This window comes from Semicossyphus pulcher, unplaced genomic scaffold (assembly GCF_022749685.1).
Source record: "Semicossyphus pulcher isolate SPU_LCO1_2020_fin unplaced genomic scaffold, fSemPul1.0.p SCAF_2, whole genome shotgun sequence".
In the NCBI taxonomy this organism is placed as follows: domain Eukaryota; kingdom Metazoa; phylum Chordata; class Actinopteri; order Labriformes; family Labridae; genus Semicossyphus; species Semicossyphus pulcher.
The window spans coordinates 19047343-19103912 of NW_027211693.1; the positions used below are offsets into that span (position 1 = coordinate 19047343).

At 42.2% G+C, this 56570-nt stretch overlaps 1 protein-coding gene across 1 annotated transcript; it reads right to left on the bottom strand.

The window, feature by feature from the left end:
- Positions 1-29446: 29446 nt before the first annotated feature.
- Positions 29447-44562, bottom strand: LOC138597867 (neuronal acetylcholine receptor subunit beta-2-like). The gene is made up of 6 exons (XM_069669383.1): positions 44511-44562; positions 35416-35561; positions 35245-35289; positions 34851-34960; positions 30051-31041; positions 29447-29602 (listed from the first exon to the last, which is right to left on the bottom strand). The coding sequence occupies exons 1-6, from the start codon at positions 44560-44562 to the stop codon at positions 29447-29449; spliced, it is 1500 nt and encodes a 499-aa protein (XP_069525484.1).
- Positions 44563-56570: the final 12008 nt, after the last annotated feature.

Sequence of the window (56570 nt, forward strand, 5' to 3'; positions counted from 1 at the left end):
ACGAACAAAACTTAGCACAATTGACTGAGTGTGACTAAAGACGTCGCATGAAGGCTCGGCATCACTCACATGTCTCAGCCACAGATTGGTTTCCATGATCTGATTGACCTCATCCTGCAACGACACAAAAATAGGGAAAATTTGTCAGAATTATTGACCCGCATGCTTTTACAAAACATATATGAACAAATTGTTTTTCACTCTCTACTCTTACCACTTTGACCAGTTGAGATATGGAGACCTCAAACTCCACTGTGACTGGGTCAGATACATTCTCCACTGGTCGGATGAACTGGTTGTACCTCCTGAACAGCCTCCGAAACAATCTGTCCTCCCCCTTAGATGGAAAACACCCTAACAAAACACAGAAACAGCAACACTGTAAATTACCTTATGAGCCTTTCATCGTGCCCCATGGGGGTCTAGATTGGTCTCAACGTATTGCAATACCATGGCTCACCACTGGTGATAATTAAATGCAGAGTTAGTTCTGCAACGCAGTATCCAGAGCTTTTGTTTGTTTGTTTGTTTACGTGCCAACCAATGGTCACAGGTTGGGAGTTGTCAGTTTGATAGAAATGTTCCAATACGTTTGTTTCCTTACCGATATCGATTCAGTACATAAACTCTGATTGCTGATAATTTACTAGCTTTTACTAACATTACACTTTCTGCTAGCACTAGGCAAGGCAAGACAAGTTTATTTATATAGCACATTTTCAGCAACAAGACAATTCAAAGTGCTTTACACAGAACAACAAAAGCAAAGAAACACATCATAAAACAAGACATTACACTACTCTGTCGTTCGTTATTGTCACATGACAATTAACCTCAAAACATTGCTGTGCATTGACTGGCATAATTGTCAATACCCTATATTGCATTTGAGGCAGTATCGCAGGCCGATAATGGTATAAGTATCAGAACAACTCTAGTAGTTGAGCCTATGAAGACAATATGTGAAAGGAAACTGGACCTGATTTCAACGATACTTAAAGGTCGGCCCCTAAAAATTGTTCAACACACCCGCCTGCCTGCAGAGAGGAATCTTCCAAAGATACAGAGATGATTGTCATGTTCATAATATAGAGAGGTAATTTCAACACCAAGTCTTAAAAAATGTAGCATTTTTCCAAATAGAAAGGGAGGAAAGAGAAATGACACAACAGAAATAGCCAATAAGAGGATATAGAGTGAAAGGATGGAGCAAAGAAAGTCACATTGTAAACATTGATTCTACCTTGTTTACAGAAGCACTTCAACATTATCTTTTTCATTTTATTGCTTTCACTTTCACTTTGTTGCTATGGCAGACAGACTTACGCACAACCATGTCTTTATTACAGGAAACTGACTGTATGTTTTAGTTTGATTTGGATGAAATGACCCATAACAGTTTGATCAATGTCTCTTTCCTCTCCATGGCGTGTATGCTGTGAGAGATTGTGTTAGCGTGTTTCAAGAGGCTTTTCGATTCCGTCTTTAAAGAAGAAAGGAACAGCCTTCAAGCTTTTACAAAATCTCTGAACACAAAATGCTTTGAGCAAAAAAAATGGTGTACCGTTGGCCAGAGTGTGTTTGTGCATGTGTGTGTGTGCAGACTTTGGAAGGCTGGACTGAAGGTCATATTGTGGAAAACTGCCAGCAGTAACACTGGTGCCTTGGATGGCACACAGACCCACGCCTGTCCAAGCAGAAAATGTGGCCTCACTTGGGACAGCACACACTCACACCACCAGCAGAACCTCAGACACACTGTGCCAGTGGCTTCATGGGGACACAAATCCTCTATACATATACATGAGCACAGAATAACAGGAAGAAGCAATCTCTCTTCTCTTAATCTGGTTTTGATTAAAAAATTACTTATAACATAACTTTATATATATACAGTATATAGATATATATATATTTATATATATATTTCAGGGGGTTGAACTCTCCCATCCTTGCCATCAATCCAGAAGTGATTCACACGTTATTCAACACAATCCCAAACCATCAAAATTGCACTTACAGAACTAAATAAACCATTTCAGAGATGGAGGAAAATGTGCTTCAGGGAAAGGGCAAATGGGGCACAACCCATATACACACAAATAGTCACATCACATCTACTGTAAAGGTTTGTTTCCAAGACAACAACTAAATAAAACATGGTTCTTTGATGGGACACTTTATTTCTATGTAAGTCAGTTTAAAACTGGTTCACCGTCTTTACTCTCCGCCAACCTCAAGATATGGCATGTCATCTCTTAATAGTGACACTTCATACTGTCAAGGTTACAGGCGCAAAGATTTAAAGAGACGAGTGAGACATCTAGAGATCTGTATTGACAGAATAAATGGATGAATGTATGAATAAGAAATATAAACTACAATCATTCATTGCAGCCTACATCACTGGCTGACTGCTTAAATGACTGGATTGTCGGATCAGTAAAGTAGGTGGTTGTTGTAGGACCTCCTCCCATACCCAGTGTGTTAACTTCACATTTATATGTAATGTGTAATCTACTTGAATTATGGTTACATGCCATTAGACACTATACCCAGCACATTAAACACCTTGAACAAAAATTGACTTTGCTGCTACTTTAATAACGCATCCCTTTTTTTTTGAAGAACCTACATCCTGAAACAAATATTTCATATTCACTGTCCGTACTGTAAACTCATAAAGCGGCTTCTCTATTTATTTCCATTGGGAGTACAGATAAATATCTTGCAGACATCTAAGATTACAGTCTGTCTGGTTTCTCATATTCACAAAATTAGACTTGCCGGGGTCAGGGAAATAATACTGTAAGTGAGTTTTATCCCTTGTCAGGTGATTTGAGGGGTTATCTGTATCTGAAGCATCTGAAGCGATGTCAGAGTCTGAAAATGACAATGCGTAAACACAGTGAACATGCTGATTAAGCTCTAAACGGGTTTTAACAACTGTTTTAATTCCACCTGAGAGGGGAGTTACACAGCTGAGGAGTAGAATAAGCTTACTGAGCTAAAAACACCGAAAACACTTATATAACGACAACATCTGGTGCACACGAAACAATGGCCAAACACAAACACGCAAATAACTTCAGACAAAAGTTAGACCCACATAAAGGTCCAAATTAAAACATGAACTGAAATGCTACAGAAAACATTTGATCAGTTTACAGTAGAATAACATCTACTTTGACTACACCCTAAATCTAAGCTGAAAGTCTCTCTAAATGTGAAGTTCAGGAGGAGCACCCACGGCAGGTGCAGGCCAGGGGAGGCATAAGCGATTCATGTCCACTGAGGTGAATAAAAAATCAGGTCACACAGGTTTTTCCCCATAAACATTTTCCCCTGCTTTAATTTGACTTAATGAAGTCGTTAGTCTCATTTGAACAGGCAGAATTATCCTAATAAGTTAAGTAACTAAAAATATATTAAAACCTGTCTGATCCAGTTCCAATCCTCCATGGGTTAGAAGTTGTATTATACTATAGTGGCTTCAGAACTCTCCGGAAGTTTCCTGAGGTCACTGGCACAGACGAGTTGAGTCTTAAAGCTTAATGAAAAGGCCTCTCTCCTGAGACGATTCTGTAATTTCAGCTCTTGGTACCTGACTTGAAAACTGCCCGCCGCTCCCTGATTCGCTGCACTGCCAGAACCTTGCTTAAGCCTCTAATTGGCTGAGGGGAAACCAGGGCAATTATAATCAGTCAATTAATTGGACCTTTTGTTCACTGTGACTTTAAAAACTTAAGCCAATATTTTTTTTCCACTCTTGGCACGGTCACTCCTTCAGTTCCCTTCTTTGTCCTGCCACTGAAGGTTTAAGTCTTAATTTAAAGCCAGTTAATTATAACCTTTGACCTTTTTACCTCGATGGACTCTGCATGCTAACTAAACCGTTTGCTGCACTTCACTTTATTGTAGCCCATTTATGTGAACGTAGGGAAGGACCAGGCAGTGAGTAATAAAACTTCATGTTAGGATGATTATTGAAGATGTATCTTGCTTGAGCATGTTAGCGATCCACAACAACAATGCTCACATGAAGGAATAATGTTTACCATCAACATTTTAGGTAAGTTTGTTAGCATGCTCACATTTGCTAATTAGCACTAAACACAATGGAGACAGATCATGGTGCGAAGATCATTTCCTCAACCTGAACATGTGAGTAAGGAATTAATTATTGATTTGAGGCAGATTAATTAAGAGAAAGCTAACATTATTCAGGGGGAGGACGTTTAAATATGGACACATTTTTTAATTATTTCAAAGATTAATTTTTGGGCCATTTTTTGCCCTTATTGATACGACAGTTGAAGTGAGACAGGAAATATTGAGAGAAGAGGGGGATGACTTGCAGCAAGGGCCGAGGTGGGGAATCAGCTGCTGTGTCGACGGACTGTAGACTGGGGCACCTGCTCTCCCCACTGAGCTAAACCTGTGCCCAGAATATGGACACATATTAGCATTTAGAAAGTGTTCAACTCTCAACTAAAGTTTAATGTACATACAAAGTCTGATGTCGTGCTTAAAAACAAAGAATTCACTTGACGCTGTGATACTAACTCACTAAAAGCCTCCCAATTTATCCTCTGGTTTGATGTGTGGTCTACGAAGGACACAAGTAGCCTCAATGGTTTTGTGAAAGTTTTCCCCAAGACATTTAGAGCACAGTAAAGAGACGTGTGCCCCCTCAGAGATATGCTGGTAGCACAGAGAGCAAAAGGACTTATCAGCCAATCTGACCATGTTCTCTCAGTCGATTCACTGTAAGGTCATTGTTATAATGTGCCCCTTAAGAGAAAAAGCTGCTACCTACGTCCTAAATTTCTTTCACTGTCAGGCTTCTAAACACCGGCATAACTCTTTTTATATTATTGACACATGTATGTTGATCTGCAACTTCAAGACTCAAACGCAAGATAGTTACATTTATAATATATATATTATATGGACTGCATTGAGATCTAGTTACCACTTCTCAACGCAAATCTTTTAGTTGGTTAAAACTTTACGTACGTACTATACGTATAATGACCAAACAGGACAATAATTTAGCCAAATGATCCACAAAAACTAAATATTATGTACAAAACAGGAGAGGAGAACATACTCATGACATTACTCACATCATGTAGACTAGGTTTGAGGACTGCATTGCAATCATGCAGGCGCAGGCAGTTTCACTTTGTGGCAGCAGGAGTGTTTGATCTGGAACACACACATTTCAGGAGCAGCACGAAATCCAGTGGGAGCGTGCGGGAGTGGGATAAAGAAAACAGTCCCACGTAGAACTCTAGTTGTGCGTATGCTCTAGGTAAGCTGCAAATGATTGGCCCTTCTTGTTACCAACCAAGTTGTGTGAACTGAACTGAAGTAGAGACGAGGCTGACGGGAAGGTCTGGATTTGAAGTCATTAACTAGATTTGGACAAGGTAAAATTTTTACCTGATGATGGTGCTAGAAAAGAAAAGGGTTAACCAATTCAACAAAAAGGGAAGATAAAGGTCTGCACCAAACATTTTGGCAGTCCCCAAAGTAGTTCTTGAGACATCTTACTGAGATGTAGTGAACGTTGCTATAAAAAAAATGCTCAACAAGTCATTGCAAACGTAATGTGTCTTATTGTGTATCCGTTCACTTCCCCGAGCTTGAGAAGAACGTTCTGATGGCGAAAACAACGTATGCTTTTCCCGTCTTTGAAACGCGGTAACAAAGTGACAAGGCTTTGTTCTGACACACAAGTCAAGCAGTCATGCATTTCACCTTTAAATAGCCACATTGATTTAGAATTAGCAAGCCAAACATTGAGTCCGTCTCCGTCTCTGTGGCTACAGGGGCATAAAAGCTGCAGATAGACCCGTGGCCTGTGGGAAGCTCTTTGATCAGGCGTGTGCTTAACTGGATGAGCCTGGGAGCGAGTGGTGGACACTGAAGAAACTAATTACCCTCCAATAATACACTGCTGACAGTGTGTGTGAGCGCATGGAAGGGGGTACAAAGAGAGCGGGAGAGAGGCGATAGCAGAAAAGTGGCAGCAAGAACAAGCAGAGAAAAGCGCGATAGCGTGTCTTCGCTCTCCAGGGTTTTTGATGCCCTGACTGTGACATGTTGAATGACGCACAAGAGGATCCACGGTGATTAGTGCATGTGCTGGGACCGTTCCATTTAGCATATGGTGCATGCTTAAACCTCTGTGTCTTCATGTATGAGGACTCGCCTATATACTGTACAAACATGTCATTGTATGTGTGCCTGTGTGTATGCACATGTTCCTATTTATGTCCGATGTGTCCACTCACCTTTGATTTGACTCACTCTGAACAGCATATGATTTGTTTTCAGTGAGGCATGAAATTCTTGCTTACATGATTTCATCTGAAAAGATGTGGGAGTTATGAGGTCATATTTTCTGCATGTTATAAAATAGCAAGCATATTTCTGTTTTTTTATTTAAAAAAAATAGGACTTTTCGAAAAGAAAAGGTTGTTCCGCATGTTGTGATGCAGCAAGTGACCAAGGCAAGACTAGGTCAAAACCTAGTATGTGGCTGACTGCATCAGGTCAATGTGCGCTTTTGTGGGTAACACTGGAAGCGTGGCGTGTGCATGGCGGCTGCGGGACGTGTTCATTTTCATTTGAAATGCATGAAAACAGATGAGAGTGTTGACACTGCTGGCGTGACGCGCGCCGAAAATGTAGAGAATAGGAGGCTCGCCTATTTTTACTGCGAGGCGCGCGGTTCTCGGTCAAAATACACGGTGAAACTGAATTGTGATGAGTCCTATTGACCTCTGACAGCAACATTAACATATCTTACTGTAGTACAAGTCACAGGCATAGAGAGTAAAGTAGGTCAACACTTCCGGTATGCTTTTTCAAAGTAAAAGCCCGATCTCGAATTCTGACTCCAATCCTTTGTACACAGTGCTTTTATTTTGAAGTGTTTCCCGGGCTGTTGTTGTTTTTTTACTTTATTTGGCTCTGAAAGTACCGTCACTCACTCACTCAGTCACATACAGACCAATGCGTAGGGCTGACCCTGGCGGGCAGCCAAAAATATTGAGATGTCTGATTCTTGCAAATAGCTCCTCACACATTCACCCTGAAGGGACATTTATCCCCTGCAAGATTAGCATGCTACATCATTGAGAGGGAAGACAGTGATCTACATAAGTCCTTTAAACTTGGCGAGATTAAAAAAAGACAGAAAGTTGTTTCCATCATATTGTAATTTCTTTCATTTGTTGTCTCTTCCACAAACCGCTGACCTAAACAGCTGTTGTGATACCGCGCCCTGCATGCGTAGGTATACAGGGCCGTTGTGCAGAGTGAGACATAGTGCCGAGGGAAAGGGCTGTGTGACGCCAAGGTGAAGTGGTGACAAAAATATAAAATACAGCGTACACTTAAACGGAAATGTTTTTTAATATGTAGGACTCTTTTAAGTGGCTAAAGTATGTGGTTCTCCTGACCCCGTCTGCAGCAGTGCTTAGCTTAGCTTCCATGTAGGAACTCCGACTGTCTTCTCCTAACAGGCACCGTGCTGACTGTTGTCTACTATACGTACTACATATCACTATTGATAAGTACCTCATTCAACCCCTCTTTAAAAAACCCGAACTATCCCTTTAATGTGAAAGTAATTTTAATTCATAAGCTCATCCTCAGCCTTGATGGATGATGTGAAAATGAGACAGGCAGCCCACCACACAAACAGGTAAAATGAGTGAGAGCATTCAAGTTGAGTGCTTGAGAGCTTTTCTACTGAAGACTTAAGTGACAGATTCCACAGTGCGTATTCCTGTCCACAGGGGGTATTCGGATTGTCACATTTACATAGATGCCTACTGCAGCAGGAAGTCAACGCAGAACAGCACACTGTACTGCTGCAGCACGCTGGTCTTATACTAGGAAACACAGTTCTGGAGCTTTCTGTCTAAATTTAAAGGTGGTGGTGGTTTTCAAAGCGCTGCAGAGGCTCTCCTCTCTACTGCGGTGATGCTGGAGAAGGCCTGTTGATCTTGCATGCCAGCAGCACTAGCTGCACTGACACGCACGCTTTATTTTTATCCTGATTGAAGTCTTTCCAATTGAAGATTTCAGGTGAACTGTTTGCATGGAATATGATTTAGCAGACCTGTTGTTTACGTGCACAGAGACTTTTAATAGGAACAGCTGTGCACAAAAGTGATAAATATATTATGCATTTCTTAATCAAAGGCTACATGTTGGCATAAAACAATGTTAATGGGACTATCAGACTCAGAACCTCTGTGCTTCTATGTTCACAGGAAGTCTCGTATATTTTACCCACATTTTAAGTTATGAAGGAAATCATCATACTTAATCTCTTTTGAATTCAACATAATAGGGTTTTTCAGAGCAGCCATTTTGGCCTTGTTTATAATGTCAGCCGGAACCCTTTTTTTTGCATATGCAAAATTGAATACAGATTGATTTTAAAGTGGGTTGTCAGCATAACAAAAAAAAACGTGGAAAAGCTATTTTTGCTAATTGTATCTGAGTCACACTGATAGTGGTTTGAGAGGCCATACCAATCACATTTGTACTGACGCTTCTCTGACGATCTGGACGATCAGTTCGGATTTTAAAATCATACACGGGGTGGTGGGAGTTGCTGGGGTTGTCTGTCGCAAAAGACGAGTTCTGCACCGGGACTTTTGTTTGGGTGCTGAGGTGAATGCAACGATGGGAATTGGTGTTTAGTGTCGTTTGGAAACACAAATTGGATCTCATCACTTGCAAATAAAAGTGTGGACCTTGCCTTAAACATCTAATTGAGAAACAAACCTGATTTGCCTGCTGAACAAAGCATTTGTCTTCTACAACAAAAAAAGGACCTAAGTGTGTCAAGGAACTGGTAGGAATTAGAAAGCCGCTTTCTGACCCTTCGGGGAAGATTGCCCAAAGGTAACCAGTTGTCATATATTATCCAGTTAATCCTCGGTTATACCCGCAACAAAAGCCTCAAGCTCTGAGTGGTTGGAAGCTATAAGATAATGGACACATGATATCAAATTACTTGACAGCTGTAGTTTTTCCTCAAGGCAGGATTAGCTTCTGAACTTTGAGCTACTGATCTTTCATAGTGACAGGAGTCACTCAAGATGGGAATAAAAGAGCCCACCAGCTTCCTCTCTCTGCAGGTCCACCAACAAATGGCAATGATAATTCTTCAACAAACTCAGGAAATGTTGGAGAGACATTTTCCACATTGACCTTGAAAATTCAAGCATCCATCAAGAGGAAGGTCAGCTGACCCAGACATGGGTAAGTGAATGGAAAATAGGTGAATGGCCGGATAGATCAATGGAAGGCTCACTTATGAGCTAGACTGAAGTACTACTGATGGGTTCTGAGCAGGAAGCTCTCACATTGAAACGGGAGACGCTGGTACATTTTATGTTTGTTTTTTTAGCAAATGAAATCACCTCCATGAGCAGGTTGTTGGAAAGTGTCTGCTGGTGAGAACTTTGATGGTTTCATGATGGCAGTTGATTCGGGCTTACCAACCCAGCATGACAGCAACATGGCAAAGCCTTAGTTGGTGATAGGCGCGAATGATGCTGAGCTCATGTCAAGAATATGACGATGGCAGACAACCAAAACACCGAGTGAAAACAGCAAAGAAAAGGACAGCCTTAGGACTTGAGCAACCATTAATAGTTGAAAGAACAGTTGGAGGACTCGTCCCTTTTACTTGTGTTTGCACTGCAAGACCTGGGAACAATCGCAGTACTAGGTATAGAGGGACTTTCTAAGCTGGTTCTGATCCTTGAGTGACATAATGTATGTCAGCATTTCAATGATCGTTCTCTGGGAAGTCCCCCTAGGAGGCAACATTCAAGATGGGAAACATAAAGCAAAATGTAATATCGATGTGCAGCCAGCGGTTATTTCGACCACCAGTAAAGGATTTCCACACAAAGGTTTTCTTTTCCATCCGCAAGTCAATGCTAACAGTTTGACTACCAACATGAGACGCGAGAATGGGGTTGGAGTTTAGAGACGACATCTATGACTAGGGCTGGGTATCAATAAGGATTTCTCAATTTGATTTGATTCAGATTCACAAGGTCCCGATTTCCGATCTGATTTGATATCAATTTTTGTGAGGGGTATTTCAGTTACAATATCAGTGCACCTCTTCCCTGGTGCATTATCAACATTTTGCATTAAGAATTGACCCCAAAGAAGTAACATCATGTACTTTTTATTTAACAGGACAAACACACAGCAGTCAACACAATATTAGCAAGTTTATAAATTAAACAGCTTATTAACTTACTAGCTTATTGCCAACTGCCATAAAACACCACAACAAGAAGAAGAAGAAGATATGGGGAAAGGCATATGGTATAACATGTCGAAAATACACTTGCAGCCAAAGCTGATGCTAACAGAGAGTAACATAAACATCAGTGCAAAACTAACGTACATATTCGTGGACACACACACGATAAAAAGAGTCAGTCACTGATGTCTCTGTAGTAGGTGCAGTAAACAAGTCCGGCATGTCTCCCTCACTGCCGTGTTGCGTGGGGGATGTGCTGAGTCGTGCTGCATTCAGGAGCGCTCAGAAACGTGAGTGATCAGACACGTTTCTACACATATTTTTAAAGATCGATCTTGGGATTTATTAATCGATATTGGGTCATTCAAATGAGAATCGATTCGAATCGGAAAAATCAATTTTTTAAACCCAGCCCTACCTATGACCAGATTTTTATCTGCACTAATCAGCAGGTGTCTGTTTACAAAGACATATAAAAAGTGAAATTGTCATAAGACGATGGCCAATGGGATCCATTATTGCGTTACAGTCTATACGTTCCGCCTCTTTTGCTCATCACATGGACATCCTACTGGAATGCTAGTGGACGATACTACTTTGACTTTAGACAGAACACTTCCGACGCCAAAGATCTTGTATGCAGAATCTGTTTAAAGAGATTAACTGGTGTTGACTTGGACTGTTCTGGTGCCAAACACGCTAAGCTACTGCCAAACATGCAGATAAGGAAGCCATGACATACAGTAATTTAAAGACCTACATTATGTGATAACAACCCGGAGTAAACAGATGCATCAATAAATAATAGCATTGAATGCGAGGCTGAAACCTGTAATAGCCTGCATTGTGTGTTATCAGCTTGACATACACAAAGTACTTTGGCCACATGGGAAAACACATCAGGACAATAAGTAATACGAGAAGAAAGGAGACCGTTCAACTGATAGAAAACTTGGACAGGTTAGGTGGAGTAACTAAGAAGGAAAGGGTTAGTGAAATCCTCAGTTATTGTCCTTAATCCGAGGCATCTCTTGTGTGCTCAACATCATTTCTATCCCTGTACTTCTCACCATGTCTCCATCCATCCTAACGCGTGACTCAGTTCATCGACAGCGCTGAAGACCAGGATGTCTCGGAGGAATCAGGCAGCAGGGCTGTCTGGAGGAGGATATCTGAACGCGTGTGTGTGTATGAAAGAGAGAATAAAACTCTGTGTGTGTGTGTGTGTTTGTTGGGTTGGTTGGAGGGGCGTATGATGGCTTAAGCCAATCCACAGGGGGGGCTGCCTCTGCCTGTGGTTACATCGTATGTGTGTGAGGGAAGGAGCGGAGGGGGTTCAGTTGCAATAATCACACGACAATCGCGTTAAGAGGATCCTCAAGCCACCACACAGTCCTTAAGCCACACGCACTGTAACGCACACGTACACACTGATTGCCTGTCAGACTTTAATGCAACTCTATAGCTTCTGGGAGAGGAACCAGGGGGCCGCTGTAGTTCCAAGCTCAGAGGAGCATTTAAGTCTGGCTGCAACGCAAGCAGACTACTTCATACTAGTAGACTTTGATAACCGTTTCACGCGCTTGATATAAAAAAAGAATGAGAACCCTTGCCTGTTATTGGACACACTGCAACACTCTTTGATTCAAGACACTCAGCTGTGAATACTTTTTCTTCATTTGAGTATTTTTGCATAATTAGCAGCCTGCACTTGCCACTCTCCCGGGCTGAACTTGTTTTAAAAGGCAGATCCGATTTGCACTGTCAACACACAGAGGCAGCCTATTAAAATGCACAGTCAAGTGAGATAAAGCCTGAAACATGATGCGGATCAGATCACTATAATGCAGGCATGGCTGGACATCTCTCTCAGCTATTTCTGCTGGAGATGATGCAGTCAAGATGCTGCAGGGAAATGCATCATGCAATTTCACAAATTTTAATCGCTCGATGTCGGCTGATGTGCACTACAGTCTACCACACAGGATGTCATTACACCAACTAGCAGCCCCATAATGTACAGATCTCTCACACCCTCCATTTAAGCTACTCCAACCTCATTCTTTTTCTACTACAATCCCACAATCCCTCAGACAGTAGGATCAGCATTTCCTCTGTTATGGGGACAAATCTAGCGATCCTGGATGGCAGGCGACAATACCTTCTGCAGCCTGCTAATCGGACCCCCACTGGGAGTGTGAGTGTGTCAATGTGTGTTTTTCAGGCACTTATCTACATACACAGCCCCTGTACAGAATGATAAAAAAAAGCCCACATAGCCAATGAGGGCTTGAGGGATGAAGGAGAGGAGAGGTGGAGGACAGAACAGAGTGAAAAGGAGGCTGAGGGCGAAATCCTTTCATCTTATGGGGGTCGTCCCAGAGAATAGCCTAGTTAACAACCTCCAACTAGCAAGGACACACAGTAGATTTACATTAGAACAGATTCAGAAAGAGTGAAAGGAAGAGTATTGACTCTGTCGTTCCTTTCCGGCACCGTTTTCTTGTTCCTTTTGAAATTTTCCCAGTTCAAGGGCAGAACGACAAAGCAGTCAGCTGTAGCAAATCTCTCCAGCTGGAAAGAATGACAGCGAGTGAGAGAGAGTCCATCCCACGTGTCGTACAGAGACATCCCTTCCTCTCCACTCTTACTCTGCATCAGGTTACAGGATGTGTGAAGCTAGTGTCTTTTAAATGACGACTGAAGCGTGACAGTACGAAGGCACTTAGTGTTGCTCCCACGGGGAATCACATCTGGGACAAACTGGCTACTGCACTCAGAGCTTTAAAGTATTAAAAAAATTCCAATAATTTCACATAACACGTCAGTGATTTAACCTATAGCCAGAATAATTACTCCTTTTACTGTCTGTTCAAAGCACACTGTGTTACACTTAAAAAATGGCTGGTTTGTATGGGTCAAACGGAAGACTCTTAGTTTGAGCAGTAACGTTACCCAGCATGGCACACCGTGCATATACTGCCCTGAAAAGGCCAAAGTATAAATGTATTGTCAAAATTGAGTCCTTACGTTTCACATTTATTTTACAATATAGAAAATTCAAATTGTAATGAACAGTGTCTGTGAAAACACTTCAGATAAACAGCAAAGCTAAGTGAACAACAAAAGCAAGAGAGCTAGCTTGTTTGATAGCCGCGGCTAGCCTTAGACAAAAAACAAAAAACTAACTTACTCTGGTGTTTCCCTATTTAAATCTGAATTAGATAAAATATCCATCACATCAGAATTAAACTATATTCTGATGAAACACATTTATGTAGAAAAGGTAATTTTGGCCGCTGGCAGGACGGAGCTTTTAGGCACGCAGGGCGGGAGACATAGCCAGGGAGGAATAATAGCTCACTTGATAACAGGGAATACAGTGCAAGGAAGTGCACATACTTAGGCCTGACATCCCTCTCACCTCCCTCCCATCCCTGCCGTGTATCTACTTCCATCATTCCCAGCTGTGTCCCCCCTGCCCCCAGCCTGAGGACTCTGACCTCCTGGCGGTCAAAAGCTCCTGCACTAGTTAGAGATGAAAACAACTACACAAACACCAGATGTCAGAATTCTCACATCGAGCAGAGTCAGCTGCTGGTACCGCTAGCTGCCCAGCTAACTTAGATAGCTAAGAGTAGCTACACTAAGCAGCAACGGTCTGTCTTTCAGAAACCATTTTCTCTGAAAAATGTTGCTATTTTTATTTTCATTGATCAGTAAATTCAGTGCCTGGTCTCTCCCTCTCTCTCTCTATTGTGGAAAGTAAAGCTGTTCCACTGAGCGCCCCCTACAGGCCTGGAGCCCTTACATTATAATGACTGGTTATGCAGCATTCTGCATTTGTTCTCTAGATTTGTTTTTGAATTTCGAGTCGTTTATGTTTTGCAGCCCGTTTGTCCTGATAGAAATCTTTTGGACTTCTGCAGCTCATGTGAGCCATCAGAGTTTAATTTTTTTGCATATCCTGAAGATTACCAAAAACTGAGTATCTGGAATTTATCATCAGCTGTTGATCCATAGCAACAACTTTTTTAAAGACAGGTACAATAATCCCTCTGAAATGCATAAAATGTAGGCCTTGCAACCTGTCATTCTGTTACACAATTTGACAGGCACTGTAAAATGTTAAACCATTGAACTTAACTTCCTTGCTTCTAACTTCAACAACAAAAACTCTGCAGAAGAAGATGTTAGAGTCCCTCACTGTGTGACTGACAGGCGTTAAAGTGAACAAACAGCAGTGAGCACTTAGAACAAAGATGCTGCCAAAGAATATATTACCACTTTAAAGCAAGTTATTTTATCTTCCACACAGATAGATAGATACGCATTATACTCCGCGTTCCCATTGGTAAAGACGTTCTCCCAAGAAAGCAGCAACTGAGCGTTAAAATGCAGGATTAAAATAACCATCCAGCTACATGTGAATGCAGTACAAAGTTTGGCTTTCATACATTTATCTGTTTTGGTTTGGCTCCCCTGGGAGCCACTCAAGGACCTCCACTTCCAAATGTGCTGTTTTAAAGCACACAGGAGACAGCCGTACATGAAACAGAGATGGAAGACGATGGAAAATATGTGTAGAGGTTATTTTAGAAAAGAGAGAAACGGATCAAACAGGGAGCAGAACAAAAAAGAGACAACCTGACAGAGTGCTCCTGCTGTGATCTAAAGTCACAAGCTACTGACATCAAATCACACGGGAAATCAGTCTTCCTCATAATTTCATTTTAATATTAGCTGCATCTGGGTATTAAAAGACTTTCTGTCGATCATTTGTTTGCTAAAATCCAGCTGAGCAAGACACTTAACCCTGACCTCTGACCTCTGTGGCTGCAGTGAGCCCACATCCCTCCACATCTGGAGGATGCAGGCATGAAATAAACATTGACAATCATTGAGCTGCTGCTGTAGAAACATATGTCATCCATGCGTTAGCCCCGTTCTATGCATGGATGGTTGCTTCACGGTAGCTCCAGGGGCTGAGATATCAACCATAACGCGATATGTCAAGACCACAGATCATTATCTCCAAAGTAAACTGAACCCTGTGTGAATGCTAAAATGCTTCCATTACTCCGTGCAGCCGAGTCCCATTAGCACCCACACACGCACACACCCAGCAGTGACTGTACAAGTTTCTAGAGAATATAGGATATCATCGTTCACAGGGTTTCCTAAATGGAAAAAGCAGTGTTCAAAGCATTTAACGGAGCAGCATATGACGTAAAACGGGGGCATCTTACCTTAAAACGACTGTGCAACTTTGCATTTGTCAATCCAACTTTTGTTGATATCTCATTCCGCTTGGTTAACAACAAAATAAACGTTTGCATGCTTTGTTATTATCCCAGATGCTTTTTTCCACAACCTTTAGTCGCTGGATTGCAGTTTTCACTGATATTGCGCACAGGAACGGTAGCTTGAGCTACAAATAACTTCAAAGTAAGGTAACAGCAATGCGAGGTAACAAACCTTTCACACGAGCCCTAATAAAGTCAAGGTATTCCTAAAGTCAGGAGTATAATGCCACTTTTTGCGAGCCGAGCAGCGATCCACAGCGCGCTGTGTCTTACCTTGCGCGGCGAGGAGCACCAGCAGCAGGACGTTTATGAGTTCCCCGTAGAGATTCATCGATACATCGGCGCTTGAAGACGCTCTCTGCGGATAAAATATTACGCACTTGATTGAAGTCTTGTCAGAAACCTGTTAAAAAATGTCGCCGAAGCTTCGAGATTACAACAACATTTCCCTTTGCGCTCCCGAGTGTGGAGAGGTTGGAGTCGCGGTGCGCTCTCCCGACATGAACAACTTCTGCACGTCCCGCCTTCCCCCCTCCCTGCGTCCCTCACACCCATCCACCCACTCACCCAAGGGCCAAACCCGGCGACCTGACTCACTGTGACTCACAGGTGATAAGTTTGGAATAATGAATCGGTTTTCAAACATGGCTGTAGGACCGCCAGGGGTCTGCAAGTCCCACTGCAGAAAATGTCTCTTTGAACATTTTCCTCATGTTGGAATCGTATTTCCTTACATAATCACAAGTTTCACCGTATTTGAACATGCCTGATAAAGTTTGAAATATTCATTAAACATTAAAAATATTATTGCAACTAATATTCTACCCTTTCATCCTCTCTATTTGACTGTCACAACACAGTTAATACTGACTAATGAGGATTTGAGTAAATTTGGCACCAACTAAAATATCTCTAACCTGAATAATTATCCCCACATCTTCTCAATAAAGCTCCAGAGGAAGATGCAGCCCACACATACACATGCACACACACACTCTCTTAGATCACATATTTTCACTGCTGAGCTATAAATGACCTATTTAGTCACTTAATTGATTTTGTACGCATAACAATACTCAGGCAGCTTAAAGCATTAGCTGCTCCATAATAGAGTCTTGAAGGCTGCAGACTCTGCCCAATTCAAATAATGGAAAGCTATTAATGCACAGCAGCATTACATGGAATTACACTGTCCGGCATGCAGGTTCAGGCTGACTCTTTTAAAAGGAAATGTGCTGCAGCAGTAGTAGTAGTAGTGGCTTAGTAGTAGTCACTTAAACATCTGTTTTTGCAAAACTTCAACTTTTAGGACATTTTTAACCCTTTCATTGACACAGACGTGCATCCAAAATACCTTTAATTTGATCGTCTAAATCTCTCAGTCATACATGCACCGTATATATATAAGACAGCAAATAACAGGATGCACAGAAATGGCTTTCAGTTGATTTGTCTTCTTCAATATTTAATGAAACTCTGTGCACGTATGGGACACATTCAGCTGCATGATTGTATGTGTGTTTATACATGTTTTAGTAGCGTTACAGCATATTAAAAAATATATATATATACTTTGCCACTTAGTCACTTTTCCCGCACACAAACTATTAAATCAGCTTGGAACATTTATATAACATTTATTCATACATTGATAAATGTGTGGGCATGTATTGAAACAGATGCACACCAGGGAAGATAATAGAAATCCTGGGGGTGAGCGCCAAATGTTTCTTTTAAACCACGTACATTTCAACCATTCGAATCAGGTGTGACATAAGTTATTGGGTTTTTTGCCTCCTGCACATATTACGACCAGTGTGGACTGTATCTGATGTGATACGTTCTGCTTCTGATTGTAAACGATGCCTACAACGTGCCTTGCATGTTAGCGGCTGGCGGGTCAAGGAGGCAGGAGAGTGAAGACCAGTGAAACCGCTCAGTCCTTCTTTTTAAGCCCAATTAGTTTATCGTTGGGGAAGAGAAGTCAAGCAATGTTGTTGTTAAGCCTTGGTGGGGGAAAAAACTGTGACCTTTGAATGCCCCTTATAGTCATGTGTAAGTGCATGCAAAATAAATAAGCAAGATACAGAGTCTAAAGAAGGTTTAACAGGAGAGAACGTTGCAGAGAAGGCCTGATGGGTGAGACTGAAGGGATGTGTGCAGCTAATAGAGTGAGTAACAGAGAGAGAGAGAGATACACTCAAGTCAGCGTCAGCTTAGCATGAAATGTTAAAACGCTCCAGAACTGACGTTATATGACGAGGGAGTGTCACCCGAAGAGAAGGGAGGAGAAGAGAAGAGAAGCAGGGACACAATTTGGCTGCTTGATGTGCTTCACTGTGACAGACTGAAACGGCAAAGGAACGCTGAGGAAGAGTCTCCACCCAACGGCCTCGACACGGGACTAACAGGACATCTCTTTTTACTCTTTCATTCTGCGCTGTTCTTTTTATTTTTGTGCATCTAATATTACAATTTGTCTTTTCGGCCTCTCTTCTTCCTCTTCACAGTCAGCCTTAATCACAGTGTACTTGTCTCCAGCGGCACAGGGATGGACATTTAAACAGGTCTTGTTGACATTCAGTGCAGAAAAAGAAACATTTGGAGGTATTTTTTCCTCCCCATTGAGCTTTAAAGCTAAAAGGTCAACCCGTGACCTTTGCTGTTTATTGAATATTTTGCCTTTAATTACCTGACAGTGTGTTTAAAGGGGTGGAGGTAATAAGGTGTATGTTTGTGTAAGGATATTTACATTTTTCAGCAAAAACCTTTTCTAAAACCTCACTTAATTAACTGGCATTTAGGGGAACATACGAGAGCTTTTTGAATGTTTGATTTCCTGATGTCAAGTCTGGAAGGAAATATTTCAAATATGCACCGAAAGTAAAACATATTTCCCCCGTTTACACCGGCACAGCTTAAAGCCCTGCTGTTCACCTCGTGTGCCTCTTATCTCTCTTTCTTCATGATTGGTTTCAGTCTAATTAGGGAAGTTAAAAGGGGTTAATGGCTTCACCTGGATCCACAAACCTTATCAATGTAATAAAAAGAAGTGTCCCTCATATTTTCAAACTCACATTTGATAAAGAAGTCAGTAAACTTTCAGCCATTATGAGTCAGGATTTAGTAAACTGATTTTTCCACTAAAAAGGCTGCTGCCATCCAGTGGTTCTGAACATTTTCGAGTCACGCCACCAGAATAATCAAGTCTGTGAGAATGTTTGGGGATTACTGTAATATATTGCCCAATATAACACATGATAAGCTACCATACTCACACAGGATGACCAACAAATAATTAGATTTTGGCTTTAATAAGTGTTTTTGAATTTATTGAAATAACGGCACCTTCTCTGTCAACAGTCAACATGTCCGCTTTAGGCCTAAAAGAACAGTACGGGCCTGTGTCCACTAACAGCGCCCACAACCTTCATTTCAGAGCACTTCTCACCGGCGGTTACTGTTGCTAGGCTACAAGAGTTATCTGGCGGCACTTCCACTTCCCTCGGTAGTGGCCGTTAAGTCTGTTTTAAATCGCTCTGTCCGCTAAATAATCACTTTTATTCAAGGAAATTGTACACTGAAACATAAAAACAATCGTGTCCTGGCATTAGCAGCTCGCTAGACCTGGAAATTGTGCCTTAAAAGAAACGAAAGGATTAGCTTCTCCTCCGCCATTGTTGTTGACAAAGTTGATATCTGAAGTCCCGCCCATTATTGATTTTGATTGCCGGATGAGGGAGAAGCGCCATTGATGAGCGCGGCGGTGTTCCAAAAGTTTAACTTTTTTTTCAACTGAGAGCACAGCGACAAAAAAAAACGCTGACGTCGAGGGCGTTTTTGCGCTGAAAACTATGAGCTGCATTTGTTTAGTATAGAGCTGTCAGCTCTAAAAACGCTGTTAGTGGACACAGGCCCTGATAGATGGAAATATATTTTCACATTACTGAGGTCACTGGTCCTGTTAACATGTATACAAACAGAGTGTATAGCCTTATGGTCTTACAGGCCTCAGTTTAAGAACTGCTGTCACGTGTTTACACCTATTCTGTTTCTATCAGTGCATTCAGCACATTTTCCCGTAATAATGGAGACTCTGTGCGTTCACTCAGTTATTGACAGACTTCCTTTTAAAGGCTTATTGCCTAATATCAATCAGTTCATTCTTTTATTTTCCATTATGTAGCAGAGACATTTTTGGTTTAAAAACAAGAATAGACTAAAATAAATATTTCTCTATCATTGGCATCTAAGTCATGATTTAAATTCAATGTAATATCCAGAAGCATTCATCATATTTGTTCTATTCATTAAAAGAATAAAGTGTGAGACATGGCTTATGAAAGAAGCATTGCTCATGAAAGTATGTGTTTGTATGTGTGTGTGTGTGTGTCAAAGAGACAGAGCATCTGCAGCGTGCAGGAATTAGTCAGGTTCACAGGAGGAGAACTTTTCCCTGCGGTGTCACTTTAACTCGGCTGGTGTTTCACAGCCGTCTCCAGCCGAGGCGACGTCCCAGCGCTGCGTTCTCTCCAGCAGAGGAGGACACTCTCTTCCCCTCCCTCTGTTACTTTTCTCTCCCTTTTCCTTGTCTTTTGTCCTGTCTCCCTCTCTCTCTCTCTGTACGATCACGCAGCCAGACAAACTGTTAAACAACAGCAGGCATCTAGTGAGACAGCTCGGACAAAGCAGAAGGACCTCGAGGGCCTGATTGGGACAGCAGAGGGAAAGGAAAAGGGCAAGTGTGGTTGCAGCAGTGTGTGTCAGACGGGACTGTCCCAGCTCATCCACATCAACCCTGCGCACTGTTCCTCTCTCCTCCGCTGAATCTGTTTCAGGATTGTAGCTCTTATATCGCCCGACATCACTCACTTTCGCAGCCTTTGTGCCTCTTTTTCAGACTTTCTATCCCCTGTTTTTGCTTCTTTCCTTCTTTGGCGACTTCCATAAAGGCAGGCAGTTTAACAGATCAATCACTGGTGTAGCTAATAACTTGAATTTTAATTTCACTGGATGACCGCTGGACAAGAGCAATCATTAGTTTTTCTTACTAAGTCTAAAAAAGCTGTTACAGAGAACACAAAGGAAACCACAAAGATCAGAGAACAGAGTGCACGAGGAGAATTTAAAGCATGAGACAGGAGAGTTTTTAATCTTTCATTTCTTCTCCTCTCACCTGGTCACAGTCTCACCTCACCTGTCACTCACACTGACGAGACGTCTGCCGTTAAACAGCCTGTAGTCTGACGTTGCACAGAGTCTGACCTCCTGAGTCTTACCTGTATTATTAAACAGGTTGTGTCTGGTGTTCATTTAGCACCAGCTTAACCCTCCCATATATAGTTGATGTATTTTTTCCACCATAAGTCAAAGTGAAAGCTGCCACCATCACTTTGTTTTGCAATATAAGAGTCAGACTCTGCAGTGCCCCTCAACAGCTCTGTGCATTAAAGTTTTTAAGCCCTGTTTTATCAGTTTTAGGGCCAAACATTTTCCTCAGCATTTTTCCTAAGCATTGTTATCTGTTACAGCTGTTTTTCAGCTTAAAAGCTCTGACAAAAGTCTACACGCTATCTGCCAAAACCACAAAACACACACACAAGTTCACTCAGCTCACGCAAACCTTTCTGCAAAAGAAATCCCTGAAATCTAATGCTGATAACTTTTTCTGTTAAAGGAGCAGTTCGCCCCTGGAAAAAGCCAAAGTCAGTCAAAGCTGGTGTTCTCTGTAATCGACAGAAGCAATAATATTGAAAATTTGGCGCCATAGCTGTGGAGAAAGTTGTTCAAAGAGCTCGTGGTTTCGCCCATTCTTTCCTCCGAAAGAAACGGCCCAGCGAGAGACGCTGGAGTGAAATACTACTTTCAAACGAGACATGACATCGGAGGCGGGCATCCTAGATTAAGGAAGTGTAGTTTAGCAAGCTCCCTGGCCTTTGGAGGTTTTCCAGGGCCCATTGGAGAAGAAATTGCATTTTTTCCCCTACCATAATGGCATTAGCTCCCCATAATAGCATGATAGGACTGAGGTTGAAAAATTGCGAACTGGCCCTTTAAGAGCATAATGAAAATGATGAACATATTCAATTTGTCAGCCAAAATATCAATCTTGCTTTTTCTTACAATAATTATGGGGATGCGTGCTCCTCATGCTTAAACCCCATCTAAACAGTTTAGCCCTCCTCTCATCCCCTTCTTCCTTCTGCTCCGTCTACTCCCAGCGCTCCTCTGTCTCCGCCCTCCATCAGCCCATTTTAAAAGCTCTCAGCATCCCCTTTCCTCCCACAGCTCGTCCTGTTCTTCCTGTCACGCTACACACTCTGTGACCCCGCTTCACCCTGCAGCATTCAGATCCTCAAACCCTCCTCGTCCCCCCCAGCCCTGCTCTCGCTGGTCTCTCTCTCTGCAGACCCATTAACACCACAGAGTGTGCTTCCTATTTTCCCTCCATGCAGAGTCCACTATGTGCAGTCTGTCTGTCCATGCTGTGGCCTGTTGCAGCCACCAGCAACTAATTAGAGTCCCTTTCCAGCTCGAATCACAGATATCTGATTAAAGGCCTTTGCTGCTAATTGAACTGCCATTGCTGTGTGTCGTCTTTTTTCCCACGATCCCTCTCATTTTCTCACATGCACATACAAATCTACAGTAATGACTTAATATAACTCGATTTTGCTTCATGTTTGTATCGTCTCTGTCCGTCTTCTTCTCTGGATAACCAGCAGTGTCAGTTTCATTAATCGGCCGCAGCCTGAGGGGTCACACAGAGCCATGCAAAGCTTACTCATTATCTGTCCACTCATGTTTGTACCGAGATGAAATCTGAATCTGATCCTCTGAGCCATCACACAGGATCTGCTCGTCATAGCTTTGAGTTATATTTAATCAGTTTTATAAGGAACATTTCATTAATAGGCCTTTAAATCATCATTGGTGGCCTTGGGGCAAGTGTTTGATCCTTTTCTAATTATGACTCTTATCAGTTGTTGCAAGAAATCTGCTCACTATTTTTTCGCAAACTGTTAAGTATAAGAAACTCTTTGATTCATTTCATAAGGGGCAATACGCATGTGTGTTTTTGTGGCCCATTTAAAAAAAAAAAAATGTTTAAGTTATATCTGATACACTGGAAAAGTTGCAGTCTGTAGGAGATACAGAATAGGAGATGAAGGTTTGATTCATGTGGATGTATGGAGGCAAAATGTGGCCAAGCAATTTAACTTTTACAGGTAACCAATTACATGTTTGTGGAATTAAATATTTGAATACTTAATGTGGAAATTAAATACCTTGAAAACAATCTGCCTGAGTTTTTTGTTGTTGTTGATTGAACTTCCCTTTAATCAATTTCAGGGTCATTTCAAGTGGTGCAATTTAGAGTGCTTATTGTGATGCCCCTGTGTCATCATGTGCTTTCTGTGTCACTTTGGAGGTGTTCCTTTGCAGGTAGCTAATTAGAGTAACTCTCTAGTAAGTAAAGAGGTTACTTAAGCTCCAGCAGAAAGTCCCCTCTCTCTCTTCTCTGGCCCTCTCCACAGGCACATGGGTTTTGGTGATGTTGGTTTAAGTTGACCTTTTTGTTGTGTTTGCATTATACAACACTCGTCCACATACACATTCTCCACTCATGCACAAATATCATGTTGCTGAAATTGGATTGTAAAATTCTACTTGTTAAGTACTAACATGAGACAGAGTTAAGTTCACGAGAGCGACCTGAAGTTGTAGACCCGCCCTTGAAATAAATTCATATTGTGCCACTTGCAATTTTCAGAAGGGAAATTCAAACATGAAAAAGTGCTTTAAATTCACTGGTGTTTATCTTCACACATGAAGTTGTCAGTAAATTTTTCATTTTGGTATTGTTATAAAAATCTATTGAATTATTATTGCCACACTTTGCCTCCATACAATAGCCAAGTTCACTAAGATGATGGCTTAATGCAGGTTAGATTTATCAGCACTTTGACGATAACATCAAAATCAACTCTACTTACTCTTAATATCTTGATTTGCAGAAATGAAAGAAATGCAATCAACTGTAAACTTAACAATTATCTTAATATATAGAATTTTTCAAAACTTTAGATATTTTTTGATATGTTATCTTGGATATATTTTGATTATGGACTCACACTTCTTTTATAATTGGCTGCAAGTGACAGATCTGCTCCTAATACTAGTGTTACTGGTGCTGATTTAAACACAGAACTCTGCAGTGTCTCTTTCCACCACTAGCGAGCAGCAGCCGGCACACTGATCTGTCAGCAGGTAGCAGACTTGAGGACATATTTATTGTTCCAGCAGGGACATTACAGAGCGACCCCTGAGCCCGCTTTAAAGCGCTGTAAAGTGTCGGGACCAAAGCTCTGTGTCTGCTCTCTAAGCCCAGCAGCTCCACAGCTCAGAGCGGAGGATCGATGGGCCTCTGACTCTACTGCACGGCAGCTACACATTCTGTAATGCAGTAATGTAGTTCATAAATATTGACCACAGAGCTGAAATGTCAGGTATAAATCCTGAAGGAATGTCCTGTGGAGGATAATGGGGGAGATGGAGGGAAGCGGCCGACTACAGGAAACAGATCAAACTGCTGACAGTCATCGCGCTGCACCGGGGAGGCTCGGGAGTCTGAGAGGAAAGAGGAGAAGAGAACAGAGTATAATAGAAACAACGTGTGTTTGTAAACATGTGCGTTAGTGACCTTTGACCTTAAGTATGTTTACTGCTTAATTTCGACCTTTAATGTAGTGTGAAATTAACAAAATGCAATTAAACATCTCAAAAATGTCCTCAATTATTAACTGCAGAAAAAGTTGCTTTTTTTAGGATAAAAACATCAAAACAAAATAAAAATTGTCTTTATTGCGAATTCAATTAGTCTTCCCGCATAATCCTGTTTGAAAATGTGTCATTTAAAAATATTTCCAATAAAATACAAGAATTTGTTCATATATTAATTGCATATAACTGCTTGCTTGCAGTCTGTGTTTTTGCATGTATGTACATGTATGTCGGTTTGTCCCGCAGAGAACAATCACTGCTTATTGATCTGTGACTACAGTGTGAAGTGTTCTTTAATGTCGCCTCCTCTTCTGCCCAACAGCCTGCAGAAGTCTTGTGTCTCTGGTTTACGACCGACCTTCATCACCCCTGTCTCCTTCCATCATGCCTCTCTCTCTCTCTCTCTCTCTGTCTCTCCCCCGGCCTGCTTGTATCCCTCCTCCCTCACCCGCCCAGTTTCATCTCCTCCGTCACGCTTCGTGATCAGAACTGGAGACCATAACACCAACTCTCCCTGGCTGACTTTCTCCTCCTTTTACCCCTCAATATTTTATGCCTGAAGAATGGACCAGGTGATGCAGTCTTCTTCGAGAAAGTGGAACAAAAGTGGAAGCAGAATCAACTTTTAAAGTAGTCGCAGGGCCTGGTTGGATTGATGCTTAGCTTTTAGGTAATTTTACTTCAGAGCTTCACAGCTTGTTTATAAATGTGTTGTTTGTATGTTACAGTTTTTGGGTGCCCTTGTCCTGCAGAGAGAAAATAGGGGTCGTGTCCTTGTTACTGCACGAGAATCTCCTAGGAGATCAAGATGGTTGCTTCAGTCTGAGACACTCCTATTGAATAGCTTCAGTGTGCGTGTTTGAAATCTTTTTTAAAAGAGGTAGGTGGGAGTTAGTTGTCAAATCTTACTACTGTTATAGTAAACTCCTGTGCAAATGCAAATCCTCCTTGTAAAGATCTTAGTAACACTTGGAAATGTACTCTCTTCAGACCAACAGAGGGAGTAAGCAGCAACTGTATTAGAAACTGCACATTTAAATTAGGGGGACCAGGCAAAAAAATAGGGTTTAAAAAAAGTCTATAAAAATGACACCAAAGCAAATTAACCGTAAAAACAGATATCAAAAGGAATTAAATTTGTATGACGTTTGGAAACCAGCAGTAGATCTCTGACTCTCGAGCCCTCATCAACACCAACAACCCACCCTTCACACATCCGCCCCCCTCGCCCCCCTCGCCCTCATGTGGCTGCTCTCTTAATGGAAATTGATGCAGATGTCAAGTATCTAATTTATGAGTCACACGAGGGGAGGATGGGGGTACGAACATGAGCTGTAATTGCTGAACCAAACTCCAGCTCATGTCTGTCACTGCGTCTGTAGGATTATGTCACTGTTTGACTCCGAGTGTGTGTGTGCGTGTGTGTGTGTGTGTGTGTGTGTGTGTGTGTGTGTGTGTGTGTGTGTGTGTGTGTGTGTGTGTGTGTGACTGGTAGGATGCTAACTGGAAAATAATGATGCAGTAGTATCTTTGCTGGAAGCATCAGCAGTTGCTGGAAGACAGCAGATCATTTGCTTTTGTGGTCTGGAAAAACAAATAATCAGGGACCTGGAAATTTCCGACGGACACTGATGGAAACTGCGTCTGCATCTTATTCAGGAGAACTGTGATTATGCAGTTTTGTGTCATGCTATTGTTGCAGATTATGCTTATGAATTTCTAACTGTCTCACCTAATTTAGATCTAATCCAATTATGCTTCAATGGCGAAGCCGCAAACTTGAACTTAAAAGTTAGTGAGTGTGTGAAATGTAATTATCAGTGTAGCAAGCGTTATCTGAGGCCTCTGGCTCTTTGTTGAGGTCCACTCCACATTTCAGGAAGCAGCTGCTATCTGATAAAGACTTTTTTAAATTTGTGAATATGTGCATGTGCGGATTTGTTCTCATGCTCGGGCCCTTTAGCGCTCAAACCGCCTCGTTGCCGTCTTAAGCTAACAGAAGGCGAAGTTACAAACCCCAGGGTTACGAGACTGTCTAATGAAGCCTTAGTCAGCTGACTAACATTTAGCCCTGACCCCGGATGGTTCACACACACGTACACAAAGAACACATGCACTCGAGAAACTTCTGTCCAAAATGCCAAGCGCCTGGAGGCTGTGCTTACTCCTGATTCATCTCAGCGTGGCTAAAAATGTGTGAGGTGGGAGGGAATAGCCTGGAGGATGTTTAAGCTTTTACTGTGTCACATCCTTAAGAAGGTGATACTAAAATAACCTGTTAAACAGACACCGAATGAGAGAGGGGGAGCGGGAGCAGAGATAGTGAGGGAGAATGTGTAATGCCTCCAAGAGAGCTTAATAAAGACACTGGGACACGTGCATCGTGCTGACACAGCAGGATAAAATAACCAGTAAATGTTGGGATTAATTAGGTCTGCATGTTGCTCACATTGCCCTTTATTGATCCACTTATCAGACATTTCACGCAACATGAGGAAAAGAAAAAGCATGTTTCGTTTCATCCACTGAAAAAAATAAATAAATAAATTCAGCTGGATTAGTACAGTACACCTTTTCCTTGGCTAACGTTGGAAGCAGTGACAGACGAGTGAGTTATGATGGTGATAAGTTATAATACCTTTAAGAAATAATCACTGGATTCAAGTAACGTCTCTGAGAACAGACTGCCGTAATCAAGCGTACAACATGATGAAGATAGAGCGAGTGTTTGGCGAGTGAGTATAAAATACTGTACAATATTATTGCTGCTGGTTTTCTTTGTGGATGCTGACAAGCACTGCTTTGATGAAACCAGCGTACTGTACCTTTAAAAGAAGCATGGTGAGTAGCAACAGCCTAATGGTCATTGGTTTTAAGTTTCTCTCTTTTTTTTGCACTATTGTAATCTTCATTTAAAGCACGGCTGCTTTTGTGTGTGGTGTGTTTGAGGGTAAAATCAGGCTGGGCACCCCCTCACACACCCTTCCCTTATTACTCGAGCAGTCCAACAGTCAGCTGATCTTGCGCTCATTTTCAAGGCAAATAAGAAATTCATACAGTATGTGTGCTGTTGGCAAAAGGACGCTGGGAGGTGATCTTCATCTATGCATCTACACAGAAAAGATTCGTCTTCTTCTCTTCAGGGGAGGTGTTGTCGAACGTGAGGCCCGTATCTGCAAAATGAGTCTGCTTTTGAGCTTGTGTGGCTTTGTTCATCTTTGGGCTTTTTCTCGCTTTGTCAACATAAAAAAAAAGAAGAAGAAGAAGAAGAACAGTGACTTGGATGCATGCTTGTCCCCATAATGGCTTGTTTAGGTACAGAGAGGTTGTAAGAAAAGAGCAAAACAAAGCCTTTTCTAAGCAGAAAAAGTCCTGAGTTGTTGTTAGCCAGGTAAACCTTGTTGAACAGTGATAGGGATCAACGCACACACAATGTGACCACTTCAGGTAAAGATTTTAGTTGAACTAAAACATAATTCTGGATCATTACAACTTGAGTCTTCTTCTCATAGTTTAGGGTCTTGTTTCTTTTCATGATGATTTAAACACATCAACTATTTGCTCTGTGCAAGTACAACTACTTTAAGTAAGTCTTCAGTTCTGGAGAAGCCTTTCGGATGAGAGACGAAACGTCTTCAAGTCCGGTTGCCTTTTGGATGAAGCTTAGAATTACCATGACCTGGATGACTGAGAACCTTCACAGACATACTATAAGTAAGGTAGGTCAATGTTGAACCAGGAAGTTGATCTGTAAACTGTGACTGAAGCTGTGGCCCAATTCAGGAACTGCATCCTTTGAAGGCTGTTTTTGAAAAGCCAATTGCGTCACAGAGATGCGCGAACGCTGTCCCATTTTGAAGGCTCGTTCAGATGCAGCCGACAATGAGTCGTCCTTCCATTGCGGCACAATCGAATAGCGAGCGATACAAATGTTACAAATAACAAAAGGGGCCTTGAAACAAATTCTTTAAAATAATAGGTTAGTTATGATCGCTAGTTAGCTCGCTAGCTTCCTGTTGCTAGGCGATAGGAGCCACGTTTGGTGACGCAAACAGGAAATCCTCCATAGACCAGACCGTCTCATTTCAGTTCGGCTTTAGTGGTCTGCGCAGGCTACGGAGGACTCATCCTCCGTACAACGCGTCCTTCGAAGGATGCAGCCCCTGAATTGAGACGCAGCATGATGCTACAACAGACAGGTGGTGTTATAAAGGGTTTGTTTTTGCACTTGTTTCCACTAACAAAAGTTAGGCTAATCTCATCAAAGTAACCATGTGGTTGAGGCAAATATTTTGAGGCATCTTCTGTCAAGTTTTGGCTAGGGACCTGGTTGCAATTCTCACAAATTAGCTGAGGTAAAACCAACTTTCCCTTCTTTCTGCATAACTTTAAACCTTCATATAATTTAAACAGGTGAGTATCATAAAAAAAAACCCGCCCATAGAGTTGACATGAATAGAAACATTTGCTTTTTTTTTTTTTTGTCCCAGGTTGTTAACTGATTTATTTCTGTTGTAAAGTTGGGCACTTTAATATTGGCGTCAGTGGGGATTGACTCACTTTTGCAGCCACCCTCAAGTGGCCATTCAAGGAACTGCACGTTTTGGCACGTTTGCATTTGCTTCATTTTTCAGTTGGTGCTTGGTTCAGGGCCAGCTATTCTGATCTGTACAATAAATTGTACAATCTCCATCCTTCCTGTCAATGGACTGACTGTCAAAACTATGAAAATTTGACCCAAGTTGTTATAAAGCAGAATTACACATCAAGTTAATTGAAATTAAAAGATCCCAGTTACACTGCGAACGACAGATTAACAGAGGGTGGCGGGACACATGGAGGATGAAGAGGGGAAGGGTTGGGAGTAGAGAAGTGAGCAGGTAGTGGTAGAGGGCTAAAGTGCATCATTATTATTTGCCAGTGTGGTGGGAGGCGGACATGTGAGTTTATGTGTAAAGTTGTTGTCAGAGCTCTTTTTCTGGGAAGACTCAAAGTTCATGTCTGGATCATGTTGAGATCAAAGTTCAGGTTTCAGACTTTAGTTATGGTCCATGTCATCCACAATGGGGGTGTTGTAACTCTGGAACAGAGGCTGCATGAAGAGGCCCAATGTGCCGACGACACACACCAACACGAAGATCCACAGGAAGAGGCGGTCGATCACCATTGCCACGTACTTCCAGTCTTCAATGATCTGCAGAGAGAGGTTAGATATTAACTATTACCACTGTTGTGTTTCTTGTACTTAACTAAATTCAGTTGTATTCAGTTAAATTGTTTTGTTTTGTTTTATGAAGAATTGAGTCTCTGGAGTTTAACGTTATCCATATGTAATTATATTTTAGCTAAAACAACAGTGCTTTGAACTGAAGTTGTTGATGCAATTGCTCTGAGCCACTTTGTGACTTGGACTTGAGCGTCTGAACCAAATTTCATGGCAATCCACCCAATATTTGGTAAGCCATTTAATACAATGGCCCTAGATGATGCTAGGGAAAGACACGGGAAAACCAAGGTCACATTATCAGGCCGACCAACAGACCAACATTGTTAACCAAACAGCCATGATACTAATATGGCCAAAAACTAAACCAAGGAAAGGAAAAGCCTTCAAAGTAGGCTGCACATGCACATACACGTACCCCTTCATCATCATCCTCTCCTTTCATCTTATCAGCAATGTAGCGCACTCCATCCACCGCATCCTCCACGTCAATGTTGCTCTTGAGCGTCATCCTCTTCCTGAACTCTGTGTTCTCCGTCAAGTCGCCAATCTTCCAGCCGTAACGTTTGGCCGAGTCCTCGTTAACAAAGAAGGAAGACGACGAATCCGATACTCCTAGAGGACTTCCAGTCCCTCCATCTACTCCACGCAGCTTCTGGTCAGAGAACGACTTCTGCTGGTGCTTTTTCCGGAACTTCTCGCGGATGTTGGAGCTACCGGGTCTCCGCATGAAGAGGAAGGAGGGGAGCCGGTACAGGAAGATGCTCTTGACCCAAGGAGGCATAGTGTGCGTACTTGGCGATCGATGGTGGACGTTAAGCACGCAAACGCTGGTGACAATGGAGAAGGTGACCAGCACCATTGTAAACATCAGGTACTTCCCAATCAGAGGCACTGCTAAAGACGTGGGTGGCACAATCTTTGAGATAAGGAGTAAAAACACAGTCAGGGCCAAGAGGACAGAGATACAGAGAGTCATCTTCTCACCACAGTCTGACGGGAGGTAGAACACCAGAATGGCCAGCGACGTGATCAGGATGCAGGGAATGATCAGGTTGATGGTGTAGAACAGAGGTTTTCTCTTGATTATAAAGTCATAGGTGATATCCAGGTACCTGATGTCATTGGGGTCTTCATTCTTGCGCCCAGGCAGTGAAACAATGTCCCACTCACCGCTGGGTTTGAAGTCGTCACGCGAGGCGTAATCACTGAGGAGGATGAGGTCAATCTCTGTGTGGTCGTAGGTCCAGGAGCGAAACTTGAGGGTGCAGTTCTGCTGGTCAAAGGGGAAATCACGGACTTCAATTTTGCAGGCTGATTTGTAGATAGCTGGTGGAAGCCAGTTCACCTCACCGTTGTTGGACACCACGGCATTGGAGTAGAAGGAGACTTCATAGGTCCCGTCAGCACTTAGGGAAGGAAAGGTAACAGAGAGAATAAAGTTAAAGCACTCAGACAGAAACTGATTACTGGAAGGATTATGGAAAACTTCAAAGACCTATCTAAAATCTGGTAATGGACATCAGCTCTCAACTTGAACTCAATTCTTGCGCCCCAAGTTGCCTGACAGACTTTTAACAATGATGAGTTCACGGAAAAGGGAGTCATGACCTGGAAATTCCTCCTCGCTTATCTGAATGACCAGAGGCCCGAAATATTGGCAATCCCTCCCTGAGGCAATACATATCGTTGTCCAGTGATAGCCAGCGGGTTTCAGGATTGCTAAGAGGCACATAAATTTAGTTTTCTGTGCTGGCAGATGGCGTGTTAAGAAAATGATTTCATACCTTTGTAGCTTCAGGGGGGACACGTGCAACAGTTCTGTGTTTTAGAGTCAAGGGATGTGTTTATCATCTCTAGGGAGGATCTCGACCTGGGACGCATCCCAACAACATGGCAACACCTTCCCCCCTCAGCTCAAATCTGCTGAGACTGACTCTTTTTTTTTTCACCAAGGCTGCAGGTGATGCATTATAGATAAGTGGCCTATCAATTATAAACTAGGTCAGGAATCCAACCATCACACTTGGTCTCTAATGCTTTGGGGTTGCTGTGAATATGCCGACTAATTAAAAATGCAGAGGCCCCACCTGCTTCCTGCGACCCCTGGTCCCCCAGACTTGGCAAGAGACCTTGACCTGAAGTCGTAAAGTAGTGCTGATTGTCTCATATGGTTCTGCCTCTTAAGCCATTATGCTCTTTATGTGGTCTTTAGCTGACCAGCAATCTGTGTTCGTAAAAGTTTAATACCGACCAGTCGTGTGTAAACGGAGGAGTTACACTGTCCGCACTGTGTCCACACAGCTGCGAATTTCTTATAGCTCTTGCTCCGAGTCAAAGTTCTCCATCATCAAGTGCTCCATCTTGGATACAGTAGTTAAAAAAATCACACCTCCAGGTCCATTTAGTTTAAGTGCTGCAGCTTTTGGTCGTGACTCATCAGCAGACGGAGCTTGTACATTTAAATTTTTAAAGCACTTTAAGGGCTTGCAGAGGTTTAAAGTTCATTCTTAAAACTTGAACTTTTTGAAATAAAATCCCCAGAACAGCGGCAAGAGTCCCCTGTGGTGTGACTGTCAGATGTGCATCTGCTAGATCAAGTGCTGTACAACATCAGGGTGACTTTGCTATATTTGCACTTGTTCAGAGAAAGCGGCAGCTGGATTTGCTATTTTTTACTTTAAAGAGATACTTTATGACCTTTGAGCGAAAAAATACTTAGCAATTAAATACAGCAAAAGTTAAGTTACTAGATTCAGGGGTCTTACTTCCACTGTGTCATGAGTTTCTAGTTTAGTTCTGGTTTTGTCTTGTATTTCGGTGTTCAGTTGTTATTTCTTGTTTTACCTTGTCACTTTGTCCCTTGTCATGAGTTTTCATCGTTTAGTTTTGTATTTAGTTTATTCTGTGTTCTTGTCAGTATTTAGTCTTGTTTAGTTAAGTATTTCACTTGTGTCTTTTTGGTTAGATCATTTCCTGTTTTACTTTGATTGTGTGCCTTGCCCTGATTGTTTTCACCTGCCCTTGATTGTCTCACCTGTGTCTGATTAGCCTCCCCTCCTAAGTGTATTTAGTCTCTGTTCTCCCTTGTCTCTGTGCTGGTTCATTGTCTTTGTCGTGTTTCCTGTGGACTTTTGTCGCTCTTTCTCGTGATGGATTTACCTGTTTCCTTGTTGCTCCTGTGTGTTTTGTTTTTTTCCTTTGGATTATTTTGTTACCTGGACTCTCAATCAGTAAGCCTTTTGTTTTGTCTTCTGCCTTTTTGTTTAAATAAATACATATCCAAGTCTGCATCTGGGTCCTCAACCTTCTTGTTTCAACTGAAACCTTGACACACTGTCTTGCTGTGTTTGGAAACATGGCGGCTAATGGTAGCCATGGTTAGCTTAGTTTAGGTGAACATTGTTGTACTGTGCACGTTACTGAGTCAGTTAGCTGACGTAACTACTTATTCTCATTTGTGCAACTCTTACAGTAGCTTAGCATTTCAGCTAAATGATAGATAGCACTTTATAAACAGTCGTTTTGTGTTAAGCATTATCTTGTGATTGGCTGCATGGTGGTGCAGTTCGGTTTCTAGTTGGAACCCCGATTCAGACATAGTGGTCCTTTCTGTGTTGAGTCTGCATGTTCTCCCCGTGCATGTGTGGGTTCCCTCCGGGTACTCTGGCTTCCAACCGCAGTCCAAAGACTAAGTTTCCTGTAGGTGTGGGCGTGAGCATGAAAGGTTGTCTGTCTCTATGTGTCAGCCCTGTGATTGACTTGCGATCAGTCCAGGGTGTACCCCCAGTGACAGCTGGGATAGGCTCCAGCTCCATTTTGCATTTGAATACCAAATCTGTGGGAGAGGGACAAGATTTTTTGGTATTCTGGTGTCCGTTTGTAGCAAGCAATTGTGCTTTTATTGATCTCTCTAACTCCAGTCAGACTGTACACAATGACCAACAGACAGAAGAGGAAGCCTTGGCCCGGAGAAACATTTAGCATTTGTCTGAGGAATCCCTGGCTACACCAGAAGGCCCCCAAAAATGTGCCGTCGCTCTCAGAGGCTATATTGTTGTCAGATGATAGCCGATTATGAGTTTGTATCCATTACTATCCAAACATGCAAAGAGACTCAAAGCCCTGTGCTTCTACATTGAAGTAGATATTGTGCAATAACAAGTACTCAATAATAATTTAAACTCAATAACCATAACCCTACCAAAGGAATAAAAAGCCACAGCTGACAACCAATAATCGATGTGATACAGTAAATAGCCAATTCTATACAGAAAATGATGTACAGCTATTGTACACAATTCACCAATGTTACAGGCTGGGAGGAAAGTTAGATATCATACATTTCTCCACACATTATACTAAACCAATGTCTCAAACAAAGTTAATTATTGGCACTGATATGCTTTGAGCAGAGCAAACACTCCAATATAAACTACATATCTGTGATCACAGTTAACTATCACTGTTATACAAGAAGCCATCTAAAGGAAAAGAGACCCAGGTGTGAACCTATGTGTGTGAGAGACGAGGTGGGGCCCAAAAGGAGCCTGCGTGTGTGTCAGCTAACATGCCAGTGGATCGAGGCAGCGGGGCTAATTTCTCCTTCAATGAACAAATTACAGCGCTGACATTCTCATGTATTGATTTTCCCCTGCAGCTGTTTGGTGCAGCTGTAGATGAGCTGTAGACGTGTAAACAGTCATAATATTTTCATATCAATGTTTGTGGTTCCATATGTGCAAAAACACAAATTGTGTGCACGAAGAAAAATTCCAGATGATGTCTCCTGGGTATCATCGAAAACTGGCGCGTTCTTCAAATATTAGATCGAATCTTTGCAAAGACCAAGATTTACTACACAGTCTAGTTTGAGATTTGTAGACATCGTCAGAGTATCTGAAGATTTTATCATTTCCTTATGTCCTTGTCTCTCGTTCACTGCATAAATCTGTAATCCCTCATCTCTTTAAGGTCACTCATCACCATGCGACTATATTTTGCAGACAGTCCTAACAGTGTTAAAATATTTTTGTTAAATCCAATTTCCTAAAAGAGGTGAAAAATTGGAATAAAGGAGAGATAAGAGGATAAAGAGAGGACGTGAGGGAACATTTTAGGAAATGGGGCTTTTGAATAAAGTTGTTGCTACTCTTGTAATCACTTCGTTTCACACACACACACACACACACGTTGTGACATAACTAATCGGACGTACTTGTTGTACAGGACAATGTCTGGCAGCCAGATGTGTTGTGACGGGAGCCGGATTTTCTTGATTCCCTCGTACTCTTCAGGGTCCCACATTAATCTGTAGTCATTCCACACCTGCACACACATGCGAGCACAAGGAGATAAATCACTTTAAAGGTCACATGCATGCTCACACAAACAAATATAGAGACTCGATGCATTAGAAATAGCATGCAAGCCAAAACGAGGACACAAATGAACTTAACATAGAGGTTCATGTTTGTGCACTAATGACTAATATAAGTCAGACACTGGTGCCACTAATAGGTAGACCTTGGACGTAGCATGAGTAAAGGCAAACAAACATACACACTTACACATACAGAAAGACGAACAAGAGGAGGTGTAGGGACACAAACCTGACTGAGCCAACAGTTGGTGGTCATGATCTGCTCCCTCTCGTTCTGAAACACAGGCAGGCACAAGGTTTGAAGATGATATAACTCACTCCTAACATAAATAATCTCCACCATCTGTGCTAAACAATGGTCTATGGATTTGTGTGTGTGTGTGTGTGTGTGTGTCCTCACCACGTTGATCAGCTGTGCGAGAGACACCTGGATGTAAATGGTGACCTGCTGGCTGTTGTTGACAGCCGGTCTGATCAGCTTGTTGTAGCGCTCCGGTGACAACAGGTGACTCACCAGCCGCTCCTCCACCTCCGCACACAAGGCAGCTACACACACAGACACACACACACACACACACAGAAAAAAACACAGCAACAACGATGTTAATGATGGTGGTCAAGGTTATAATGTCCATGTTGGAGGTCCATGTTAGTTAAAATTGCCCATAGGTGCGACTAACTTTCAATCTCTATATATCAGCCTGGGATTGAAGGGCTACCTGTCTAGGGTGACCCTCTCAACCGATGTAAGCCTGGATTAGCTCAAAACCTGTGACCTTGGCAGGATAATCTCTACAGTTACTGGAAAACAATATTTACTAAATGGTTTAGTCCAGAAGTTTGAACATTAATACATCCAAAGTGAACATTGTTAAATTACATTGACACTGTGTAACATCTGGTGTCACTACAGAGCTAACAATGCCATTAACCTTGGATCATCAATAGGTTAAAGTCACGTCAAACACAGTTAATGACATAATAGCTTTAAATCAAATTGCAGTCAACATTACCTTCCTGTAAGCATTAGCGTCCATGCTAACATGCTTAACACAGGCACATTACACAATAATGTAATGGCATGCTATCATTAGCTATCATGGTAAATGCTCTTGATTTTTTCATGTCAAGCGAGCGTATTGAGTGGTTTGCTTCAATAAACATGACATCACTGAGACTATAAAAGGAGCTGACCCCTTCCCATGCTAGCTTCTGTTGTGCTAGCAGCTGAAACTACAGTATAGGGGTTTCTCATTAAGGGCTTTTTTCATTTCTTTTTTCCTTTTGTTGCGTCTATAAATGTGGAACTGTGGTGTTTTTTGTCCATATTGTAAATAACATTGATTTTAAAAGCTGAACTTGATAATAAAAAAGACACTGGCAAAGACCCAAGAGGGAGAGGACACCTGGGGGAAATGTAGAGTGTGACCTCTGACAGACTCTGTTTATCTATATGTAAAGGTAGAATAAGAAAACTAAAGCAAGACTTAAAACTGCATAAAAGTGAAATGTGTGTGTACTTTAGCAGTAAATGGTAAATGGACTGTACTTATATATTTATATTTCTAGTATTCTTCAGACCACTCAAAGCGCTTTTACATCACATGTCACATTCACCCTTTCACACTCACTTTCACACACTGATGGCAGAGGCTGCAATTCAAAGTGCCAATCTCCAATCAGGAGTTAAAGGGGGGTATTATGCTAAGCTTCATATTTCACTCTGTGATACCTGTGGAGAAGCTGAGCATCATTTACACTTTAAAAAAACTTTTCTCACACTGGTGCTCTGTGCAGGCCCTCATATAGCATCTACCTGAAACGACTCAGTCAGCTCTGTCCCTTTAAGGAACCCCGCCCCTACAAGCCCACTTTTTCTGATTGGCCAGCTCTCCTTTGTGACATCACAAAGTGCAGCGTGTAGAAAAAACTTTGTGGAACCTGGCGTTCACAGCAGCCTGAAGCCTGAGCTGAGAAGCCTGGGGATTACTCTAACATACTTTTACCTACAGATTTAAAACTTCACCCACGTTTAGTCTGGACATCCAACACTGTAACATTATATATATGTCTTAAAATGTGAAACAGCATGATACCCCCTCTTTAACCATTTAAACAGCAATGGCTATGCCTTTGGGAACAATTTGGGGGTTCAGTGTCTTGACACGACACCTTTTCATGTAGACTGGGATCAAAGCGCCAACCATCTGATTGGGAAACGACCGACTCCCCCACTGGGGCTGCTGGGACCCAGTGGGGGAGTCAATCTTTTTTAATCAAAATTCTTACAGAAAAGAATTAAAACTTTGACACAAAACCTGACTTCATTCACAATTATTCCCTCGGCTGATGACTTGTTAGTCGGTTCCCTGATTGAACAGGACCATAAATCAGCAAGAACACACACACACACACACACACACACACACACACATGTGCCCCGAGCAGTAGTTGATGAAGCGATGTTTAAATCTCGTGCTGTCAGGTCTCACCAATTAGGTGCTGCAGCGATGCCGCGTGTCCTCAGATGTAATGAGTGTGTAATGAGACTAACAATGCATGCAATCTGCAGTCCATACGACAATAATGAGTCACATGGAAACATGCACACACTCTCACAAACACTCACACAGTCACTGAGCCTCCGCAGGGCTGAATTCACCCTCTAATCAACAAAGAACAGAGTCTGACTGGGTCACAGAGCTTCAGCGATGCTGGGTGCTTTCAAACACAGAGCATGCCAGACTTTCCAACATTTTCAACTTCAAAAAGCTTTTATTTCCTCCTTTTTAACGTCTGCATATCTGTGTTCCCTCTGTGAAATGTTCAAATGGACTTGTCGCTACCTACTTGTCTTGCTTTAACTTCATCTGCAATCCAAAAAACTCTGCTTTTATCCCGAGCTCCCGAACAAGCCAATCAGCACTCTGTGTCACATCTGCTCTCATTTAAAAGCCTTCCCTCTTGCTCTGTCTTGTACCTGCACTTTCCTGTTTTCTTTCCTTTGTTTTCAGGCCCTTTGTTTTCTGGAAAGCTGCCTTGTTTGTGCTTCACAAATAAACTTTACTTGACTGTTGGCTACGGCTCTCTAAGGACAGTATGAACCGTTTAATGACCAGAAAGATAAGATAAGAAAAGAGCAAGAGGTGGATTACATAAGAGGAGGATAGTGTGTTTATCTCTGCCCGAAAGCACCGAAAGCAGTCAGAAAGTCTATTACATAAAGTTTTTATTTAATTAAGCTTAACATGAGCATGAAGAAGACACAAGAGAGCCAAAAAAAGGAACTTATCTGCATAATTATGAAGGTTTTTGTTTTGCCCTTTACGTTCCGCTCGGCTTAGCACTGTAATCATAATATCCGTCATGGCTTTCTTATTTTTCCTGCATTTTCTGCTCTGTTTTCAGCCTTTAATATATTAATATTAATTGACATGTCAATCATCTTACTCATGCCACAGTTTTCTAGTATTTTTACTTTGTATGTCATTGTTTTACGCTTTTTGTATCTTCCTCTAGACTTGCGCAACTTTCGATATTAAAAATAAATTTAAAGCACCAAAAAAAAAAAAACAACAGCTCTCCAGAAATCCCACCAACCGGATGATTCAGCCAGGTTATCTTTAAAAACATATGCACATTTGTTTCCATGAATTTTTATTCGGCCAAAAAAAGCCTCTCTCTGTCTGCACGACTGCATCTTGCAAGCTCAGTCCATTCAAGATTCAGAAGATGGATGAGTCAGCGGGTGTAGGAAGGTTGGTGTTGATGTCTTCGTGAAGGAAAAAACAACCTCAATAGTCTGTGATGTGGCCCACTCCAAGTGACGTCTGTTTTTAAGTTGCGTCATCCATGTTCTTCCGAGCACAAAGAGCACAGAGAGATATGTGTTCTGCCTGTGTCGAGCAAGGGAAATTGTACTTGAACCGACAAAAAAATACGTAAGAGCTTTTGGAGGACGTTTGATCTCTGTGAATAGAAGATTAAACTTCAGTAAAAAGAGGGACAGTTTGAGGAGAGTTGCTTTGTAGTTGTTTTAACTTCCTTAAGTAGCTTTGAAACTACATCTTGACCTAGAATTTGATGCTTTTATATCCAGGTTCGATTTCAGCTCCTTTTCAGTAGAAGATATTATGCACCATTCATATTGAAACGGCTGTGCAAACACTTCTGCTCTGACCTCAGCAGCATCCTCGTGTCCAGACGTCTCAAAACTGTGCAGTTAGCAGCTTTAGCCGACCATGAATGTTGTTTATTTTGGCATTTCACTTGCACTCGATTTCAGCGATCCTGCCAACTGTCACATCAATATAAACTCAAGATGAAAATGTTGTCTGACATGTGTGGACATCAAACTGACAACAAAGGGCGCCGAGCGTTGAAGGCAGGTGCAGGAAGCAGAGATACACTCTACACTTGGTCAGTCTGGGTTAACCTCCAGCAGGAAGAGGAGAGCGAGGAAGTGTCCAACGTCTGAGCCACTGTGACATGACACTAAAGCTCGAGGGTAAACGTCTTTGGAGAGCGAGGAAACACAGAGCTCCGTCTGTCAAGATCAGGCACGGAGATGGGCAGAGACACACACATATACACACAAACACACACAACAAACAACAGCAGGGAGTGTAAGACGAAACCAGAATAATCATCTGAAAGAATTGGAGAATTGGATCAGGCCGTGTTAGGGTGATGATTGATAGGAAATCACACTTATACAAAGGAAACTATTCATTGTTTAGATGCAGTAAAGGTGCAAAGTGCTGCATAAAAGCATGCAGAATTCTTTTACTAATTAAAAGCGTGTGTGTGGTGATTCTGAGGTTTTGGTGGCCTGTGAGTGGAGACCACACTTTCTTTAAATCCTGTTGGTCTTACTCATTGTTTGCTTTTCAGCTTTATTTGTCACGGTGCTTTGGTTAATTGGATTAAAGCCTCGTTAAAATAAAAAAACACTAATCAGTGACAAACAGAGGGGCCAGAAATTTACAGGAAGTGACAGAAACCTGTTTTGTACTGAAAACAAAACAAAATAAATGATGGGAAAATAGGCTCCCAGAAGTTCAGTTAAAGGTGCAATCCACTGATGTGAGGTTTATTTTACTCATCATGGAGGAGACTTAATAACTTCATGATGTCCTCTGCAGCTCAACCAATGACTACAATGTATATAAAGATGGACGACCTGTCCCTGTGATGGGCGCTGCCATCTCACACTGGTGATGTCTTTCGGAGTGCAGTAGAGATCAACAGAACAGCTTCTTGTGTTGGTCATAAGCAGACGTTCACAGATATGTAAACTTCAATGACTGTAGTGATTGTTTTAGTTACGTCTCCTCTCGCTGTTCCTCCTCTACTCTGCTACAGATCGGCTGCAGGAGCCTTATTTGTCAACAGAGCTGTCAATCATCCTTTTTACAGCCTCTAATAACCAATTAAACACTTGCGCATAAATCAGCATGATAAGAACTAACTATAATGACAGAAACCATGTTTATTATATATTTGGATTTTATAGTTCATAGTATTTTTTTTGTTTTTATAGTATTTTGACTCATGTCCCATCTGTTAACATGGAGGAGGCGGGCTTTATGACCTATACTGCAGCCAGTCAGCAGGGGGCGCTCGACATGTTTTTGCTTCACTTTTAGGGAGCTTTCATGTCGTCCGTCTTTTTACACAGTCTGTGATCTCAGGTCAGAGAGAAGTAACCTTGAAGTTACCCGGGGCAGACGGATGAATGATATTGATGGCAACATGCTTAATGTAGTAGCCAGTGATTTTTGAGCTTGACCCATACAAAGGACTTAAGAGCAGAGTATCTGGGCTTTAGAAGGTGCAGTATCAAAAAATTGGAGTCCGCCTTTAATATCTCCACAGAGTATTTACTGCTTATTTTTTTATTATTTTACCTTAATTTGACAAGGAATACTCCCAATGAGATACAAATTATCTTCAACAAGGGAGGCCTGGGCAAATCAGCAGCATAAAAAAGGTTTACATTAAAGAACAAGAAACACAATAGATAATAGAAATTACGTCAAACAATGCGTTGGCAGTGTTCAGAAATTCATTGATCAAATAATCCTGTTTTTATAATCATCTGTGCCTTTAAAACAGTCTATTTAAATTATGGTGACTTTGTATATGAATACGATTTTGCTTGGTTTTATTTAACTAATCACAAAGTATTATTTCCTTTTCCAAACCACAATTAATCCAAGCATAATAACAAAACTCTCAAAAACAGAGAGCTGTCACAACACACATATTTAGTGTTTGTGCAAAAAGTAAGGCTTTATATTAAAGGATTGTTGGGTATAAAGGCACGTATTTAATGCACGTTTATGACTCTTTGACCTACAGCGTGCTACGCCATGTAGTGCCACGAGCTTCCCTCTGGCTGCTGTCTGATTTCTGCCTTCTGAGTGAAATCGAAGATGTCATATTGCCTTAAAAATGTAAAGGGTTTGGCATAAAAATAACCCAATGACAAAAGAACAGTTGACTGCGAAAGGCAAATGACTCCACGTGACAGGTGGGAAGGGCTGAGGATAGCAGAGGAACACACTACAGGCTGCATGGAGAGATGTAAGGTGTGGGGTTGGACTGTATACGCTAAAACAGTACATGTGGCTAAAATGAGATGTGTATGAGGTGCATGTAAGAAAGGAGAAGGAGCATTAGGGAGTGTACCAGCAGGTTTCATCACACATGTATGCACACACACACACACACACACTCCTGTCCGGCTCGCTGCACTCTCCTCACCTCAATAATTCATCGCCACTAAAATAAAAATGCCATCATCTCACAAGCGAGGACTCGACCACAATCAGAGACTATTCTCTGGGACTTTCTCAACCAGATCAAATCGACACAAAGCCTTCTTTACGACATACAGTGTGAGTCAAAACATAATACAACAAAACCCAGACATGCAGCTGTGTTTGGGTGACGCAGATGGACAGACAGGCTGTGTCATCAGTCCGGTGTACGGAGAGAAAAAGCATCCAAACTCTGCATCCTTTTTCGAGGGTGGTGAATTATTCAATACCTTGCCATCTGGGGTGGCCTTTCTGAGGCCAAAACTATTTAGGCTTCAGCTGTCTTTGGCTTTGCTCAGTGCACTGCATGTATCAGTCATGCTGTAAAAGACACCCATGTGGCGTTCGTTTGCATCCCGAGCCACAGAGTCAAGTTGAAACAAGACATTTCACATGGATCTCAGTGCAGCTTCTGCCTGAGAAACTGTGGTTTTCTAGCGTCTCGCTGGATTTCCTGTGCTCTCAAACTCTTCATCAGACAGTGATTCCATCTGTAAAACCACTATTTTTTTCATATTGATTTTTTTCGTCTGTAAAAACCGTTCCCTTGTTTACATCTGTCCTGCTCTTTTCAGCAGTTCAAGTACAGAAGACATAATGGCGGCAGGAGAAGTGTGTTCCTTCTGTTCTCAACTCCCTCAGTGTCATCCCCGCTTTAGTTCGCACCAGTTCCCTCTTAAAAAAGATCTGATGCAGCTCGCTCTGCTCCTTTTTTTCCTTCCATTCAACATCCAAACAAGTGTGCCAACGCAATGACTAATATTTACTATGAAGTGTTGACTCACTGAAGCTGGGCCCTCTCAACCGAACACACATCTGCAGTTCTGAGAAAGCACTTTTAAAAGCTTGTGAGAATCAACACCCCCGGGACAAAACTTAGAAATGCATACATCTGCCCACCCACACATAAAGTTTAACCCGGGGGCAACAGAGAAGCAGAGTCGGGAGTGTGCGTGTGTGTGTGTGTAGGCAATCACACGCTATCCCCTGAAACTCCAAAGCAAAACAGCCAATCAATTGAAGCACACATTAGCAAAACAACTACGGTATGTGGCTGATCCTGAGAGAGACAGAGACGACGGGAGATAGATGAATGCATGATGAGGAACTCAATGTGTCAGATAAGTTACAGCTTAAGAGAAGGAGTGGAAAAGTATCGCATAAATGGGGGGAAATCTGGTGGGCTGGAAGAGATAGAGTGGGGCAGAGAGTGAAAAGGGTAGAGGAGCTGAAAGGAGAAGATGAGGACGTACATCCCAGCAAAGTGGCTGCCTGGATTTAGTCCTTTTACTGCCGCAAGATTGAAGATAGATAGGAGGGATGGGGCAAAAGTGTTGCAATGCCTCATCTGCAAAGAGCAGAGAGAGAACAGGTAGAGCGAAAGAGCCATGGAAAAAGACCAGGTTTGATGTGACGGACAAAAAAAGGGCATAAGAAGATGAAGGAAGAGTAAGCAAGGAAGAAAGAGGAAGGGGATTAAACTGAATTTAAATACACAAGTTGCAAAATGTCTATATAAAATTTGTTTTAGGGAGTCTGTTGTTTTGCAGATGTGACATATAGATGCATATACCTCTGTGGAAGGTAATAAAACAAGGAGTGCTGAAAGGTCAAAAGGGCAGACAAACAAACAAGTGAAGACATCTTCATCTGCATAATGCCCCCCTAGTGGGTTCATGTTTATTTATCAAATAAATTAACTCACCTGACTAATTAAACATTGATGAGGTGTTTTTCTTCCAATTTTAGGAAGCAGACACAATGAGGAACAGGATTGTCCCTATTGAAAGCAGCAGGCACAGTAAGGGCACATTTCAGCACCATGGACAGCTCCTGAGAGGGAGTTCCCTGCAGTGGGACAAAAGTCCCAGAAGTTGCTTCAATTAAAGAAAAGAAATAAAAAAGATGTTCTCTGTGCATCACCTGACTGATGTGCACTCACTTAAGGTTGTCTGTTAGTCTCATCAGAGGGCCTTGGCACACTGCTGGTCACATTAGAGCATATTAAAGGCCACCGGTTACCATTGTTAGATCTCATCAGGTACATTTGGACACCAAAGTGTGCCCACAAATACATACCAATCATCCAACTGCTTAATGAGTCATGAGAAGAGCACCACAGTGTCAAAAGGTTCAAAACTGTCATTGTAAATTGCGATGGAGGACTGCAGGGAAATGTGTGCAAAAGCAGTGCATCCTTCCCAAATATCACACCCATGCGTATTAAAACGATTCCGTTCTGACTCTGTGGGTTTGTTGTGTAAAGAGGAGCCAGTTTGTTAATTGAGGCGTGCTTAAAAATCACGTGCTAATCTGACTGACGCAAGGAAATGCCACTATTTTTCCCCACTGGCCTGCTTTCCGGTATCACGTGTTGTATGTTAAAATGTTCTCTCAAAATTAAAACACTCATTAAGATAATTACGCTTCGCTTAAAGGAGCCCGTTTTGGAGTGGGTTGTTTTTTGGCTGCAAAGCCCTTGTGACATTTAAACACATTTAACATTGAATAAAATGAATTTACAAGACCCTTTACGGTAATTGGCATGCACAGAGCCCTGAGAGAGAATGTGATATTTTACAATGAACAGCCATAGACTGTGTGACCAAAGCCCCGTACGCATTAGGAACCCCCCTGTCCCGTGCCAGGAGGATTTGAAAGGATTACTCACTTGCCACGGTGAGAACCAGGAGAGCCAATGCTGCTTTCACCGGGGCTGCCATCTCTTCCTCCCCTCCAGTTCGACACCCACGCGAAAACTTACAGTGCTTGTCCTCTTTTCTGCCCTCGATGAAAGTAAGTAAAGAGAGAAACAAAAAAAGAAAAATCAGGCAGGATTAAAGCGGTTTCCCCGCAAATGACGGCCGGTATCTGATGTTCGGAGGCATGGAGAGGAGAACTGACTCCTGTCTGATCCCAGAAATAAGGGGGCTGGATGCTTTCTGCCAGAGCGCACCGACTCCAGCGCTGGTCCTGGAGCTGTGATTGCGCGCAGCGGAAACCGGCTGCACAGAACAGAGTCCCACTTAATTCTTCTTGAGCGATGCAAACAACGCTTTCCTCGGGAATATGGGTCAGGAGCTAGTGGGGATACGCCAATCCTGTTATCGCCGAAACGGCCATTCTCCAGATAAAAGATTTAAGCGTCCCGGTCCTCACATCGACCTGCCCGCCCAGTGCGCTCCCCCGACGGGCGTCAGTTTCACTCTCTGTCGTCTTTACAGACACAGTGTGACATGACAACAAACAGGAAGCGATAACACTCAGAAATCCCCCAGGGAGGACTTTCAATACCCAGCAGCCACTGAGACCAACCTTATCTTGTCCAATCAAAGGAGAAGCTCGTCATTGAAATTAAGTTAATTAAAACACACTTTTATGAAGCTCAGCGGGGAGCCAAAGCTGTGGCTGAAACTACAAATGAAAACTTGATCTCTTTTCATTCCTGCTGACTGATGAGGAAATAAAATGATTCAAAGCAAAGACTGAAGTTGTGTGGAAGCAGATCTTTGGCAGCAAATCAGTGAATTCCTTATTATCTGCATTAAAACACATGTGGGGAGTTAAATGTCACATGGGGGTCTTCATGTTTCTGCAGGACGCATAAAAACATTAAGGTCCTCGCAACCTGTCGTGAAATAAAAATAATCTAGTGAATGTGATATTTTATTGATCCCTAAAGGGCACTCGGATTCCCAAGTATCACCACAGTGAGGTCAAAGGTCAGGGTCAGCTACAGGACAGCTATGGAGCTTGGGGTAAAACAGTGTGTTGCTCAACGACACTTCAGCAGCAGAGATCCAGAAGACAGTCCTGTAATCAAGACACTAACTAAAGCTGCTAGCTATATTCATTTCATCACATTATATAATTTGTCACGGTACAAATACACCCATTGTAATGAAAATAAAATTATAAAAACTATAAAAAACTGATCAAGTCAACCAACATCAACAAGGGGAACAATACTTTTTATTGCCTGTGATGTGTTCAAGCAGCCTCAGCTCGTCAATCATGATTGTGATCAGGCGTTACAGAGGAAAATATGTGTGCGTGCGTGTGTGTGTGTGTCCTTGTGTTTGACTGAGTGAAAAGGCTGCAGGCCTCTCAAGTCTGCACACGTCAATGCAGTATAACTACCCCCGAGGTCCCTCTGGTGATGTGAGCAGAGGAGAGGGCAGCAAGAAGACATGGCCTTAAATGTGCTTTACAAAATGACTCCTGCTAATTATTTTACTGCGTGGACAGAGAGCAGGAGGAGAGGATCCAAAGGAAGAAATAGGTAAAAAACCTTCAAAGGGGGAAATAAAATTATAAAATGACTAATTTATTACTATTTAAATAAGGAGATTTTTGAAGATGATAGGTGTAATGTAAGAAAAAGGTGAGGACATTGTTGCTAGAGAAGGTCAACATCTTGAGGAACACTTTCACTCTCTAACTAAGAGTTGGATGTGAGGATCAATAACACTCTCATGTCCAAAGCAAGAGCCAGCAGCCAGCTAACTTAGCTTGGCATTAAAACTGGAGGGGCAAGTCACAAACTGTTTTTTAAGAAGGAGATGTAACCACTGTGACCTGACTGATTGGTTGTGACTAAGTTTGAGTTTTTAGAGTCCATCCATCCATCTTTTATCTATACCGCTATCCCAGCTGTCATTGGGCGAGAGGCGGGGTACACACTGATCACCAGTCAATCACAGGGTTGACACATATACCCCTTTCCCATCTAAATTTAGCGTGTTGACACAGGTTTTTTAGAACCTGGAAGACCTGCTTATAGATGCTGATTGTCTCTTTTCCCATTGCCAGGAGTATCCTGCTTTCAGTCTCTTTTCTGCTGCGTCACCATCTGACGTCACAAACGCGCTGGAGACAGGGTTAGTAAACAGTGAAGATGTTACGGTGGTTAGGTCTTTATTGTGTCTATTACTCATTCAGTCTGTTTATCAAACTCGGCGCAACAATAGTTTCCTGGGTCTACTGCAGAGTCATTTGACCCGGGTCTGAATGCCGATTGCAGCTATTCCCATTAAGCAAAAAAGCCAGATGTTGGCAGATATTTTCACCAGTGGGAAAGTGGCTACAGAGAGACAACGATTCACACCTACGAGCAATTTAGAGTCACCAGTGAATCTAATGAGCATGTCTTTGGACTGTGGGAGGAAGCCAGGTTACCTGGAGGGAACCCAAGCATCCACGGGGAGAACATGCAAATGCCACAAAGAAAGGCCCCCCAACTTCCAAACCGGGATTTGAACCAGGCACCTTCTATGAGGCAACAGTGCCAACCACTTCACCACCGTGCAGCTGATTCAGCTGAGATGAAACCTAGCAGACAAGTAGTGGCACCTTACTGTCATTCAAATGATGTATCTAACTATGAGGCTCAAAATAGTTAAAATAGAGGAATTATATATTTAAAAAAAAAACCTGTACATTTGCCATACGCTGTATAGACCATATTCTCGTTTTGTCCTGGGCCACAGACAAATTTATTTCTGGTGTTTGGCGTTTTAATACAGGAGTCTGTGGTGATTTATTAAGCAGCAACTACCCAGCATTTAGTGAGTCCCCGGTACGGGGTGTAAGAAGTGGACTTATTCTCTAGAGAGCTTGGCATTGTGGCCATCGCCATTTAGGTTTTGGCTTACCCAGGTGCTGACTCCTGCTTCACATCTACCACTCTGGTATGGTGGGGTATAAATCTGCTAATCGAACTCTGGAAGAACTCCAATATGTGTTTTTCCTAAATTTTCAAAATATGCCTTTAAGCCTCACACAGATTGTGTTGCTGAGAGTTGGAAAAAAACAGAAAAAAAAACAAGTTCTAAAGTCTGTTGCGTAATATGAGACTCCTCACACATGCAAAGGCAAGCGAAGACGAAGGAACGCTCTCACCTGAACTCTGACCTCACTCCTTCCCTCATATGACGGAGACATTTTACGGTTCATACATCATGCACACACACTCCATAAAGTTAACCTCTAGTCACGGCTCCAAATGCAACTGAATTGTATTACCCTCACATCACTCCCCATTACAGCCACACTTTAGCAACATGTGAGCATCCGCCTCCCAAAGTCCCCGCCCGTCTCTCCTAATGAGCATTATCTCTGCATCCTAAAAGCAACGGAGAGGAGCAAAGGGAGGCCAAATTTAATCAGAGCTACTTAGAGCTCACTGTGGGGTCTGCTGGGGCTCTGAAGAGCCAGCTAGCACACACAAACACACACGCATACACAAAGTGCAAAATCTAGGAATGCTTTGGTCTCATGTTTTGTAAATACTAACTTAGCTGTATGATAAGCAATGGTGTACACACACACACTCACATAAACATGGTGTCATTTTAGCACTTGTGAAGACTTTACATCTCCGCTTTAACACTTGTCCCAAAATGAACCTGCTCAGAGTTCAGAAGTCCCATTTTAGTTGAAACACTTTCTGGTTGGTGCATTAAGTGCTTTAGGAAAATTATAGAACATTTTGGGGGTTTTTCCTTTTGCATTTAACATAAACATGAGCAAATGTTGTACATTAGAGACCCTTTATACCCATGGTACACCTGCACAAGTGTAAATTAATGAGCCTAATGAGTCCGTTCTGACTTCATCACATCATATCCATGTCATTGAACTTGTCAGAGTAAGTGTTCCACTATACATTCAAACGATCCTCATGAATATACCAAGACGCAGATGCGTTACCTCGCCTGGTACAGGGAAACCAGGGATACACCCTGGAGCTACGCCTGGGGAGGAAGCTCACTGGCCACTGTCTGTTGGCATGGCCTTGATCCATGGGGCCCGGCTGGGCTCAGCCCACAAACAGTACATTGAACATCTGTCCTGAGGGCTCAACACCCACAGGGATGGACAACGGGTCAGGTGCAATGTAAGCCAGGCAGAAGGCAAAGGTCAGAGGCCACCAGAGAAGGGATTCTCTGTTGGGGAACTTCAACCCCCATGTGGGCAGTTGTGTACAAACCTGGAGGAGGGGGTAATTGGGAGGACTGCATTGGGTGGTTTACTATTTTGTTGTATCATTAAATCTGCGGCCATACGGCTTAGACACTGTGGTTAAAAGGGCATCAGAGCTGTCAACTGATCACTACCCAGTGGTGAGTTGGATCTGGCGGCAGGGGACGCTCCTGGACAGAGGAGGTAAACTTAAAAAGCCCCTGTCCACTTGGTCACCCAAAGATTATCTCGAGGATGCCAGAGCATGTTGGGTTCATGGAATCCCATTGGTGAACACTGTCAGTGAAGGAAGCCCCTAAGTCTTACGAAGGAAGCCTTTGGGGATTGGTTAGCCCAGGGATCTCCAGAAGCAGCGAACAAATACCAGGTAGCCAAGAGGGCTATGGCTTTTGGTGGTAGCGAAGCAAAAACCCGGTCCAAACTTCTGGCAAAATGTTAGACGACTCAAGAGAGGAAAGCAGGGCTTGGCTAAGGCTGACATCAGCAGGGGCGGAGAACCGCTCTGCGGGTGGCAGAGTTTGGAGCCAGTTCAGGTGGTTCAGGCTTCTGTTTGGATGCCTTCTTGGCGCTTCCATTGGGAGGTTTTCTGTGCATGTCCAGCTAGGAGGAGACCTTGGGTATGGGGATGCCTCGGGAACCCCCCAGGAGGAGCTGGAAATTGTAGCCACGGAAAGGAAAATCTGGTCTAACTTGCTTAGCATGCTGCCACCCAACCCGAATAAGCAAAGAGAATAGATAGACAATACTTTCTTTGCGATAGTCAGTAATTGACCTCCTGGATCCTGTCTCTTTGGCTTTCCCTTTCAAATAAAGGCAAAATGGTCATATCCAGAGTGGGAGACTGCTTTTCAAGTGAAACCAAAAGTCAGTTACAATTATTTAGATTATGAGTCAAGTTAAAATGTTTAAACTCATTTTGTTAAGGTAACTAACTTATGTATGTGGCTTCAATGACACATCTGACATACTTCAGTAAACCCAAACCACGATCATGTCCTAAACCAACTGGTTTACCTGCCAACACATAACCAAACTGGAGCCCTTCACATAAACCTGAGCCTCATTAGTTCTTTCGAGCCAAGATTCTTGTCTCTGAGAAACTAATGCTTATATAGGAGTATCACCCAGAAGCAAAAGTGGACTTTAACTCAGCATAAAGAGTTATTTTTGCTTACATCTGTTGGTCTTAAATTGTCAATTGCAAAAGAAAGCTTCGCCCTGTTTCATCCTGACAGGTCAAATCAGCCTAAATGAAAGTAAGTGAAAATATGTGAGGTCTGTGAGTCAGGCCAAGCAAGCAATTTTATATAGCTAAATATAACAAATGAGAAATATGCCACAAGGGGATTTACAATCCAAACATTGGCTTTGTTAATATAATCTTGAAGATTTCATTTAAATAAATGTCTGTTAAGTCACTGTCTATCACCGAATGAGGTAACACAATGGTGATTGAGCCTGTGGCCCACTGATGAAAGCCTTTGCATTTGCAGTATATCGTATTATTATAGACTGCGTGTCTGTGGCGACATTCACGGAAAAAATCACGAGCGGCGCCCAGTTAGTGACGCGTTTTCCATCAGCCAGCAGTGGTTGGTCTGCTAGAGAGGGCAGGGGTGTGTGTGCTGAACAAACAAAGAAAAGATCGATGACTACAAATACAACTTCAAAAATAAGTGAAAATCCAAAGAAAAAGAAACAAATTCGACGCTCAGATGAAGGCAAACAGTTTAAAAAGGAAAGCGACTGTCAGAGAGGAAAATCAAGAGTTACAACCGGAGCCAACCGTGGACGTCTGGTTATCTGGGACGTATGCGCCTGCAATTGCCTTTTATCGCCATTAGGTGCCGCCAAATAGAACAAAACTGAGAACTTCGACATTATATCTTTAAGACCCAATTATTAAGTCTTAAAACAATAGCCTCATGAAAGATGAAACATCCACAGAAGAAATGTGATGATGGAAAATGAATAAAACACAAAAACACTGACGAAGGATCAGTGCACGTCACTGTTATTTTGTCACACGTTTCTCATGCACTCATATGGAAACATTTGATCCAGTCTGGTGGTCAAAGTACTGAAGGGTTCCACATTTGCTTAATCATTCATCAGTTCACCTCCTAAAGCAATGATAATCTGACATCTACCAGAGCCAGAGCACTTTGTCATCATGATCTAACCGTACACTGTACACAGCCTCCTGTGTGTGTATAATGAATCCTCTGTACGTCACAAACACACACTTCTTGGGGTTACAGCAAACACGAAACATCTGCATCTGTTTCCCAACAGCTGCATTATCATATTGTATCTCATTTTAGTTTGTTTCCTCTCCAAACAGCCTCCTCACCAGCCGGCCTCTGATCTAACGGAGTGTTTGTTCGCCTCCGGGCAGCAAAGTCAGACACAGCGTGCCCCGGTGAAGTGGCCAATTTCCCCGCTGCATTAGTGTTATCATGAATTCACATCACAAGAGGACATTTGTGTCTTGGACTGACAGTATGAGATGGGGCTTTGTATATCCCAGGCTGGTAGCCTGTCACAGCTGGTCATTGTTCTGCTCCGGCGGGGAAGAATCAGCGTCATGGGACATGATGTGCAATGATGAACGCATCCCATCATCTAATCTTTCTGTTGCTGCTCGAAGATCCTCATCATCTTCGATAGCCTTAGGTCTTTGTCTCATGTACTTGCACTTTTACTCTACTTCTTTTGTTCCACTTGCGTGCCAACTCCTTTTTTACCTCCTCTGATCTCCCCTTGGTGCTCCTCTTCTTCTCTTTCTTCGCAAGTTCTCCACACACACCCTCAGTTTCCTCTCATCTCTTATAAAGCAAACAGGCATATAAACCCCTGCTGAGATCCCCGTGGGTTGGAGAAAATGTTGGAAAAAAAGCAGGAATCTTATCATGGCTGAACCCAATTAAATGTTCTGAGGGAGCTCTTGAACCTTCCAGCACGCCTCCATGCTGCTACACAGTGTCACTGCTGCTCTTAGTGGTTTGGTTTTCTGTAACATTGGAAGAAAAGGTGTGATTCTGTGAGAACCCCGGGTTCAAGTCTTTGAAGTAAGAAAATCCAAGAAGCAAGAGATCTAATTTGTATGATTTCATATGAGAGAATTGTCACGGTTTCAAATTTAAACAAAAGGTTGAGGACCCAGATGCAGACTGAAATAAAAATTTATTTTAAACAAAAAGGCACAAGGCGAAACAAAAGGCTTACTCTTATGAGGAATCCAAAGGGGGCAGGCAAACAAAATCCAATGGTAAAAAGGTCCAAACAAAACAGGCAATAAGTCATCCAAATAAAACAGAAGGTGAAAAATCCAGGGAAGACTGAGAGTAATGACAACAAGATGCATGGACATGGACCAACGACAAAACTCCAGAGAAGGACGACACAGGATGGACGACAAAGACTCACGCACGGTGGATGACAACGAACTAGCACAAGGACAAGGGAAGACAAAGACTAAATACACTGGGGAGGTGAAACTAATCGGGCACAGGTGAGACCATCAAGGGAGCAGGTGAAAACAATAAGGGCAGGGCACATAATCAAACAGGCGGGAAAACACACAAAGGCAGGAAGTAAAACAAGACAAAACATACATAGGGCAAGAACTACAAAATAAAACCGGAAACACTAAAAACCAAACTCAGGACTGTGAAAGCAGAACTCAAGCAGAAAATCTCTAGACAATGAAACATAAATGAATTACATAACTAAACAAGACTAAATCAAGACAAGAACACAATATATTAAATACAAAATTAAACAATAAGAACTCATGACAAGAATGCACTCTCTCCTTATCTGAAGTATTTAAGGGTTAAATGTTTGTATAGAAAATCATTACATGTTGCACAACATTTTTTTCATGTGCAAAAAACTCAAGACAAAGTCCTTCAACCATAAAAGTTGGAGTCTGTACGCTGATCAAAGATGAAATCAGTCTTAAAGGACTCAGGGTGTGCAGGGTGGTGTGCACACGCATGGCCGCGCTGACTCTGTGGCAGCCCTCCTCCACATAAAGCCTCTCATGTCCCTTTTTACTGCGAGCCAAGAAGATTCAGCGCTGCACATAATCCAGAGGCAACAACAATCTGACAGGCTTGGACCCCACACACATGTACTGTTGAAGAAATGTGACAGTGTTACACAATCCAGCATGTTCCTGTGACACAGTCACATTCCCCGCTCAGAGACGAGCGAGGACGATGAAGCAGGGAGGCTTAGGGGGAAACAGGCAGTGAGGAGAGTGGAAATGAATTAATATAATGGACTTTAGTGATTTTGATTTACAAAAGCTTTATTGCTGCTATTTTACATGTACATTTAAAGTTGGCGTTTAAGTGCAGATTGTTTTGGTACAGATTTAAAACCCTGCTCATCAGGATGCAAACCAGCAGTTCATAAGCCCGAGTTTGGTTCAGAGCTCAGCTTTACTGTAGCTTAGCATTTAACATACATCTTAATACGTCATCATTACAATAAGAAAACTCACTTAAAGGGGGGGTCCCAAGCCGACAGAGAGGCCGTGTGGCACCAACAAGAGATTTAAGTACTTCCTGGTTAAACCACTATGCTATTAGCAAGGTTAAAGTTCGGCAGACTATTAAAGCTATCAAAATATTAGTAACATCAATCTTTCCATTAAGAACTTTAAATGTACAAAAGCTCTGAAAGCTTAAGTTAATTACACTACTACTAGTTTAAAACAAAAAGGTTAAAATAGATACCATTGCATCCTACCCCATCCCAAAGTCCTATTTGGTACAGTCCAGACTGCCAACACCTGGTGGAGCAAGGTGCGTTCATGTGCTTGCGTTAATGAGAGTACCATCCTCAACAAGGACGTTGACCTCTGTGAAAACAGTGACAAGAAATCAAAGTAAACAAGCAAAGAAAAGATAACATAATGAATTAAGCACATGTATGAATAAACTAAAGTGGAGCAGATAAACAAGTATCACATAACCACGACAAAAGAATCAACAAAATAACAAATAAAGGCATTTTTCCACCGTCACATAGATTTTAAAGAAAGTGTTTGGATTTATTGAATCGGGGATGCATGAGGTGATTATCAATAGTTAGTGCACTACCAGCAGTAAATTGTGGTCAGCAAAGCCTAATTTGGAGAAGCAGGCTCGAGTACAGACACGGCAGCTAAGCCATGTATCGCAGTGCAAAGGAAGAGGGCTGTCTAAGGGCAAGGTGAATATAGCTAGTATTTACTGTGTAATGATGTTTCACTTCCCTCCATGTTATCTGCACCCAGAGCTCCGAACACTTTTGCTGGATCTAGGGACTAAAGATTGTACTTTTTCTTTGCCTACCTACACAGACAGTTGGGTCGTCACACAGGAGGAAAATTACTATTTTAGGGGAATGCTGGAATTCGACAATCATGGCTTTTAATAAGAGGCAGAATACAGTGCGGAAGAATAAGTACGTATGAAAGAGGAAGAGGCCACCACAGCAGGGGATGATAGCGGAGCAGAGCTGCCCCTTGTCTGGGACAGCTAGTGTTGCTGCTGCGGTACATGTGCGCCAATGACGAAGACATTGAGTCGCTCTACTGCATCGAATTTCATGGAAAGCCAGTTTCTGTTGGATGAAGTTGCTAGATCTACAGAGGAAGGGACACGAGGATGTGTAACGTTTCAGCATATAGCCGCGGGCCACACATGAGTGCTTGAGCTATAATTCAAGATCCTTGTTTTTTTACTTGCATGGCGACGTTACAGCCAATGCAAAGGGAGTGACCTTGTAACGCGAGTTCTTGTAGGTTAAGATGAAGGAGTATCCAAGCCCTTATTTCTTTGTGCTCTTTAGTCCTGTTGCATTGTTTTGAAAGATATTTGCATCTTTCCAGCAATAAAATACGTCTTTAAAATGCTTTTTTTTCCACTATTAAGAAAAAACAAACAGGCTTTTCAGATCCAGTCAGACACACAAAGAACTGTCTCGGTTACAAATTGAGTTATCATGTTTCAAATGTCAAATTGATCACTATATTTAGGATCTGGCTCTTTTCAAAGACAGTTTTCTTTTAGCATGAAATTTGGATATTGACCCGTAAAAGCTTAAAAGCTCTAAATGTCTGTGTTTGCACGCGCACGTTTTTGTTACGTATGTGTGTCTGAATCTATCTTTAAACTCACAGTTGGGTTGAGAAGCAGGTTTTCTTTACATTCCATATTCCCAGGAGCACTCACATGAACATGAACACCCATGAATAATAAAGAGCTCCATACTGTGGCTCTTCCCCTCGAATGAAACTCGAAATTTCAACACTTGACTGATTCAATAGGTGAATCAAAGTACCACATAAGTAGGTTGACTATATGAGGCGGAGTGGTTACTCACTCTTTGCTAATTGAATTTAATACAAGATGAAAGGGTTCAAACAGGCTGGCAGAAACATTTTCACTTTAGATTTTCAATGCTTGGATTGTAAAGGAGGTGGTGCAGTGGTTGGCCCTGTTGCATCACAGCTAGAAGGTTTCTGGTTCGAATCCCAGTTCAGTTTTTCTGTGTGGAGTTTGCATGTTCTCCCCGTGCACGAGTGGGTTCCCTCCAGGTATGTTGGCTTCCTCCCACAGTCCATAGACATGCTCGTTAGGTTCATTGGTGACTCTAAAGTGTGAACGATATGAACATAATATCGCATGAAGGAATAAGAAACGTCACAGCCCTCAACAGAACTCACTTCAGTGCATCAACAGTTTAAATTAATGTAATAAGGGTTATACTGCATAAGGCCTAGATAAAACCTCCTACCTCCTGTTATCCTAGCCATACATGTAAACAGATCAGGACAGTTCCTATATGTTGACCCTAGCTTGCATCACAGCGTAAAGAATGAGAAGTGAGGTTATTATCTGGGGCAGAACATACAGCGTGTTGTTCAACATATGAGCTCCATGGAATAGGTCAGAGCTGGAGCATGGAAAGGTTACTGCTGCAGTCCAGGAGCAGCAGGGCCAACGTATGGTGCTTTGCTTTAGGGTGTTTTATGATAACAGGAATTTTGATGATCCATAAAGAAGTCATCCCTCTGTATGATCTCATATTTGCATTATCAGCCAGCTGTTGCCTTGTACGGTTATGACCGTGAGCTTTTGTAGCACACTTATTTCGGTACTTTGCGTTGCAGGTTGTTTGCTTCCCCACAGTCTGTTGACAACTTTAATGAAAGACCTCTCTGAGCCATTACCTCAGACTTTGTTCGCAACACTTCAGCCCTCAGGAAGAGGAATCAAAGGACTACACCCCGGCCTACACTTGGAGAAACACAGAGGAATGAAAGTGTACTTACAGATGGTGAAAAATTCACTTGAAGCAAGCCAGCAATAGCACGTAGCATTAGTAGACAACAGAGTGGAAAACCTGGTCTCACAGAAATATGTGAAATGACTGTGACTTCTTAACGCAGAATTATGTAGTGATGGCACGTTTGTGTTGAAATAATGTACCAACACCAAGAACACAATGCCCATGGAAAGTAAGGGCGTTTTCACATTACGTATGATTGCTTCGTACCGTACCTGAATACGATTCCCCCCCTCAGCTGTCACATTAATAATTTGTTCTGTACCCGAGTAAACTTGTGGGAGGACTCTGAAGAAGGTGGCGGTAATGCATCTCAAAATATGTAACACTGTCTATGTTGTTGTTCCAGTATTGGAAAGTGTGTGAATCGCATGATCCCAAGCCCATATAGTGGGGCCGA

What these genes read in the sequence shown, in the direction of transcription:
- LOC138597867 (XM_069669383.1), bottom strand. Translation starts at nt 44,562, where the DNA reads ATGGCAGCCCCGGTGAAAGCAGCATTGGCTCTCCTGGTTCTCACCGTG. An exon ending in TCGCACAGCTGATCAACGTG is followed by an intron (nt 35,290 to 35,415) that starts GTGAGGACACAC and finishes CCTGTGTTTCAG; the next exon opens with AACGAGAGGGAGCAGATCAT. An exon ending in GAGAGGATGATGATGAAGGG is followed by an intron (nt 29,603 to 30,050) that starts GTACGTGTATGT and finishes CTCTCTCTGCAG; the next exon opens with ATCATTGAAGACTGGAAGTA.